This window comes from Manis pentadactyla, chromosome 10, assembly GCF_030020395.1.
Source record: "Manis pentadactyla isolate mManPen7 chromosome 10, mManPen7.hap1, whole genome shotgun sequence".
NCBI lineage: Eukaryota > Metazoa > Chordata > Mammalia > Pholidota > Manidae > Manis > Manis pentadactyla.
Window position 1 is genome coordinate 37,152,677 of NC_080028.1, and position 70,114 is coordinate 37,222,790.

Genomic DNA, 70,114 nt, shown 5'->3' on the forward strand with positions numbered 1-70,114 from the left:
GGTCAATCTCCACATTGAGGGGCTGCAGAAGGCTCTGGTTGATGGTGACTTCATGTATGCCACCAGAGGGGAAACCAGGCCCCACACCACCCCCAAAACCACCACTGCCAAAACCAAAGCCACCACCACCACCACCAAAACCGCCCCCATAACTGCCGCCACCAAAACCACCACCACCAAAACCACCGCCCCCAAAACCTCCACCCCCGAAGCCACCACCACCATAACCACCACGTCCACCTCCTCCAGCCACACTCATGGAGATACTTTTACTGCCCCCAAGGTTAACAAGACTCCGACTTCCAAAGCCACCTCCAAGACCACCCCCACCACCACCACATCTTCCACCACCTGAAAATCTCCCACCACCTCCACCAATACGGCGCACAGAGCTGCTGGCCGTCCTGCGCTGGCTGCTGATCAACCCAGCAGAGCCAGCGCTGAAGCCTCCTCCACTCCGATACCCAGACCTGGAACTGCACTGTCTGCTCATGTTGGCTTAGAGAGAGAAGCAGCAAAGTCGAAACAGGGAAGGAGCTAACACTCCTCTACCTCAAGCACAGACACTTCCCCTTATATATCAGGAGTAAATTGGGCTTGGTCCTCGAGTCAGCGGGATGCAGTGCCTCTCAAGGGTTTGGCTTGCCTGCAGCCATACAAGATTTTTACGAGCCTCAACAATACGATAAACACCACACACCTAACTCCCAGGATGGCTCTCAAAATTGCTGTACATGCAAGATCACTAGTGTGGTAATCATTTTATCAGACCAAATCTCTCTTCAAGGGCTTATGACTTGGGGAAAATAGGACCCCACATCTGCCACCTGGTAGGATTTCACAACCTCCTGTCACAAAGATCTCTAAGATCCCATTCTCTCCTCACCCTTGTAAGCTACTACGCCCATTCTCTCCTCAGGCACAGCAGGTGCAATTCCCCGAGCTTGAATCTCAGAGGGAGCTCTCCAACCCATTTCTGAGCTCTGCCCTCCAAACCCTGGAGCTCACGAAGTTTCACCTCCTGACACAGAGTAAGAGCTTTAATAAGTGAAAAATTAAAAGAGTTATTCTTTATTAAATGTAAGCTTTATAAATGTGCTGCGTTCACCTTAGAAGAGGAGAAGTTGTCATGGAACAGGATGGATGGGTAGGTGCTCTGGAAGGGCCAGACGGGTAAAATATGTGCTTTTCTACATTTTCCAGATGTTCCCTTTCCTCAAAGGTAGACCAGGGCAGGAGACAGAGACACATGCAACAGAAAACAGGTGTAAGTGATGGCATGCAAATGCACATTGGAAAACACATGGGACAGTGAGATGAGTAGACAGAAGCTACATTTTGCAAAGTAAAAGGGTGGAGGTGACAGGTGGTTTAGGCCTCACACTAAGCTATATGGAGACATGAATGTGAATTTGGAAGGGAGGACAATGAGGGGAGTCTGGAAAGCCTGATCTGAGAAATTATAATTATTTCTGGACTGTAGTAATGACTATGGTAATGACAATAGTAATAATAGCTGTGAAACACTGACAGTGTACCAGGCATTGGTCTACATATTCTATATGAGTTAACTTACTTAATTTTCACAACTTTGAGATAGATGCTAAGATGGTACCCATTTTAAAAATGAGGAAACTGAGGTACAGAGATTGAATAGCCTGTCCAAGTTTACGTAGATGGTGAGTGACATGGCTGGGATCTGAACAAAGGATGCTGAGTTGTAGTGTGCAAGACCCTAACCAGCATGTTGCATGACAGCACAGCAACTGAGTTCAGCCTGTGCTGCCTGCTATGCGTGAAGCCAGACAGCACAGGAAACAGTCACAGTGCAGAAGCTCTAAGGACAGGAGGCCCATTTTTATCCCTTTGAATCTTTGGCTCCAGAGGCATGCAAGGACTTCAGTAATGTTTCTTCTTTTCTCTCTGAAAAGGGGAGAGGCACAGAGGTCAATGGGGAGATTTTACTTCCTTCCAGGTACAAGAATACCCAGACTGCATGGCAATGGGCCAGGAAACCCCAGGGGCCTTCCTGGAGAACAACACTTTATCAATCTTATGGATAATAGTGGCATTGAGATCTGGAAAGACCTGAACCCCACACAGACTTTCATTGGGAGATTTAATAGAAGGCTGGCATGCTCCCCACACTTGCATGTAAACATGGAATTTAAGACTCAATGAGGAGAAGTCAGCACTAACTTTGGATGTCTCTAAGCAACTCTGACAGGTAACTCATACACCTGTGTGGGACATCTGCACCAGGGAACACAAGATGTAGAGGAAAAGGGAAGTCTGTGAAGACCATCCCATTCTTCTCCCTGTGGTTCTGACCAGGACAGCTAAGTGTCAGTCCTCTGCAGCCCACTCCTCACCACTGAACCTTGTGTCCCCTCTTCTCCAGCTTTTGCCCTCTACCCTCCTCCTCCAGAAAGTGCTCCTCACCTCTCCATGGCTCCCCCTCTCTCCCTCCCATCTCCATAGCACTATTATCAAGTCCTCTGTCCTAACACTGGCATCCTTGGGGCTGCCAAACCAGACATCTCTTTAGAGAATGAGTAATCCAGGTCTTGTTCCTGACTGGGAACAATGAGACCTGGGATGGTCTTGGTGTGGTAATGACTGTTGCCAAATCATCTGTTGACAGGCAATCAAAATTCCTTTAGTTCAGCATACTCCTTCCTGAGAGAAATCGCTCTGCACAATTGATTCCTTCTAGCATTTTGGAGGGGTATGCATGTGTGTATGCATGTGTGTGTTCATGCCCACCTGTGCCAGCCAACAACAGATCTTTGCAGATCTTCCATCCCAGACTAAGAAACTGACCGAGAAAAATCCAAGAGGTGGATGGTCAGACAATTGAGAGGTAATTTACAGAGCTCCTACCTGTGGGGAGAGTCCCAGGGACTAGAAGGGACCAGAAGGCATACAAATCACCATCAGCTAACATTTGCACAGTTCACCTGACCAAGAACATATGTGAACACCACCCCAAGAGCCCTGAGAACCAAGCATCAAGCTGTTTTCAACTCATTTTACAAAACAGAAAACTGAGGCTCAGAGAGATAAGTGACTGGCTTAGACTCTCCAGCTAGGAAAAGACACATCTGGGACTAGAACTTGAGTTTTCTGGTTTCAATTCAAATATTCCTCCTCCTCAACTAGAGAAGAGGCTCAAGGATGGGCAAGCAGAACTGGTTCCTGTAAACGAGTGTGCAGACCATCACAGAATATCCTCACCAGCAGGGACACAAAGACCACACCATCTGAATGCTGATCAAAGAAGTGAGAAGGCAGCCCCAAAGAAGTCACAAAATTTGTCCCCATCACGCTATCAATCCCTGAGAATCCTCCAATTTCCAAGCCAAACTCCTATTCTCTTTCCACCCTCACTTTTGAGGGACCCCAGTAAGGCTGGAAACTGCAATGCTGCCAGCTACCCAAGGTCATCATCTCCTAAGCTGTCCCCAGGACTGTGATGGGTGTGTGGGGAGATTACAAAGCAAATGTGGGAAAAAAGGTGTGAACCACACATTCTCACTCCTGGCTTATTTGTGTCCTCTGCATTTATAAAACACAAAACAAAGAGGAAAGAGGCACTGACATCTACAGGCATCAACTATGTACTAGGAGCTACAATCTCATTAAACACGACAAGAGGTCCACATGGTGGTAGCCATTAGCCTCATTTTAAAGAAAACATAGGTTCATAGTGGTTAAAATGTGTGACAAAGGTCCCTAGTTGGTAACCGAGAAGCCAAGCTTGTCAAACTCTAAGTACATGCCCATCCCCACCCCATGGGCCTCCTCTTGTCACTGGCCTGCCTCCGTCACCCACAGCATGCCTGCCCACCCTCTCGCCAAGCTACACTCCTTGACCTTTACACCCCCATGTCTTGCCAGACTATTCAACCCTCTTCTTCCCTATTCCTCTCTTCTTTTGCATCTTCCAGCCCACTTAGATGCTTCTCTTCTAGGAAAGACCTTCCAGTTGCTTCAGTGACTTACTTCAAACTCCTACTATCATGAAGCTCTGGGGCACCTAAGATCTCAAGTCCTAAGCATTTGGGCCTGAATCTGATTTTGGTCCATCAGGCCTTGAGGGCAAATGTGTGTATCTCTCTGCTTTGCTTGGCAGTGAACAGGCCTGCTCCTCCAGAGAGTTTTCCTTGGTTAACACCACTGAACTCCTTCACTGGTTTCTTTTTCTAAGTTCAGTTGCTGCCAGATTCAAGTGCCTATTGATATGCTAACTCGTTCATTTTCACATATGGCTGTGCATGCACATGCACACATTTGCTGGTCCTTCAATTGCACTGTAAACCTTTTGAAAGCAACACTAAGTTGGCCACGTTTTTGGGTACCCTCCTAACACCCCCTCTTTCCCCAGCCTCCCACACAGTCCCTGGACCTGAGGGGTACCACCCCCATCGTGCTGGAAAACAGAGTGTCAGGATGCTTCCAATCCTGGTGCCCCACATCCACTTCAGAACTGATCTATCTGAGATGAGGCTACAGCAGGCGGGCCGTGGGCGTGAGCAGGGGCAGGTGTGGTGATGTTTTGAGAGCTTTTTGAGGGGTGGGACTGAGAAAAAAGTTGAAGAGAGACAGGCCATGACAAGCCACCCAGCCCTGAGGGACTCTACCAGGGATGTAGGAAGGAAATCAGGGGAGTGGGGAAAGCTGAAGCCTGGGAGGCATAGAGGAGACATCACAGACAATGGGGAGGTGCTGTGAGATGTGGAAAGCCGGCATCCAGTGGAGGAGGAGCCGAGGCTTCTTATTTAAGAAGGAGAGGCACAGAACTAGGGCAGACTGTTCAGGACAGATAGCAAGGAAGGAGGCCCCAGTAGTTACTAGCAAGGCCACAGCAGAGTTGAGGCCAGAAAGGAGGAAGCCAAAGATGAGAATATAAGGGAGGAGAGGTGGAGGTGTCTTACTCTGAGGCACAGAGCCAGCCTGATCGGGTCCCACTCCCAACTGCAAATTTCAGGCTGTGCGATCCTAGGCATGCCACTTACCCTCTCTGAGCCTACGTTTCCTCATCTGTAAAATAAAGACTATATCTACTTTACAGGGAAACTGAAGTGTAGTAGATGATAGTTAGAAGGAGGAGGAGAGTTTCTGTCTCACCTTTGGGTTTGGAAAGACCCAGAAGATGATAAAACAGTCAGGACAATCTCTGGGACAAGGCTTTGTTTCACTGGAAATGGTGAGAAGACCTGAAAAGGAAGCTTAAGTTCTTGAAATGAGGCCATCTTGCAGAAAAAAGCTTTAGGGGGTCCTTAAGTTTGTAATATACAGCAAGGAATCACATGCAGAAAGGAATACCGAGACCACCTGAGCCACAGAGAGCCCAGCTAGACTGGCAATTACTCTGTGGAATGCTTGCTCTGCAGGGGGACCTCCCCCAGGGCTGAGTATCCTGGGGTAGACATGGAAGCTGTGCATTTGGAAACCCCCAGAAGCCCTCCAGGCCCAGCACAGGGATTCTCAGACGCTCCTTCATACTCAAAAAACTCTCAAGATGCCAAGTTCCCAGCTCGGCCTTGCAACAGAGCATTGATCAAAGACACACAGTTCCCAGGACTGACAAGCAAGCTGATGGACCTAGGGCAGCGGGGCCAGCAAAGTAATGAGAGTTACTTTGAATGAGCTGATTGAAGAGGGACTGTCAGAGCACGCAGCTCCTAATTTGAAGACACATCCTGGGCCAAAGGGCTGGTAATTGAGGGTGAGGCAACATTCTTGAGAAGACTTCCTTACACTCAGAAACGCACATCTTGTCCAAGGTCATTCACAGTTAGAATTTTACTGAGCCAGTTTTGCTTCTCTTGTTCACCACGTCCAATGATCAAAATCTATGTAGATGAAAAGCTAATGGAATTAAATTTAGATTCCCAGAGTGCCCCGCCTTGCCCCAGCCTCAGAGGGAGGAGCAGCTGGCACGTTTTCCTTGGGAGTCACCCTGAGTGCTATGCCCCCTCCCGCCTGCCCTTCTGTGCTTAATGGATGCGCCTGCTTGGCTCTCCCACTGAGTGTCTGCCTTGTGGGACTAGCATTGACCAGCAGCAGGGATGGAGCCCCACATGCGGTGTCCCCAGCCCTCTCCCAGGGCCGGTGAGAACCCTATGAGATAATGCAGGTAGAAGCATTTTGTGTGTGGCAAAGGGCTATGGAATTGCTCATGGTCACTGGGATGAGCTAAAGGTAACAGACATTTGCTCCTCATGGGCTCTCTCATTGTCTCTAACAGGAATATTGCTTGTACCAGCGAACCTCCCAGTGTCTTCTACTGCCAGCCCTCATTGTTCAGGCCCAGAATATCACATGGAGACTTCTCATTAGAGTCCAAGATCCTCCTTGGCTAACTCCTCTCGTTGGCCTTTATTTATCATGTCCCTGCTCTATGGAACCTCTGTTCCAATATTCCTAGGATTCAGGGACACAGTTCCCTCCACCTCCCACTCCCTCACCTCCCAGTCCTGCATGATTAACATGGTCAAGGCTTCTGAAGAGAAAAGTCAGGGTTGAATTTTCTTGAACAATCCCAATTCCTGCCCAGAAGGAGAAAGTTGGGCCAATCACCTGAATGACCTTGCCCTAGAGTGTCTTTTTTTTTTTCAGAACCAATTTGGATTCCCTAAGAACATCATACACACGTGCATGATTCTGCAGATAATCAAATCCACACCCTGGAATAAGTCCAGTGGTACCAGAAAACTTGAGTTTATTGTACAACCCTGGCTGGTGCCCTTGGCCTCTCCATGACTTGATTCTCCCCTGGCACCTGACCTTGATTTTCCCAAATATAAAATAGTAGAATTCCTTTTTTCTCAGGCTCCATCATAAGAACACTTAGGGCAGCAAAGACGTGAAACTCTGCCTTAGGCAAATCCCCACACATCCTTCACTCCCTCCAGCGACCTCCTGCCAAATGGTTAGCCAATCTCTGCCTGAAATGTGCTAACTCCCCACGTGGCCTCTCCCGTCTCAGGATCAATAGAAAGGTGCTGTTATATTGAAACAAACTTGCTGCGTTTCCCACCTGTCCATTTGGGACATTAGCTGGGCTCAACCCCTCTTTCTAGAAAAGCTCTTCACAGCTCTGCACTGAGCTGTCACATCTCCTCCCAGGTGTCCAGGGCCTTGTACTGTCCTCAGGTGGCCGGGTTTCTGACTCCCCACCACCACGACCCAAATGGGCTCCTATTTACTAATGTCCTCAAGAACCAAAACAGGCTCTGCACACTGCTCTCTTCCTGTCCCTGTCCCCAGCAAGCACCACACCCTGGTGGCTCACGTGTTTTCACTGTCAGCTGAACACTGAATCGTGTTCATACCCACTGCTGTTCATTCCTGTCTTCCCATCCTAGTCCTCATGCTCTCAGTTTTTATTTCAAGCCTAGGATATTGGATGTCTCTGGACCCTCTCTCCTTCCCTCTGGGCAGCCCCTCTGCCCACCTTCCCTCTCCCAGCCCATTCCCCCAGGTGTGTGGCCAAGACAGCTGAGACGGGGACAAACTTCTCAGAGAGAATATAGGTGTGTGTCTGCCTGGGAACACAATGTCTTATCAATATAGGTTTTGCAGTCATATTTGAATGAATCCCATATCCAAATTCCATCTGCATTCCTTCAGAGGATGAGAAAGGAGGGCACATCTTTTATCCTGACTCCTTCATATGGACTCAGAAATACCGCACAGGATAAGCTTAACTTGCTCCTCCTTGAATTTCTGCATTTATGCTTCCTCAGGGACATGGATTAAAGATGCTCCTGCCCATGACTACCCGCACTGGGTTAATGGGCTCAGCCCTTTGTCTCCCCGGCTCAGTTTCTCCTGTGTGACTGCCCCTCTCACTCACACACATTCACCCTCTCTGATCTTTGAGGCTCTAGCAGACTAGTCCCCCATCTGGAGGGCCCTTCCCTGAGTCCCTGCCACCACTCTGTTCCCCCAGCCCTGTTCTATTTTCCAGCCCTCCATGAACCCGTTGGTATGAAACTTCCCTTCCCTGCATTGGCCCCTACTTCAGTCCCACTGCTCCTATCGTAGTGACTCTGCCTGTGTTCATGGAACGGACCTGGCTTCCACCCTCAGGTCCACAGGAGCACTTGCCCTGATTTCTCCTCCTTCTGAACGTTCTCCTCCCACGTTACACATGGTTTGGGTTGTGAGTGCCTTAAGACTCAGAAAAGTGTTTACTCAGTATTGCATCCCCAGTGCCTAGGCCACTGCGTGCCACACAGTAGGAGCTAAATAAATGCCTGCTGAACAAATGTGTAACCAACTTTTAAATGATTGGTTCCTTCCAAGATTAATATGACTATGTCTGCAAGGTTTCCAATGATTGTGCATTATCCATGCAATAAATAAATAAATAAATAACTTTATTTCCCAAATATGAATACTTTCAGAGGCCTACAGAAATTAAAGAAGAAATAACTCATCTCCTGACCAAAATGCAGTTTGAGATCACAGAAAAAATTTATTGTAGAAACACCAGAAATGTCAAACCCATCAAGGAACAACCTTCACCCGGGAAATGATGAAGTCACGACTCCCCCAAAGGACCCATGCAGAGCCCATCAGATGCCCCACAAGAATCATAGACTTGAGCTTGTGTGAGGACGCAGCCAGCAGGGGAAGGTGGCTCCAGATCTTAAATACTTTCTCCCCCCTGCCCCCTTCACATCTCAAGCACATTATGTAAGGCCCAAAACAAAAAGTCAAATTCTCACAAAGTTCTCAGTCACAGAGAACAGAAGGCAGAAGGGACTTTGAGGTCTGGGGAAGAGCTTTAAGCTACCCTGCAAATAAGGGGCAGTTTCCAGACTGGTTCAGGACTGAACCCTCCCAAGACCCAAGTCTGACCCTCAAACTCCTCAGGCACCTGGGCACCTGGAAGGAGCAGAGCTGGGCTGCATGTGCCCAGCCTGGGGACAATCTCAGGAGGACCATTAAGGAGCAGAGTTCAGGAAGCACCATGCTTCCAAAGAGTGGAACTGTTAGGTGCAGCCATGCAGAGCAGAACTTGACTACTTGTCCATCAGCTCCTCTATTCACTGCTAATTACGGCCCTCCCTGTGGACAAGGGCTTGAGCCCTCTGAAGTACTCCCACCGGGGGCTGTTGACCCAGGGGATAATGCTTCTTAAGACAGACTCCGAATCAGACCAGACACAACTTACAGGTGTTTGATACGGGCAGCAAATCCTTCGACATGAAGCCTCCTTCTATATGGAAGTCTAAGGCTACGACCAAGAGGCAGGAAGTGGCCCCTGGCAAAGAGGTTCCCTGTACCAAACTAGCTCTCCTTACTGGCTCAAAGATCTTAACCTCTGTGTTCCTGAGGAATGAATCAGTGTTCACAGAGCAGCTCAGGTACAGGAAAGGGAGCCTGGAAGTGAAAAAACCTTGACATCAACTCTCCATTATCCACCTTGTAGACGTTCTGTAGGTTCTTTTGATCCAGCACTAAACCAGGCCCCTGGGTGTCCCCGGGGACAGGAGCAGGGCCTGCTGAGTGGATTCTGAGCTGAGAATGCATCTGGCTGTGATTCTGACTGCTAGCGGGTGCTCTTCAAAGATAGGTCTGCTCTTTGGGGTTATCCACCTACTTCCCATCTACAGTGAAATTTATTGGCAAAACTGCTGAGACCCATCAGGAAAAAGTAAGAGAGGGAGGACCAGGAAGACCTGTGGGGAAGGGACAGGCATGAGCCCTGCCGAGTCAGGTGTGTGAGCCGCAAGGCACCACAGAAGCCTTGGTCTCTACTCCACGATTCACTTGTGGGAGGTGCTGGTAGAGTTCTGGATGTTGTGCCCCGCCCAGGAGGAGCCCCCACTCCAGCCCCAGTACTTGTGTTTGCAGCTTCCTCCATAGCTCCAGCCATGGCCGCTCCCATGACCACCTCCACTGCCCCCTCGGGAGCCCCCTGCATAGCCCCCACCAGTGCCGCCGCCACCACCATAACCTCCAGAGCCTCTCCTGCCCCCAGCAGTCACCTGGCTACTCTGCACAGCTGTGGGGGAGAGGGCAGCACAAACGGGGCTCAGGACTGGGCAGGGGGACCTGCCAGCCCACCGTGGGGCAGCCTCCTACATCCCTAATCCTGGCAGTATCTGACTTGCAAAAAGATATATTGGATGATCATATTCTCACTTTCAAAGTTTCCTTCATTCTAAAAGGAATGTCAGGATGCATTTTCATTACTGACATACCCCAAAGGGTTTTAAGCCACTGCTGATTATTTGGTGTCATGAAAATTAAGATGAAGAACTAAAATCATCGTATATTGCAACAGATTTCTTCAGGCTTTGCGGTTGTGTTTGCCCACTTTGGCTTTCACTGTGTTGGACTGGATACTAAAGTGCCAACCGCCAGGTCCTTGCTGGCCAATCCCCCTCCCCCCACCCAGCGCCACCCAGCCCCATGCTGGGCTCAGCTACTTACAGATGCTCACATGGCTCTGCAGCTCTCCTGACACCCTGTAAAACAGAGCGTACACATTAGCCAGACCCACAAAGCCTCAAGGAAGGCAGGCAACAGCCTGGAGACATCAGGAGGAGAAGTTCATGTGAAGCGAGACCTGTCCCCAAGCTATAGGGAAAGGTGTGTGTGCAGAGAGGTCAGGGATCAGTGGGGCCAAAGGGGATTTTAAGGGTGTTCTCAAAGCCTTCTAGCGGAGGATGGGTGGTTCACCACCTGGCTGCAGCGGCTTAGGTTGGGCTATTAGGGACATTCCGCTTGGAGGCAGGGAAATGATGACAATGACTGTGCCAACTCACACTCTCTCTGCTTCTACCGTAAATGTTTCTGCTCACCACAGCTACCAATCTGCCTGAAAAGCTGGGGTTATCTTCTCACCAAAGAGTCAGTCCCACTGCTCCAGGACGACAACTTGCACATTGGCCCCAGAAACACGGCCCTCCTGCACTCCTCACCCTCCAGCAGCATGCGCCAGGCGGTAGTCTCCACACCCAGGGCCAGCTTGGCTCCCACCAGCACCAGTGGTCTTGCAGCACCCAACTCCTCCTCGGCCTGCTGCAGGGCTTCCTCCATGCCCTGCAGCTTCTGCTGACCATCCTGGAGGGCCTGCTCTCCTCTCTCCTCCACATCCGAAATGACCATGTGTACCTGGTCAGTCTGCTTGGGAGACAGTCACAGAGAAAAACCAACTGGAGAGACTTTCAGGAGCCCCACCCTACAGGGCACTGTGGGAGGCAGCAGGTCTGGTCAGCCCACCCTGAGCACCTTTCTCCCTGCTTCTTGACATTGCTGATCTCTGCCTGCAGCCTCTGGATGATGAGTTCAGCTCAGCAATCTCCATGTTGCTGTTCTTAGCTCGTCTTCATGTCTTCCCATGGTGATCTGGAGCTCCTGATACTGATGGTCAAAGGCACCATTGTGCACAGCCTGCTGCTCCCCACAAGCCCCTCTGGAGGGAGCGGGTCTGCCTTCCCAGGCCCTGCCCAAGGCTGCATGACTGACACTTGAAGCTGCCATTGATTTAACTTCACGTTCAGGACCCTGGAGAGATGAGAACTCAAGGAAGCCAAGAGTCCTGTCAGCAGCAGTTTGCAACTTGCCCTTTCTGTGTACAGGCCCCAGCATTTGGGCAACACACCCAGCAGGTGTGAGCCTCAGAGGTCAGCCTGTCCATCCCGTGGCCTCACAGCACCCCACAGGACTTCGTCACTCTGCTCCGTCTCCTAGGGACATCCTCGTCCCTTACCTTCTTCAGGATGACAAAGTCATTCTCAGTGCTAGTCCTTTGGTCAATTTCTTCCTCATATCTGTGGGAGGAGGTAAGAAACACAGGCTGCAGGGGCTGCTGACCTTGGCTCCTTGAGGCTTCTCTTCAAGGCAGGAGGCATGGAATTCCCCAGACTTTTACTGTCCACAGGCACTCTGGCTGTGCCTGCCGGAGCCTGCCACTCTCACTGACAAGCCACTGGAGCCAACTCCTGGCCCTCCAGGTCAATGGAATGGAAAAAAACTCAATGTGGACAATGCAAAGCCACCTTAAACACCCTCAAGACATCCATTTTTATTTCAATGTATTACTTTTGTTTATTTGTCAAGCTCAATCATTTTTTCAATTGAGTACATAAAATAGCAGCCACTTTTACCAAATATTTTTAAAGAGAAAAAAATTTCACCTATGATTCCGCCTTCCAACACATTTAGTGTGAATTTCATCCCCCTCCTTGCTGACTCATACCCATGACTCTCTGATGGGCATGTCAAGGTGACATCAAGAGAAGCACCCTATACCCCCAGCATGGGGAGGGAGAGTACACTATGTTGCCTACAGAGTGTAGGAGCAGTTGATCTGGAATTTGACAAGTCATGCCATCTCTACCATTATTAATAATAGTGGCTAGTGATGAGTGCTTAGTATGTGCAGACACAGGCTAAGAACTTATTAAGCATGTCATCTAAACCAGTGGTTCTCAAAGTGTGGTCCCCAGCCTACCATCATCGACATCACTTGGAAATATGTAGAAATACAAGCACTCAGGCCCCGTCCCAGACCTACTTAATCAATCTGATTTTAACAAGCTGTTGCTCACTGAAGATTGAGAGCCATGGATCTACCTCTTGCAATAATCCAGCAAGGAGGGTACTTACCTTTCCCACTTTACTAAGGTGAAAACTAACGGCTTAGAAAGATGAACTTGCAAGCTGCTGGGAAGTAGCAAAGCCCACTGCAGAACTCAGGCTTATCTGGGTCCATCATCCGTGAAGATAGTCTGCCCCTCCCCACCCAGTACAATTGAGAGCTGACTGGCTATACTGTCCTACCAGGGCTCCCATGTGCAATATGGTGCCCCCTACAGTTGTGCAATCTAGAGCCTGCGTGGCTGTGCCTGGCGGCTCTGGTGCCACCCCTTGCACATTAACACTCAAGCACAATGTCTTACCCCAGGAACCAGTTACCTGCCATGCTACTGCCTGACCCCTTACCTGAGGCCTCACTTGTTCCTGTAGTCCTCCACAACATCCTGTGTGCTCCTGACCTCCGTGTTCTGGCACATCTGCTCTGCATTGAGGAAGTTCACCTGCCTCTGCAGCTTGCTGATGTAGTTCTACAAGATGGGCTCCAGGTTGTTGTTTTGAGTCGAAGTGTTCACCGGCTGCAGCAGCTCCCATTTTGTTTGTAGCACCTGATTCTGCTGCTCCAGGAATTGCACCTAAGAGTAAGAAACTTCCAAGTTCACCCCAGGCTATGGGTCTGAGAAGCACCCCCACGGGGAGGAAGATGGGAACCCCACAGCATATTCAGACCTCAGAGAATCAGGACAACCCCTCTGTGAGTCCAAGAGGTTCTCTTTTGCTGATCACAGGGAACACAGTATGGTTTCTGATGGTTGACTAATGGCTGTAAGCTCAACTTGCCTAGAATTAACATGAAGTACACTCTGGTTTTGAAGGTAAATAATCTCCAATAGAATGCCTGTTTCACTTAGCTGCAACCATGTACGTAATAGAGCTGTCACTGTCCAGCACCTGGTTACCTGTGCCAGCATACAACACCGTGATCCGGAGCACCCAAAACACTAATGCATCCAAGGCTCGTTTCTCTTTGTGGCTGCAATGATTTACATAGTCAAGAACAGGAGAAAATAAGAGGAGGGAGGAAAAAATTTGACTTAGAATGTTAAATTGATTCCTGAGCAAACTTGCCTGGGTGCCTCCACCCTGCAGGACCCACCGCCCCCACTGCCTGCCAGTATGTTTTTCAGGAAAGTCACCTCATTTCATGCTTTTATAACCCAGGTGGGATTTAAAAAGTAAATTTTCTCACTTTCTTTAAATGTTATATAATGTATTCTAGTGCCCCAAGGTAAGGGCTTTGGGAAATACCCGTGTTGTTATCTCCTTCATTCGCACAGAGATGGAGAGTGGACATTTTCCTATATCTCACTCTCTGTTCTCCCAAAACTGTGGGTGCAAAGATCAGGTACAAGGTCCAGAGAGCTGGCTGGCTGGGCAAATCAAATGCAGGGATTGGCCTTTGCATGGTATGACCAACCCTCGCCTTACCTTTGCAGGTTGCCCCCAGATGGAGCCTCCCCTCCCATGCCTCAGATGAAGACAACGGACACCTCTATGCTTTGCTCAGGTACACACAGACACACACACACACACACAACCTTTCCAGAATCTATCCGAGAGCTGTGTCTGGAGGCAAACCTACTGCTTTGTGCAGTCAGAACAGAACCCTGAAGACACCCTCCCATGTGGCACCTAGGAGGGTGCCCAGAGTCCCCTCCCTTGAGACAGCTCCTCTGAGAGGCCAGCCCTTGTTAACTCCCTTTGGGTTCTGACTCTAGGCTGGAAAATGTGCAGAGAACCCTATTTCCCACGGCTCATTTTTGTTAGCTTTATCAAAGCACGAGATAAGGCAACCAGCTCCACAGGCTTCTCACAGCTCAAAACACTCCCATGAGAAGCTCCTGCCACCTGGCCTATTTTCACTCTGGCAGCACTCCCAGGGAGTGGAGAAATCAGTCAGACACTTGCTCACAGCCCTGTGCTCAGTGTTGTGGGGACTAAAAGAAAGAAGGTCATGTTCCCATGGGGAATCTGCCCGTCAAACCATGAGGGGGCAGTCGGCAACTCTGGGTGCTCTGAGTTAAGCTCAGTAGTTCAGGGGCTTAGCAAAAGAAAGCATGGTTCTCATCAGGCCATCCAAACTGCAAAGGCAGAGGTTGGATTCATGAGTCCCAAGTCATTTTAATGGGATTTCACCACTAGAAAAATCACTGAAAACCACTGTGATTTTTTTTCTCAGGCCCATCAAAATGCTCCGGCCTTTGTCCCTTCAGCAATACTCAGGGGAAGCTCAGAAAACACAGCTAAATCTTTGCCTTATACTGAACCAACCTTCTTACTGGAAAAAGCACACCCCACTTGGCCTCTCCCTCCTGCTCATGACCTTCCAGCCACAGGAACCTCATGGTGCCTTCAGCAGCCCACATCTCAACTCTTTGCTGGGGTGACTCTATTTCACCCTTTAGATCTCAACTAAAGTGGCATTGCCCTGGTTTCTCCTCTTCACAAGCCCCTGTTCTCTTCCCCCATAGCATCCATCCTGATCTGCAGTCATTCGGCATCCTTTTCGCACACTGTGGTGTGGGGGTGTTACTTTAAATGGGGAGATCAGGGCATCTAAGCAAAGACCTAAAGAAGGTGAGGGAGAAAGCCAGACTGCCCTTTGGAGGGAGGCGTTCCAAGCAGAGGGACTGGCAAGTGCAAAGGTGAGACCCTGCTTGGGGTGCTAGAGGTTGTAAGAATGCAGTGAGGTGGGGAGGGGAAGCAAGAGGAAAGCAGGAGAGGAGGCAGAGAGGGAGCACAGGGCCGCGGCAGGCTGTGAGTGCACACCCCGGGGAGCTAGTGTCAGCCCTCACTCTGTTCACTGAACCCTGAAGCTTGGAAGCTATTCCACCCAGTGGCGGCAACATCGCCTAACTCTCCTGAACACAAAGCAGGGATTAGCTGCAGCTCCGGGTAGAAGGCCAGATCATGTAGGGCCTTAAAGGATCTTGGCTTTTATTCTAAATGACACAAGAAGCCAATAGAGGATTCAGATGGAGGAGTGATGTGATGTTCGTAAAGGATGGCTCTCGTGTAGTGCTGAGAATAGGCTGTGCTGGGCTACAGGTGAAGCCAGGAAGACCAGATCAGAATTAGGGGCAGAAGTCACGGCAGTAGAAGCCTTCTCCCTTCCAGCCGGACCAGAGCCCTCCTGGATGAGGACTCTCTTCTCGTGGTGACCACAAGCCATGCTTTTAGGGAAGGACAGGAGCCATGGGCTCCTGTATCTTGACCTCTGCCCATAACTCCACGCCAGAAAACTGAACAAATGGCCCATTAATGGCAGGGACCACATCACAGGAGAATCTCAGATCAGTTGCCATGGCCATTTCACTGACTCCCAACCTCCCTTCCCCGATTCCTCCCTTGACCTACCAGTGGTATGACCATCAGCAGTCACCAACTTGCTCCAGTCAAGCCCTCCCAGTCCCCACCTATGCCTGAGATGTGAAGATATTCAGCCAGATTTCCCATCCAAAGGGATCAGAAGTAGCCAGGAGCAAAGTAGCACTTTGCTCAGTGGAACTCCTTTTTGGCTATCTCTGGGTCTCAACACCCTTGCCCCCTTCTCCCACAGCTCACACACTCTGTCCTGTCCCCAGTACTTGCCCAGATAACAGAGAACAGGTATATAGCCCAGTGGTTGACTTTGGCCATGGTTACCCTGCAGTCAGGCCATAGGTCAAGCTCTGACTTCAACACTGGACTCCTGTAGGGACTGAGGGAGAGTCACTGAGTATCCAGGGGACTCTGTGCCCCAGGGTGCTTCCCACTCCATCTCTGAGGGCATAGGGCTTTCTGGGGAGCCTCTGATGGCCACTGTGCCTCCAGCTCTGGACAAAAGGAAATTCTGGAGAAAGGTCTTCACCATAGATGAAGGCTCTGCTTGCTCCTTTGGGCCTAGACCAGACCTAACCTGATAATCAGGGAACTAACGAGAGAGGCTTCAGTGGCTCCATCTGGCCCATTCTTGATCTTGGATGAGCTGAAAGGAACTCAGGCAGACTCCTACTTAGTAGGTTGTTGACTTTACCCCAGCCTTACCTACCAGGAAGGGCATTCACCTAGGCTCTGCCATGGCTCCTTGAGGTCAGGACCTCATCACCCTATAGCACCTGCCACAGTATCTGGCATATAGTACATGCTTAGTAAATGTTTCTGGAATAGAGGAATGGATGGAAAGATGGATGGATGCATGGACAGATAGACAGATGGGTGGATAGATGGATGGAAAGTAATAATGATGGGTGAGAATGAGTACACCATATGTTTTGTCTGTTGGGTATTTTCATATCTTTTATCTGCTTTCTTGCCAAAAGAAAAAGATAGAAACAAATCCCCTCAATTAATCAAACTGAGGCCTCAGTGAAATAAATGCTTTCTTAAGGTCCCTGAACACATACAACTGGAATGATTGTCACCAGCCAACTGAGACAGCACAGTGTGGTTAGAGGTGGCAGGGCACAGACCCTTTCGGTCATGTGGTCAGAGACCTGAGACGGCCTGTCCCGAGGTGCTCACCTTGTCAGTGAAGGAGGCAAACTTATTGTTGAGAACTGTGACCTGCTCTGCTCCTGGGTCTTGATCCTCTGAATCTCAGGGTCCTCCTCCAAGTTAAGTGGATGTCAGAGGCTCTGGTTAACAGTCACCTCTTGGACACCCCCCAGGGAACAAGAAGGACCAAAGTCCCAGCCCAAAATTGCTACCCTCAAACCCAATACCCCCAAAACCACCTCCAAAGCCACTGCCCCCAAAGTTTCTGCCCCTTCCAATTCTCCCTCCTGCTGCCCCAGCCTGGCAGAAACCACTAGTGCACCTTCCTGTAGGCTAGTGGAGATGCTTCTACTGTCACCCACATTGTAGAGGATCCTAGAACCAAGTCCCCACACAGGGTTCCCATACCCACCAGCCCTGCACCCCCCTCCAGCAGGACACACAGACCCCTCAGCCCGACCCCCACCACCAGAGCCTGCAGAAGAGCCAGTGCTATAAACCACCTGCTCCTTGAGCTAAATGCCGACAGAGAACTAAATTGGTGGCTCATGATTACTGGAACATCCAGAAAAGCAGACAAGAGAAATGGCCCAGCTGAAAGGAGGCAGAGACCAGGGAGGAAGGAGCTATAAATCCCTTGTCAAGAGAGCTGACTCAGTCCCTATATATACGTGCATTCACTGGGCTGGGCACCTTCCAAAGCCTGGGAGGCAAGTAGTTATGTTTAGTCTGCCTGTTAGCAATATTCATTTAAAACTTCATAAAAATTGCACTGCAACAAACTTCCTAACTTGGTCATTTATCATTCATCTCTTGCCATTTAGAGATCCAAGTGCAATCATCTCTCAGAATCAAGTTGTAGAAAATTCCTATACTATTTCCCCCAAATCATTAATTGGTATCTTCCTAGCAACTCCACCATTGAGTTATTTGTTCGGGGGGTGTGCCCCAAAGATCTGGGCAAAGTAAGGGGTTGTCTAGTTGCCTTGAGGCCACTGCTGGGACAAGAGTGGAGACATGCACTGCCATAGCATTATCCTGGTGGGGCAAGAGTTTTGTTCTGACCTCCCCACGCTCTGCTTCTGCCCCCCACCCCCGACTGTTATCACCTTGTAAACCCAAATTTTAATCACAAGAATATATGGTATTGTGGTCATTAAGTGCAAATGAAAGCCAGGGCACTCTGCCCAAGACTGCCCATGTTTTGCTGGGTGCATTGTGTGGGGCCCTATATGCCTCAAGTTCCTCAACACAAAACAGATGAGGTCCTGTAGCCCTAAAAGTCTGTGGTTTTAGATTCATTGGGCATCTTTCCGGACCTAACATTGTCTGCTAGACCAAATGTCAAACTCTCCCAAAATATCTTTTCTTTTCATTTCCAATCTATTGTAGAACAATACTTTTATAAAATAGAATAAAAATGAATTACCCTTAAAAGGACTATTTTTAAAGATACACAAAATACAAGCCCTAATTTTTTATTTTTTGATTCAACAGACATAAAATCATTCTATTGCTAAAAGGAAGAAAAAAAGCCTTTTCATTAAGCTCCTAAGTAGTTATTCTCAAATTCTGTACTTATCCCCTCTCACACCAGGAGCAAAGGGCCCATGGACCGGCTCTGGAGTGTGGACCCACATTCTGGGAAGCACCGCCCCAGACAGCAAGCATGGGGCAAAGCTCTTTCAGTGAGCATCAGTGTCGGCCAACAAAGTGTGCATTTGTCCTCTGGACTCAAATAGATGGTGGCTTTCATCCAGAACTTTAACAACAACAACAACAACAATAATAATAATAGTAATAAAACAACTCAGGGGGCAAAAAAACTGAATGTTCAGATTCAGAAAAATGACTAAATAATGGCTTGCCCACTTAGATACAATTATTTTAAATTATCTTCATGGAGACCATGTAGCAGTGTTGGAAAATGCTTGTGAGACAATGTTGAATGAAAGAAGGTAACAATGAATGAAACTGATATGAAGCTAAATATGGTATCAGAACTATGAACTCATAAAAATTAAGAATACAGAGAAGGCAAGCTTAAAAAGCAACATAGAAAGTAAATTGATCCATTACGGATTGTAGGAGGTTTTTTCCCTAATATTTTAAATGTCCTTTCCCTTTGTATTTGTGCAATAAGTCAATATTTTTGCAAACCTTGGGGCTGAAATCACAGTTGCCAATTGCTACGGAGGTGGAAACAAGTAGGTCGTGGGAAGGAACAAGACAGGTTCAGGAGCCCCAGTGAGGAGAAAGCGTCCTAGGGCTGGGAGGGGCTCTGTGGGCAGCCTCAAGCCTCCTCACCTTCTGGTCTGCCTGGTAACTGTTTAGTGGACCATCTCCAGAAGACACTGTATGATAGAAGAGAAAGTGAGCTGAAATTTGTAGTCATAAAAACTGGTTTCAGCTCCCAGCCCTGCTTCTTCCTGCCTTGTTGGTCTTAGGCAAGTTGCCTACTCCAGAGTAGTTATTTCTGAAGGAGTCTGTGTACAAGGCATGAGGAAAAGCACAGAACACTATACTACACTAAACAAGCTTAAATATAGCTACTCGCAGATCCTGGTAGGCTGACCAACCACCCGTTTGCTTGGATTTTCAGTGCTTAAACCAGGTAGTCCCAGGCAAGGCAGGATAGGTGCCACCATTCTGGCACCTTAGGTCTGCACAGCCCTCGTCCTGACCCTCAACCTCTCAAGGAGCCCTCGGTAGGAAAAGGAAGAGAGGGTTGGACCCCCAGGTACAGGAGACAGAAAGAGAAAGCCAGCAGAGCCCGAGGAAGGAAGGGAAATAGAGCAACGGCTTGGGATGGGTCAGTGTGAGAGCTGCCTGAAGGCAAGGATTCTGAGTCAGGCAGAGGCAGTGAGCTGAGGCCGAGTAAACAGATGGGAAGCAGGCCTCAGGCAGGAAGCCTCAGCCAGCAGTGTAATGAAAAGCCTCTGGGGTTCAGCTTTGAATCCTGGCACTGGCCCTTCCCAGCTGCATGGCTTGGATAAACACTTAACCCCTTGAACCTCCATTTTCTGGCCTGTAAAATAAAGATAATAATACCAGATTCACAGGGCAACTCTAATGAGTAGCTGAGATCCAATACAGAAGAGCATGTTGGAAACTCCAAGAAGTCGTGTAAGTGGGGCTCCTTCCCCAGCCACCTCCATGAATCCTTGCCCGAAGACTCTAGACTGCTGAGCCCACCCGGCTCTCACCTGCCACAATGCTTGTTTGCATAATCACCTTCCACCCCTCCCATGAAGAGTGCACATAATTAACCACTCACATGTGTCTCTACTGCCAATCAGACACATAGGAAGCTCACCCAGGTTTATATTCACCCTCAAGCTGGATATGGGGAATTATTAAATTGTGATTTAAAATTTCTAAAGGAAGCCCCAAACTGCAGAATTTAGGGAGACTCATTGGTCTCTGACTATAACCAGCTGCCAGCCACCAAATGCCAACACCCCAGTCTATCTCCTGTCACACTCCCTTGAAGGGCTGAGGGTGGAGTGCCCAGCAAATACTGCTAACTGATCCTTTGGCATATAAAATGACAGCTATTCTCTATTCCTTCAAAACAGGAGAAAATTGACTTAAAGTGAAGCATGAGAGGTTTTGCTTGTATCCAAAGGAGATACTTAACCTTGGGTCAACAATAGATGGTGGATGAGGGTTCTAGGACAAACTGTTATCCCTAAAGGAAACCCTTCAAGTGGCACAGAGCAGTGGTTTCTAAACTTGCAACACAATGGCATCACCCAGAAAGCTTCAAAAACCGCTGGTGCATGTGTCCCTCCTGCCCACCCCATCTGCCCAGGGACTGGTATGGGGTACTGTCTGGGCTTTGGAAGTTAGTTAAAGGTCCAAAGTGCTTTTAATGGGAAGACAATTTGGGGAACCACTGGCCTGGAAGAAGCCGAAAGACAAATGAAATGGCCTCTTGAGATTCCATTCAGTCCAAGGAAAAAGAATCATCACCATCATCCTAGTTAGCCTCTTCTCAAGTGCTTTCAGGGGGCCATACACTGTGCTGTGTCTCTGCCACGGATAGTCACATAAAATCTAAACACCAGCATTGCAAGGAAGGTATTCTTATTATTACCCTCATTTTACGTATGGGGGAAAGGAGACTTAGTGAGGTAAAGTAACTTGGTCAGGAACACACAGATGAGAGTGGCAGATGGAGATTTGAGCTCAGACCCTCCCACTCTGGAACCCACATGTATTGCAGAGAAGGTGGGTCTCTAGAGAAGAGATGCCCCCTTCAACCTCTCCACATCACTCCCCACTTGCCACGTACTCTCCTTAAAGGAAAGGGGAAGTCAGTTGAAGGCTCCAGCTTGCCCTGCTTATCTCCCAGGTAGTGGAACCCAGGGCTGCCATGAGGATGAGGCCCAGGGCAACTACCAGTCCCCCAGGCACAGTCTAGGCAGCAGTGGGAAGCAGGCTTCAAGAGGCATTGCTGGTGTGAGGGCAGGGGCAGCCCCTGCGAATCTGCTCCCATCTCACCCTGCATAGCCCAGGTCTGGAAGCAGCTATCACAGAGCAGCACAGAAGCGTGCCAGGGGTGTGGGGACAGAGAAAGGGAACACAGTTTTACTCACCTTCCCCAGGAAGAGGGGAGAGCAGGAACCTTGGTGTATGTTTGGGGGTCTTTAATATCCTTGAAATGGGAGCCTTGGGACCCCTGGTCCCAAAGGAAGCACGGACAGGTGGCAGGGTGACAGGGACCAGGGAGGGCAGCATCCTGGGACTGAGTCGCAGCTCCTTGCCTTGGCTTCACACACCCTCAGCTCAGTCACGTGTCAGACCTGTAGCCCAGCACCCTCATTTTATGAGAAGGAACTAGGTACAGAGAGAGGACAGGACTTGGTCAAAGTTACATGGAGAAGTTGGCAGTACAGCTAGAACCAGAGCTTGGGTATCCTCCCTCCAAGGCAAAACAGAACAGGGAGCCCAGGAGCGATTTCCAGCCACCTTTGGGCTCCCAAAGCCTGGGAGAAGTATTCATGGGAAGCTCCGCCTCCAATCTCTGCCTGCACGGATGGGAAGCTGGTATTGGTCACAGAACAACACTCCTGGTGAACTCTTCCCCTGATTTCTGGGTTAGAGTGGGTGTTTGGGGCAAAACTAAGCCTTCAAACACCTCTTCAGGCACCGAAACAACCAGGACCCCCACCTCTGATACCCCTTTGACTAGAATCAGAGGGCCCACCTAGAAACTAAAGATCAGGCAGTGTGTCTCTTTCTTATCAAACCTAATAGGTGCTCTTGGGCCAGAAGCCCTTACAAGGTCTCAGAGCAGCCCTGCGAATTCTCACCACCAAGGCCCAGAGGTAGTATTGTTCTGGGCATATGAAGCTCATCTATCCAACATGCTGGAAGTCAGGACTATTATACACCCCTTTATAAAGTTGGCAGCCCTCTCTTGTCTCAGAGGCAAAGGAAGCATCTACAAAGGTGTGGGCCCAAGGGAAATAATGCTGCAGCTTAGACTTGATAGAATTCCAGGTGAAGCTGCGAGGCCCCAGAAGGGGACTGGGGTTGCCTGGGCCCAGGATGCTTCCATATACTGGATCAAAGAGGAAGACAGGAAAGACTCAGTTTAAAGGGCTAGTTAGTGGTGGGTTGGGGACCAGAATTCCAAATCCATAGGGTCAATACGACACCTGTGGGAAATTCCCAGATCATGTCTCACCTTGCCCATGGTGGGGGGTTTAGAGTGCTATACAAACTTAAGGAATTAATTTATTATTACTGCCTCCTTTAAAAAATACGTGGGTTCCTGAAATATTAGCAATCAGTAGTAATGACCCTTGTTGGGCTCTTACAATGTGCCAGCAATTAAATAAATGGTATCACTCAACGTGCACAACCCAATTTTACTGATGTGATTTGGGGTGGGGTGGTGAAGGCAGGAGTGGTGGGAAGGCCTCAAGCAGCTTGCCCACAGTTACACAGTTTGTAAGTGGTAAGCCCAGATCACACCCAGGTAGCCTGGTTCCAAAGCCTGAGAACTTCCCACTGTACTGTGTAGCTTTCTACTTTATGAGGCGTTTAGGGAAGCTTTTGGAGTTAGGCTACTGGAGTTAGAATCCTGGCTCCCCAACTTAACTAGTCGTATGACCGTAGATAAGTTCATTAATCTCACTGTGCCTCAGTTTCCTCACTTGTAAAATGGAGATAATGACACTGCCTACCTCTGTGAAGATTAAAGGAGTTACTTCATAGAAAGCTACTAGCAGAATGCCAGGCAGCTCACAAGGGAGCATCAGTTTTAGCGATTATTGTATTGCTGCACAATATGCACATTTCTGTTAACCAAACTGGACTTTCCATCCAACTTGCCTTAACAAATCAAAAAGTCATTTTGAGCAAGAAAACAAGACCCTGTGATATATTGTAAATCATACAAAAAAATGCAGAAAACCTTTTCTGTAATCATCTTAAAGGAACTTAAGGAACATGGTAACCGTCTTAAAGGAATTTAAAGGAACATGGCAAGTTCTTGATAAATTTGAAACAAGTCTAAAGCATCTCTTCTGATGTTAAGCTAAAGGAGCTTCTCTCCATGCTGCATTCATCACCTGCAGGGAGGTATGGCCACAGCCACAAGTGGGTCTGCTTTTGAGAGGTGAAGCTACAGCCCCTCTGAGTGCAAGCTGCAGCGGAACAGTCCCCAGGCTCCCCTCTTGCAGCATTAGACTACTCCAGGTAAGTTTTTCACTCTAGAACTAGAGCATTCTCTTTTGAAGCTGCAGTTGTATGATGTGTTTTTCTAGGAGGTGAGCATTTGCCTCTCTTGCAGCTGTGTTTTTACTTAGCTAAGAGTTTCTGTGATCACCATGAGGCATGCCCTCTCTTCCTGTTTATCTGACATCCTTTAAGTTAATGAGGACCATGATTTATAAAGCAGGTACTCCCTCATGCACATACTCATATGTTCGTCCACCTCTCACTTTGCATCTCCAGCCTGTATGTTCCTGCTCTGAGAGGCACCTCCCTGGCCCTGCACTGGAAGTACTGTCCAAGGAGTCTTGGATCTGCTTTGATTCTGTGCTGTGTCTGGGTTGGGGTGCGGGATGGTGGGGTGGGAGGATGACCCGGCATGGGGCCCTAGAAAGTTCTTGTCAGCTCTCATAACTCTTCATATTTGAAGGCTCCAGCCCCATATCATATCAAACATGTTAAAATACAGCCTTGGCATACATAATTTTTTGCCACAAAACATTTTGAATTTTTGTAATTCCTTTTGAAAATATTTGTCTACCAGCAACTCATTTGATTGTGATAAGCTATAATAATGTACAATTCCAGATATATTTGGAATTACTGAAAAACAAGGAAATCTATCCTACGAATTTTTTCAAATGTAATGAAATTTTTATGAATTCAAAATCTCATCCATTAAGGGAGTTTATCTATGTCATCCATAGTGCTTGATGGATGAAAAGGCCCTATGCCTGGGCCTGGAGACTCTCAGAACTTGCACCTGGGATGTCCCTCCAGAACTCTGTGTGAAATGGGCTCTAGGGGATCTGCCATGGATTAGACCCAATGACCTTGGAATTCAGAATGAAAATTCTACCACTATGTCTGAAACAAAGCAGTTTATTGAAGATACAGAAGAGAATTATTTTCTTGGAGCTAAGAAGGGACAAGTACCGCTCATGGGAAATCAAAGCACCAGCAGGAGGTGGGGACTGAGGGGACCCTTGTCTACAAGGGTGGGGGAAGGGATGTGCTCCGGGCTGGCTGGTGCTTTCCCATAAGGCAGAGGGACATGTGGCTGGGGTGGGACACCTGTGGGGCAGGGGCCCTGACCCAGCCCAGCTCCTCGACACTGTTCCTCCGCCTGGTTTTGTGGGGATAGATGATTTTTCAGCCCAGTCATCCTTCCCTGCAAATTTTGGGCTGCAGCGTCAGTCGTGTGGGAAGGCGGTGCTCCGGGGTGCTGCTCAGAAGATGCTTTGGGAAAGGCCTGGGGCGGGAGGAATCGGGAAAGAGGACGGGTGTGCCGGCCGGCGAAAGAGCCGGGAGAGCTGGGGACACCTCCCGCGCCGCTTCAGAATTTATGGTGGGTCCGCTGGCTCTGGGAGGAGCTTTGTGAGCCCCGGACAGAGCTGCTGCCGCCCCCGCTGACTGCACCCGAGCCCCCGGAACCGGAGAAGCTCCCGCGCACCGCGGAGCTCCCGCAGGAGCCGGCGCCCGAGCCCAGACCCCCGCGGTCTGCCGCGCCGCTGCGACCCCCGCTGCCCAGGCCCCCGCGACCCCCAGCTCCTTCTCCGTGGACGCCTCCTCCGTGGGCGCCTCCTCCCAGGGCGCCTCCTCCCAGGGCTCCTCTCCCCGGGGCTCCTCCTCCCGGGGCTCCTCCTCTGGAGGCGCGCCCTCCGATGGCCCCGCTGCTGCCGCCGCCGCCGCCGCTGCTGCTGCTGGTGTGCACCATCTCTGCAAAGAGCGTCTCAGGTCAGGGAGCCCGTGGAGGTCCGCCGGCACACCCGCCGCCCGCCTGCCTTCCCAGCACCGCCCCCGGGACTCCGCAGAGCGCGGGGAGGGCCGGCCTCCACAGCTGAGGGAGGCTGGCCGCGTGGGCCCCTGAGCCACTGGGTCCCTCCCGCCTGCACCCAGCAGCTCATGCCAGCCTGCAGAGAGGACGATGCACACCAGCACTGGCCCTTGGGCTGACAAGCATGGTCCCAGGAGAAGAACCCTGCACTTACCGACGCACACGGAACTCTGGCACTCTCCTGACATCCTGTGGGAAGACCAGGCCCCAGTGTCAGCCATCTTCTGCAGATCCTCCCTTCCCTAAATGCACCTTGCTGAGCTAACAGCCATGAAAGCCTTAATCGCCCACCTCCTTCCTAACCGGTGCTGACAATAAGACATAGGATGAGTCGGTGCTCAAGAAATCTTGACACACATCCCCCTTCCCATTGGGTGAGATTAGACTCAGGTGTTACCCTTTCCACCAACACTCTCCCCGAGAGTAACAGACAAGGCTTATTTCTGGGTCTCCCCCTCCTCTCTCCACTCCTCACGATCCTCTTTATTGAATAAACACTATTCGAACCCACATAAGGGAGAGCCCTGGACCCAAGTGCCAGGCTGCAGGAGCCCACTCTTCAGAAACCTGCAATTAAAGCAATAATACAGAAACGGCCTAGAAATAGTACAGCTATGCCTATAACTCCTTCTCTTTGCTGACTTGTGTTTTAGAGCTAAAACATGAGACATGAAGGGTGGGGAAATCTGTCCAAGATACGGTTCTGGTGGTGTCACTATTGCACAGAAAACACAGCCCTCCTGGAGGTCTGGCAACATCTTGCAGCCCTTTAAAGGAAGAAGCTGGGGCTACCGAGGGCCACCACCACTTGCGACAGCGTGCACATGCACGCACACGCACACGGTCCCTGGCAGTGGCTCGGGCAGGAAAGTCACCAGGCCTCTGGACCTCCTGGGAACCAGAGGGACTCCCGCTAACCTGCACTCCTCGCCCTCCAGGAGGGTCCGGTAGGTGGCGATCTCAATGTCCAGGGCCAGCTTGACATTCATCAGCTCCTGGTACTCCTTCAGCAGGCGGGCCAGGTCCTCCTTCGCCTGCTGCAGGGCGGCCTTGAGTTCCTGGAGCTTGGTATTGGCATCCTTGAGGGCCACCTCCCCACGCTGCTCTGCATCAGCGATGGCCGTCTGCAGGTTGGCATTCTGAGGGCAGAGGGCCAGGAGTCCACTTTAGATTCAAGCGGCATTCGCAGCTGGCCTGCCTGTGTGCTTGGTGCTTGCACATGAGTCACCTCACGTAAGGCAGATAAAGAAACTACAGCCCACCAAGGTTCAAGCATGGGCCTTCATCTAGGTCCTCGATCATCAAGGAGTGGGACCTAGCCCAGCTCAGGAGGAGTCAGCCTCTTCCTTCTCTCTCCTCTTTCAAGGTAAGAGACTGAGCATCTTTGGAAACATCCCCCTCCAGGAAGCATTCCTGAATTACCAGAGAGACTTTCTGTCTGTCCTAGCATATCTAGATATGGGTTTCCTTGGCTACTCTCCCAGTCTGACAATCAGCTTCTTTCCCTGACCTCCCTAATTATGTCTGTACTCAATATTTCTGGTCTATATCAGCTTTCAAGTCCAGGGATGCAGGACCTGGAGATAATGGCAACCTTTGTTCAGCACCTAAGCCCAGAACTGCACCTGGTGAATCTGAGAATGCATGAGTCTGGACCATGATTTCACTGAGGCCTGAGTTTTATAGTGCAAGCATAAGCCTGCAGTCTCAGACATGTGTTCCCTCCTTCCCACCTGCTTCTTGACATTCTCGATCTCAGCCCGCAGCCTCTGGATCATCCTGTTGAGCTCCATGATCTCACTCTTGGTGCTCTTCAGGTCATCCCCGTGCTTGCCAGCCGTGGTCTGCAGCTCTCCCAACTGTGTCCAAGAAAGAGTCATACTTTCAGAAAACCAGCAGGGGCCTTTCAGTTCCCCTAATCCACCCCCTTCATGTCACAAACGGGAAAAACCAAAACACAGACACGCAGCTCGTGCAAGGTCACCCAGTTGAAGGAACCAGGTGCTTCCTCCCCTGCGTCAGGGTAGCGGCTTCTAGCACAGTAGCTGCTGTTGACTGAGCAGATACTTTGTACCAGGCCTTATGCTTTATCTGATAAAACTTCACAATGACCTCATGAGGAAGGCATTATCACCCACATTCTCTGAATGGGAAAACGGACCCGGATTGAGGCTTGAGTACATGACTAAATTCATCCAGCTGTTGAGTGACAATGCTGGAACCTGGCAGACATTTCAGGTGCTGGGCCATCTTCTTAACCAGCAGGCTGTACTTCCCTGGGCAGAAAAGCCAGACGAGTCAGAGGTATAAGGGCCAGCTTATGCCTCATCCAGGTTTTAGGAAGGGGAAGCACACAACAACAAGGTCCAGATTGGCTGGGGAGAAATGGAAGCCATCTCCAACAATAAAGGGAAGGCAGCCAGAGAGATTTAGGTTAAGATTTTCTCAACCCTGACCCTATTGACATTTTGAGAAGGATAATTTTTTGGTTTGTTTGGAGGAGGAGGGCTTTCACACATATATGTTGTGCAGCAGTATCCCTGGCCTCTACACACAAGACTCCAGTAGCACTCCCAACCCTACCCCTAGGTATGATAGACAAAAATGCCTGCAGACATTGCCAAATGTCCCCTGCGGTAAATCATGTCCTAGGAAGAAACGCCTGGTTAGAGCAAAGTCAGAACTGTCTGATTAGCAAGGGAGATGTCTATTAGGGAGACCAGCCCAGGGGGAAGGTGTGGAATTGCCACACTGGAGATGCAGAGAAGAATGACTCAGAGTTAGGGCCTGCCCTCCTAGATGGCCTGCCTAGGTGAGTCCATGAGGGAGACAAGATTCTCCAAAGTTACCTGATGGCGCCACCCACCTTGGTCTGGTACAGGGCCTCAGCCTCGGCCTTGCTTCTCTGGGCAATCGCCTCATACTGGGCACGGACCTCGGCGATGATGCTGTCCAGGTCCAGGCAGCGGTTGTTGTCCATGGACAGCACCACAGAGGTGTCGCTGGTGTCTGATTGCATCTGGGACAGCTCCTGCAGAGCCAGGATGTGCCCACTCCTGAGCAGACCCACACTGGGGCTCCCCAGCTCAGGAAAGCTCAGGAGTGATTAAGGAACAGGTGGGAAAGTGTCCCTTTTGTCAGAAGGACAAAACGCAACCCAGACTCCTACTGGGGAACCTGAATGCCTTCTTCCCCGGGGCACAGACGGCAGTGGATCATGAGGCTTGGAGATGAGGAGCAGACTTACGGCATCATAAAGGGCCTTCAGGAAGTTGATCTCATCTGTCACACTCTCCACCTTAGCCTCCAGCTCCACTTTGGTCATGTAGGCAGCATCGACATCCTGGGAGAGAATTCAGCACAGTCCCTCTAGCCTGTGGGCTCAGCCCACCCCTGGGCACTGAGGAGGGAGCAGAGGAAGGGGCCACAGGGGCCTGCCACCAGGAGCTCCCCCTAGGGGAAGTGAGACGCCCATCCAGGCACAGGCAGACATGACCTAATGTTACTAAACTGGCTATTTGGCAGGCTGGGCTGGAGAAATCCTATCGGAGAAGAGCAAAGAGGCTATGCAGGTGGAAAGGCGATGTGGGCTGAGCCTGGGGCCATTACCCTGGGCCTGGGTGAGGAGAATTGGCAAGGAAAGTCTGAAGGAAAATCTAAATTTTGGACACTCAGGGGCTCTCTTTAAATTACTCCTGGGAAGGCAATCCTGAAAAATACCATGTTACTTCTCTTTGTCCACTTTCTAATCACAACTCAAGGCCCAATCAGGTTCACAGACCCTACATGCCTATCAGGAAGAGACATGGCAAGTGTCTGGTGGGCCCTTATGCCCTGCTCTGAAGATTGTCCAGGCCCTGCCTCTGCCCAGCCTGCTCAGGGGACTCCATCCTCTGAGGGGACCCTCAACTTAGCAGGATCAAACTTCTGTCTCCCCTCAACCTTCAAGCCACTCTGTCTAGCAGGGCTCTGGGGTAGGAGGTGGGGGAAAGGGTCCTTCACCTTCTTCAAGACCACAAAGTCATTCTCTGCAGCTGTGCGTTTGTTGATCTCCTCTTCATACCTGTGAGAAGAGTCACTTTCTGGTCCGCCTCTTCTGGGATGTCCCCATGGCCCCAGAGCACTTCCCATGAATAACATGGACTCAAGGACTCTTGTGCTACCAGTTTCACTCAAGACCTGTGTCACTGCAATGAACAGCCTTCTGGGTTCAGGAGAGACCCAGTTCATTCAACAGGCTCTACTGAGCATCACTATGTGCCAGGCACCAATTAACAATGGTGATGGTAATTACTGGACACTAGAACAGAAGCCCCTTCCTAGTGGGGTCCTATTCTGATTAATCCTGGAAGGCTTCCTGAAGAATTTTGGATTTTTTTAAAACTATTTATGTGACAAAAGGGAGGTGACTTAGCTGCCAGGAGCTTTCAGTGGGAAGTGTGTGGTGCCACCTCTGTGCTCAACAAGTGAAGATGAGGAGACTGAGGCAGAGAAGCTAAGGCACTTGCCCAAGATCCCAGAGTTAATAAATGGCAAAATAGGGCTGGACCAAGGCACCTGGACTCCAAACTCCAAAGCCTGTACTCTTAACTTTAAAGCAAGGTGCTTCTCATTAGAAACCTATTGACAGAGAAAATAAAACTCATAGCTGGAGGGGAACTTGGATATTGATGCAGTCCACAGAGGACAGACAATGTTATCTGAGTCTAGAAGGCTCATGAATGGGCTTAGGGGTCTTGGAACACCTCGCTCCCTGCAAAATTGTATGTGTACACAATTTCATTAAATTCTCAAAATGGCTTCTGCCTCAAATAAGTCATGAGGCACTGTTCCAAAGATCAGGATATTGAAAGTCAAAGATGGTAGGGGCAAATTCCTAGTTTGCAGCCAGCTGGAGCAGAGCCCAGGCCTCTTGACATCTGTGTCCTCCCACCCTCCAGCTCTCCCTGCCCCATCCCAGGGACAAGGCAACACGCACTTCTTCTTGAAATCCTCCACCATCTCCTCCATGCTCTTCAGCTCATCCTGCAATTTGTCCTTCTCATTGTGTAGCCCATTCAGGAAGGCCTGGAGGCTACTGATGTAATTTTCAAAAAAAGGCTCAAGATTGTTGGTGGTGGTGTGAGAACTCGAGCCCTGCTCCTGCAGGAGGCTCCACTTGGTCTCCAGGACCTTGTTCTGCTGCTCCAGGAACCGCACCTGCCGCCCAATGAGAAAACAGAGTCAAGGAGCTGTCTGGGGCCAGGTCCAATCATGGTGGTTCATGGCTTCCCCAGAAACAAAGGCCTAGGGGTCTCCCTGTCTCTCCTGCAGGGGTGCATTTTGAATGCTGCAATAGTCTAGTGCTAACCCTGCATGGGCAGCGGCATTGGTGCAATGCAGGGGAAGGAGAGCCCTATTGCACGGATAAGGAAACTGAAGCCCAGAGAGGACCATCATCACAGAACAAGTTAGTACCAAACAGAACCGAGGTTTCCTAACACTTAGGCTTGATGATCTTCCCACTACATCATTCATTCATTCAATTCCACTATCAATGGTACTCAACAAATAGCAGGACATTCCAACATCCTACAGGAGATTCTAACATCCTACAGGCGATACAGTTTCCAGGAAGAGGCTCACAGTACATCTGGGTACCCTGCACTTAGATGAGAAATAGAGAAATGGCTTTCAGACAGCCCTTGTCGCAGGAGGAAGGATCCAGAAGCACCTAGGGTTGGCCCACTCTGCCAAGCCAGTGCTCAGCTGCATTTAAACTGATCCATTGGCTAAAGATGTCTCAAATTTCCATTTGTCACAAAACATTTTTGTACACAAGTTCAAGGACAATTCTATCAACAGTTGGAGTAAATATCAATCAACTGGCCTTTTAACAAACATTTGTAGAGCACCAAGCTTGTGCCAGACCTTATACTGGACACTCAGGTCCCCAAGACCTGGGAATCCCCCTAGACAGATGGTGAGAGCTGTTGCTGAGAAATCCTCCTTCTGTGGAGGTGCAGTCTTTTCATGTCACTCTCTGCCTTTCTGCAACTACTTGGCCTAGACACCCAGGTGTCTGCTGGGAACTAGCTGGTCACCTGACTTTTAAGAGTTACACCTCTACAAAGGTCTGATATTCTGATGCTAAGACCAACTTCTCCTTCAGCTTTGCCCAAGATACTTAGGTACATCGTTGGGACCCTCAAAGAGTCCCTACAAAACCTTTCTTTAAAGCCTAATATTATCCCAGGATCACAAAGAAATCTCCACACATCACACTCAAGAGTACCTCTGAAACCCTCAGTTAGCAGCCACCCAAACCTAAATACCCCTGGCCACCACAACAATTGTCATAGCGTCACTTACATGGAATATTGAAAGCACAGGAATCCTTACAAAACATCTCTTCAGCCTAGCACACATATGTGTGTGTACAAATGTCTGATTCACAGCTACTCACACTGAAATCTTCCTGTGAGACCCACCTAGGAGGAGGTACCCCTCATCCCTACCCCATCCCACTTCCCAAAAACTATCTGCATCCCTCTCCATAGGCTGATGGCAGATTGACTCATCTCTCAAATACAATCCCAGCCTCTTCTCTAACTTTTTCTTTCCATGGCAGAGGAGCAGTTCACAATTCCCCTGGGACAGAGAAGGAATTCTGTATTTGAGCCTCAGAGGGACACCCATGATGGCAACAAATGATGCCAGCAGTGCCCAAGACAAACTGCAGTGATGGAGCATCTAAAGGAGGAAGTAACTCCAACCAATAAGGGACTGAGATATTTTCATCAGCTGCTGCTACATTAGCAGGTCCACCACCTGCTGATATGCCAGAGGGCTTGAGGTATGGGATGAACCCACGAGTCCTTCCTCAGATTCATAAGGAGAAGAGGAAAAAGAAACCATTGCAGTTAAGCCAGATTTCCTCACTGTCCAGCTGTCCTGTGATGGGCTCACCTTGTCAATGAAGGAGGCGAACTTGTTGTTGAGGGTCTTGATCTGTTCCCACTCCTGGGCCTTTACTTGCCCAATCTGGGGGTCAATCTCCACATTGAGGGGCTGCAGGAGGCTCTGGTTGACAGTCACTTCCTGGATTCCCCCAGGGAAGCCACCTGGACCACCAGGGCCACCAAAGCCACCAGGGCCGCCAAAACCACTGGGACCTCCAAAGCCACCAGGGCCACGAAAGCCACCGGCCCCACCAAAGCCACCAGGGCCATGAAAGCTACCAGCCCCACCAAAGCCACCGGCCCCACCAAAGCCACCAGTACCACCAAAGCCACCAGCTCCTCCGCCAAAGCCACCTGCTCCTCCACCAAAGCCACCTGCTCCTCCGCCAAAGCCGCCAGTTCTTCCACAGAAGCCTCCCATCCCTCTTCCACCACCTCCAAACCCACTACTGCCTAAGCCTCCTGCACTGGCCCCCCCAAACCCTCCGGCCCGGATGCTGCCTCCAGCCACGCTGATGGAGATCTTCTTGTTGCCCCCAAGGTTGTAGAGACTCTTACTGCCAAAACCTCCTCCCATCATGGCACAGGCAGCGGCCGCGCCAGTGCCCCCCGCTGAGCGGGAGGTCGAGGAGGACACTGTGGAGCTGACCCGACTCTGGCCTGACACCACAGCTGAGCGGCCACTGAAGCCCTGTTGGCGGCCGCCGTTGGAAGACCTGCAGGACTGTTGGCTGGAGCTGGCCTGGCGACTCATGGTGAACAGCAAAGTATTCCAAAGGAAGGGTGAGCTCAGAAGGCTGGAGGAGACTCAGAGACCTTCTGAAGTTCTGGCCCAGGGCTGGCCCTTATATAGGGCTGGGGAGCTTGGCTGGCTGATGGTGCCAGCCAAATAATTGAGGTATTATCAGCTTTGCTTTGTCTGGCAGCAAGAGGTTAAGTCCAAAACTTGAAACACGCCTTGGTAATCACCCCAAATTCCCAAATTGCTTTATCTTCCCAGGGTTACTCACCTGAAATAAGCTTAGTTGGGAGAGGGACCATTCTACAGGGCTGGACACAGCCCCTAATCCCCAAAACACTTATGCTCCCATCCTAGGAGTGACAGGTCAGCGTTTCTCTATTTGTCCTGCGTCCCCACAGCCATTCTGCCAGCCCATCCAGCCTCAGGAGTTTCCAGGATGGGTGCGGAGCCCCAGGGAGGACCTTGAGCAAGAACAGAGAAGTAGGCGAAGGGCTGGGAAGGAGACAGACTGAGGAGGAGGAGAGAAATACACCAGCTAGAGGCAGCAACTGCCTCTGGGGCTCCTGCCATCCAGCAAGGAGACGGCATCCCTGCGAAACACACAACGGATGAGTTCTCAGCCTCAAGGGCCTTGGAGGGAGAATTGGAGTCAAAGAGGAGAGAAGGATGGGATGCGCAGTAGACTGAAACAAGTACAGACCATGGCCAAGGTCAGTGAGAGGGAGGGAGCAGACAGGGAGAGGCGCCTCTGGAGAAACGGAAGCTGGAGGAAGGCCAGTCCGGGTGAGAAGAGGGTGGTGACCTCCAAAATGGTGGTTCAGGCCACAGAAACCACTGGCCTTTCCTCTTCCAAGGAAATGAATGCAGGGTTTCCAAGACCTGCTTCCCTCAGCTCACCTGAGAGACGCCACCTACACCATCTAGGAAGCTTGAGTTCCTCTCCAGGAAATTTAAGAAGAATCAAGGCTATAAACAATCTCCATTCTGTAGCTGGGCAGTGGTCATTGACCTTTACTCTAACCATATGCAAGTGAAATATCTTTTTATTTATCATCATGATGTATATACTTTAGAGCTAATTGCTTCCAAACACATCACGATCTAGAAGTAGGTTTTTGTCTCTACATTGCTTTTTACTCCATATTAGAAACAAAAGTCTCAGATTTCTTTTGACTCAGTATTCCAAATGCCTGGAACAATAGCATCATTATTTCCCACTATCTGGTTATATACTTGCCTCTTATCTCTAATTACTTTTCTAAGACACCTTATTGACTAAAATCCATAAATTTTTCAGAAGCCCACTTAATCTGCTTAGTTCTCTCATCACCTAAGAAGTTTCTTTAATGATGGTTTTCCATAAGTTGTTGAAAAGATAACGTATGAGAAGAGTCCTCTATAAATCGACACGTGTGGTGTGAATGTTAGTCGCTTTTATAACACTTGCCTGCTACTTCCCTTCAGCAGCAAAAACCAGCCTTGTTGGCTCTGCCCCGACAGTGAGACCCAAGGCGCGCTCTGGAAAATGAGTCTCCACCGAGGCCGTCTCCTCTGTAAATAAGCCTTTCCTTCCCTCTTCCAGCTTGACCACCAAGTCCTCAGATGCACGATCCTCCACGCGCTCCCCTTGCTCACCCCCTTTACCTTCTGGCTGCTCGGCACCTCACTTTAAACCAGGCGTGCAGGGAAACTGCTCCCTTACAAGCTAACTGGGGGGAGGGCCAGTTTAAACCAGTGACCAGCAAGCCTGAGAGCAGTTCCCAAATCGGTGCTCCTGTTCCCGTCGAGCACACAAAGTCACAAAAACCCTCAAGTAACGCAGGCTAAGAAAGTGTGCCCAAGTAGAGGTTCTGCCATTCCATCTCTCCCACCCCCAGAATTCAGTGTCCTCAGGCTACCAGACTTTCTACAGAAAGAGAGAGAAGAAAAACACAGCACACATACTGTGCATTCACAGGAGCACACACAGACAGATATGCATGCTTACGAAACCACACACAAGCACGCACATACTCTCCTCACAGCTCCCCACCTAGCACGCTCTTCCCCTGGAAGCCATTTATGTCACAAATGGACACTACTGCCCTTGCCCCCTTCAAAACCTAGGTTCCTGCCCATTTCCCCTTGGCCCTGAATCTGAGAAACCAAGATACAGCAACTGGGTCCAAATCGGGGCACAGACTGAGAGGCAGGCAGCCCAGGTCCTGACTCAGCCACCACCTGAGTCTTCCCCTTGCTGCTCAGTTCCTTCCTCTGCACACTGAGGGCTTCAGACTTGATCAGGGGGTTCATGTTGGACCTACTGAAGCTTGGGGTTCAAAGGAGGCATGGGGTGGGAGAAAGGGGCAGCAGTGGGCAGTGTCCTAGTCTCGTTGCTGCCATCATCCCAGCCGCCTGCCATCCTGATGGTGAGGATAGACTCAGCCTGGGGGAAGTGGATGGAGGGTAGTTTAATTCTAGGGGCAGGGGGAGGGCAACTTTCACGACGCAATGCATTAAGGCGCACCCTTTGCCAATATGTGAGGCTGATCCTGACTCCAAAATCCAAATAGTGCTTTGGGTTCCAGTGTAGCTGAGGCTTTCGTTTAAAGAGACCCTGGGAGCAGATGGGGCAATGTCCCACACTGTCTCCCTGCCCCGACTTACCATTTTTTACAGTCCTTGCCATTGAAGGGAAACACTTCAGAACAATTAGCTGGTTTCCACCCTTTGACAGTTGCCAATGACCTGGCCCAGTTTGAATATGCTGAGAAGTCAGTTTGCATTTTAAACATCAAGAACAAACTCCAAAGAGTTTGAAGTGGAAGTTTGGGACTCTAATGAGGGCCCATCCCAAATCCCTTTTTTCTGGCAAACCCCACGGTTAATCCCCTACACCCACAGACTATAAAAGCCCAGCTGCTCTCTTCGGTTGCCTCTTTGGGAGAGAAGCAGAGTACTGCTGATGGGAAGTCGCCACTCCTGGAATTAGCCCTGATGGGCCTTCCCAGGGACTGAAGGCACAGGCGTCCCAGCAGAGACTCGGGGCCCTGCCCCCCTCCTCGCCATGCCTACAGCTGTGCCTCACAGGCTGGCACTATGACCACAGCCCCTGGGGAATCTGGGTCCCCCTGGAGGAATTAGGGAGGCAGAGAGGCAACTGTTCTGCCCACAGGCATCCCCAGCTTCTCTGGAAACAGGGCACTCAGGTGTAGGTGCTCAGGGTTAAGGACAGGCTTGGCAGCACATGGCATGGCAGCTGGCATGATGCTGGGCCGGGGACAGCAAGTGGGGTGCATGGAGCTGGGAAGGAGCTGCGAGGGAGAAGCATGTGGAACTGCATAGGGATGGGAGGCATTGGGCCAGGAGACCTTGGCCAGGGGTGTGGGGCTGTGAAGGACCCAGCTTGTGTCCTGGGCTGGCTGCTGCCCTGTGGCCTGTAGTCAGAGAGAACGCTGCCCCGTAAGGAACTGCTCTTCCACACCAGGTGAGCTCTGAGCCCAGTCTCACTGAGGGGCCAGCCTCGTGGCATCTTGGAACTCAGGAAAGGTCTTGGGCCAGGTAGCTGCAGCCATGAACTTGGCTCAGCCCTGAAGGAGAGGTCCTCTAAGGAGGGAGGCGACCTCCAAGTGCCAGGAACTTCCCACACCAGGAGGCCACCAGAGCAGTGGCATGGGCAGCACCCTGGGCAGGGCAGGAAGCCCTGGTCCTAGGCTCCAGATCCCTCTGGGTCTCCATATAATTAATGGTGAAACAGGGCTGATAACTTCTGCACTCCTATTGAGCTGAGTGACTGGGAGGTGAGTTAAGTACAATGAAGGGCTTTATAAACTGAAGAGCAGAGGCAAGGATTGTAAAAGCAGCCGAACAGCACACCATGCAGTTGCTGCCAGGTGGTGAGCTCTTGTTATTAACATTTTACTGACCTCTTCCCATAGACCCTCACAGCAACCCTATATTGCAGGGCTCGTTGCTCCATTTACAGATGAGGAAAACTGGGACTCAGAAGTTAAATAACTTGTCTAAGGGCTCACAGACAGTAAGTGGCAGAGCCAGGACTCCAGTTCAGTTCTGTCCCAGTCTGGAGCCCACACTTGTGGGATAGACAAGCAAGAAACAGCCTCTGGAAAAGCTCCCTGTATGGCCCCATGGGGTGTTCTGTGTCTGCTGCTGCCCAGAGCCCAGCTCACAGAACCAGCCCTGATGCTGAACAGTTGCCTCAGATGTGATCATGTTGGAGAAATGGCAGATGAAAACAGAATGTGGAGTAGGGAGAAGAGGCACAAACAGGACCCCATACTTGCCTAAGCATGGCCCCCAGGAGGGCACACTGCACTATTTCCCCAGCAAAGGGGACAGTTCATGCCGCACCTTCTCATTCCTTCCTGGTCAGGATCACAGGCATGATGCTACAAGCTGATGGGCCATGGTCTGGGACCATGGACCACCGCAACGCTAAGCAGTTCACAGCTAGTGACCTTGGCCTCTCTGCACCCTCTAAATGAGGCCCTAGTGTGATGTTCCTCAGCCCTTCCCCTTATTCTTCCCCCAGCCACCACTTCCTGAGTACCTCTCTGCTGGGCACTGTGCTGGCCTCTTCTGGGTGGCTCCCACTCTGTTCTAGGGATCCTGAAGAGTCCTCTGACTGAAAACCCTCTCCTTCTTTCCCTTACACCCAAACTGACCCTTCCACCATGACGCTTTGTATGACCAACCTGGCCCCCAGAGCTCTCCTGTCTTAACAGCTCCTGGCACTCACATTGCCCCCCCGCCACCCCCGCTCATGAGTCAAATGAGAGTGTGGAAGCTTGGGATGGCAGACCTGGGACAGCCCCAGCCTCCCAGCACCCAGCCAGCCTTGTGCAATGCAGGAAGTTCTTGGTTCCCCAGAAAAGCCAGGACCCAGCACCACAAGCATACATGCCAACACTTTAATGCTTTCTGACATTTGTGGATGCATTCAACTTTTTACAACCCTTTAACTTACCTGACCTGACAGAAATGGGCAAACACACCACACACAGACACACACCCTCCTGTGACTCATAGACAAAGTACTTTCATGCAACCTGTGACCCCAGATGAAAAGGACAAAAACATTAAGCATAAAATAGGTTTAAAGACTGATGCAGTCAGAAGAAGATGCTGTCCCAACCTACCCACTGACTCTGCTTTCTACCAAGAGACATGAAAATAAGAACAGGGAGTGAGGGTGGGGCACTGTGTACAGAAAAGCCAGGCAGGATTGTCTCGCCCTTGTTTCCCTTAGGACTTCAGTCCCTCAACAGTATATCCTTGACGTGGCCCACTATCCATTCAACATCTCTCCAAACACCCACTCATTCTCTCAGCAATCACTTGTAAGCACCTACTTGTATACTTGTGTCAGGCACCAGACTACCCACTAGGAACATCATGATGCACCAGGCTGGGTCTGTGGTCTGGGGAAGTCACCGTCCTACTGAAGGAGGGGCGGCCTTGTAAAACACTCTTTACAGCATATTGGGCTCAGTGTTTTTCACAGCAGACTGAAGTACTATGGGCAGAAGATGAAGAAAGACTATGGAAGGCAGCTTAGAGGCAGTCATTTTGAGTGGGATGAGTGAGAACAGCCCAGTGGGTGGACAATAGGAGACGGGCACCCCTGATAGAGAGGAAAATATTTCAAATATGGATGAGCCGGAGTGCCAGTGAGAGGTCCCACATGTTGCAGCAAAGGGACCGTGGAAGAGGAGGACAGTGATGGGGAAGGACCTGAAGGTGTGGGTTGAGTGTGATTGTGATGGTCTTACTGTGCTGTGCTGTGCTAAAGAACTGGGACTTCAGTCTGTCGGCAGTGGCCCTCACATCGGGACCAGAGGCACACTAGGACCACTGGGCAGCTTTAAAAATCCAGATTCTCAAACTCTACCTCTGGCCCTGTGAATCAGAATCTTAAGGAGTGTGGTCCAGACACCTGTATCTTTGTAAAGCTCCAGTTTGCTTTAATTCTGATGGACTAATTCCTATAACACAAGAAACCTTATTAAAGGAGAAAAATCCCACATTTTTAGGAAAACCTGGCTGAACAAAAAGAGTCACCTGTCCTATCTTCAAACCAGAGGCAGAGTTTTATCTGCTCCAAGAGGCTGGGCCAGGCATTCAGCAGGTACAAATGCTGATCAGCAGAGGGATTTAGAAGGTGGCAGCGAGCTTCAAAACACATCTATTGAGAATAGGAATAGGCAAACCACAGTCTGGGGCAAAACATTCACAATGCATATCATCAGATGGATCTCAAAAACATCAGGATGAGTGAAAGAAGCCAGACACAAAAAGAATATATTCTATATGATTTCATTTACATGAAATCCTAGAAGAGGCAAAATAAACCTTTAGTGACAGAAAGCAAGTCCCGGCCTGAGCCTGAGGGCTGGTGGGAGATTGACTACAAAGGGATGTGGGAGAGCATTTTGGAAGATGCCCTATACTTTATTGTGTTTGTAGTTACATGGGATGTGTATTTGTCAGAATGCATTGATGTGTACTCTGAAATGCATGCCTTGTTATTGTATGCAAAAAACGAAGTTGCTTTTTCAAAGGCTACAGGAAGAGGAAGCAGTTGGGACTGAATAACTCATGCTGAAGACCACAGGAGCGCTGAGCTATTTCTCTAGAATAGGTATTCCAAAAACTTTACTGCACTTCCTTGTCCCTTGATGTACCAGACTACAAGTCCCTTAAGGGAACTGTAGCTGGCAGCCTCATGGTACGTGAACTGAATTGGAGCTCAATGATGTTTAAATAAATGGATGATAGAATGGAAGCAGGCAACCTCACCCAGGAAGAATACATGACAGGAAAAGATCAGAAGGTCAAAGAAGGAACTCAGGGAAACATTAGTGCTTAAATATTTTTCATCTTATTTTTTAATTATAAAATATTTCAATCCCTCAGGAAGCAATATAGCCAATACCTGTGTCCTCACCACCTAGATTAACCAGATGGCCATCTCTCTTTTAATAATTAAATTGTTACAGGCCCTAAATTTGATGTCCGCATGGGGAAAAACTAAACACAAAAATCAACTGCAGATCTGAATGTTAAAGATAAGACAGCAAACCTTTTAAAAGATACCAGAGGATGTCCTTATGACCTGGGAGTATAGAGCAGAGTACAGGACACAAAAAGCACCACACAAAAGGAAAATATGATGAATTTATAAAATTAAGTGAACTCTCCAAAAGCTCCCCTAAAGAGGAAAAAGGAAACCCCAAGAGTGGGAGAAAGTACTCATATACATGACAGAGGACTCATATGCAGAGCATATGAAGAACTCCAATAAATCAACACAAAAAGACAGACAACCCACCCAATAGAAAAATTGGATATCCAAATATCCACACAAAAGAGGGTATCCAAAAGGTCAATAAACATATGAAGGGAACTCAACATCATTAGCCATTATGGGACCTGCAAATTAAAACCACAAATATATACAATAGCGTGCCACCAAAAAGGCTAAAATACAAAAGACAGTACCAAGTGTTGACAGGAATGTGGCAATCAGAGCTCTATTATACTGCTAGCATGGCTACTTCGGGAAACTATTAGGAGTATCTGCTACACGCATACCCTGTGGGCCCAACAGTTCCACTATGGATGGACACAAAGCCATTGAGTGCACACAGGTATTCACCAAAAGACATGTACTAGAATGTTCACTACAGCATTGTTCATAATAGCTGAAAACTGGAATCCCATCACATGTCCTCAGTAGCAGAGTAGGTAAATAAATTGGGCTTTAGTCATACAAGGGCATATTAATAAGAAAGAATGGTTTCAGATGAATCTCACTATATGGTGTTAAGCAGAGGAGTCTAGACACAAACCATGTGATTCTACTTATCTAAGGCACAGAAACATTTAAAACTAACCTATGCCATTAGAAATAACAATAGCAGTTTCCTGGGGTGGGAGGCGGTGGTGGGGAGAGGCTGAAGGGAGCTCAGGTAGGGGCTTCTGGGGAAATGGGAATGTCTGTTTCTTGTTCTGGGCACTGCTGACATGGAGGAATTTAGTTTGTGAAAACTCACCAGCCTGAACACTTGACATCTGTGCTTTTTTCTGTATATATATATTACAGTCCAAAAAAATATTTTTAAAATATGGTAGAACTCCCAGCATTTAATGAATGAACAGAGGTAGAGAAGGCAACTGAAGAAACTGAGATGATGGGGCAAAGGAGAAAATAAGGAGAAAAGAACTACAATGTCAGAGCTCCAAAGAGTTATGGAAATGACCAAAAAGAGGCCACCATTTGTACCTTGGAGGCCCCCTGGAGACTTTAGCAGCAGAGTCAGTGGGTGGGCACAGAAGACCCTAGATCTCGGTGGTAGAGGGCAGGGTGAATGCAATGTGCGGGCCCAGCTCACACCTTCTTGCTCCTCCCGAGGGGAAGTCAGAAAAGCCACAGGAAAGCAGACCCTGGAGTCACCTGCCCTGAATCAAATAGATCAGCAGCCCCCAGAGGACCCACCTCAGGGGCTAGTAGACATGATGAGTTGGACCCCTGGGGGCTGCAGAACACACAGAAGGAAGGGCCAGGTTACAGCCCTTGGATCTTCAAGTAACATTTCCTCTGCTCGCTACTGATCCAGAACTGACAAGGAATGTGTCTGGGAAGGTAGAGGACAGATGAGAGTATAGCTATGGGCCAGGAAGGTGTAGGGAACCAAGGGCCCCCAAATCCCCCTCTTCTGGTGTCCAGTGCGAGAAGTGGCTCAGCTGTTGGGATTTTTTGGGTCTGAAGAACCAGCAGTGGGCTACAAGGGTCTGGAGGCCAGGACCCAGCAGGGCCAGGGCAGGTCTGGGGCACAGGATGAGAGCTGGGAATTCCCAAGGCTGCTGGGAAAGTTGGACATGCAGGACACACAGGGTGCAAAGCTAGGGGCCAAGGGAGCCTGGGGACAGGTAGCAGGGTGGTGGGGGCAGGCCACGAAAGTGAACAGACCAGATGAGCTATCAGGAACAGGACCGAGAGCCAAGCTTTAGGAGCGGGGACAGGGCTGGTTCCTTCTCCATCCTGCTCGGCTGCATGCTCTGTCTAGCAGCCCCCAGCTTCCCCTCACCCCTCTGTCTATCTCTGCCCCCCGATGCCCTCTGCTCCAAACAGGTTGCTGTCTGAGCACAGAGCTTCCTGTTCTCTCCCTTTTCTCTCCTCCCCTGCCCCCTACCCCCACCAGCCCTGCAGGGGGACATTCCTTAAAACTCATCAAAAATAAAATGTCGTGACACATGCAGTAATTTCTTAGAGAGGAATAAATGGAGACCCTGCAGAGGGCAAGGATGAAGGCAAATGTCAAACCACACTGAGGGACAGGGCTGGGAGCAGGGGGACTGCGCACAAGTGACGTGCCTTTTGTTATAGGCTCAGCACCCACAGGTGGGGGAGGGGCCCGACTCTGCCCTGAGCTTGCGGTGGTATCAGGGGCCTGGGCAAAGAGGACCCAGTGATTCTGCTGGCTGCACAGGTGGGGGTCTGGGATGGAACGGGCCAGCTTGGAGGGTGTGAGCTCAGGATTTGGTGTCAGAACACTGGCCACTGCTGGTGATCTAGACAATCCTGGCTGAAGAGAAGCAAGCACTGCTGGCTCCAGAGCTCGGCCCACAGGGACTCATCTGCTGGCAGATCAGACACTCGGGCCCCCAGCTACATTCTGACCTGTGACCACGCTCTGGCCCCCGGGGGGGAGAGGCTGGAGTGGCTGCCTTGGCCCTCGTGGCCAGCAGCTCTGGAAGCAATGGTGCCGGTGTCATGAATGACAGCTTCAAGGAGACAGCCAGTCACCTACCTACCCCATGGGGTGTCATGGGGCTGTTGATGTGGAGAAAGTGAATGTGCTCCAGGCTGAGGGATGGGGAGTGAGAGGGGCCCCGGGGGAAGGATGGCTCCTGCGGAGGCACAGGAGTATTAGCGGTTAGGCAGCCCCAGCACCTGGAGAGCAGGCAAGCTCAGGTGCGGCAGAGCCAGACCTAAGAAGGAGAGTGGATACATTCTTCTTTTCCTACAGCTCCAAGAAGTGGGAAGGTGGGGAACTCAGTAATGTCTCTTTTCCTTGTCTGACAGAAAGTTTGGATCCTGCTTCTTCATCCTAAGGGAAGTAGTTATTCAATCTCACTAGCAATGTTTAACTCAACATCAAGGGAAAAAATGTATAAGATACTTACAGAGCTTTGACACTCCCCGACATTCTCTTGTAGAAAGGAAAAGAAAAAAAGAAACGATAGAAACATAGAGCCACCTCCCATTCCAAGTGTTAATTAGGAAACACACCAAAGATTATCTAATGCAAACCTCTCTTTGTAAAGATGAGGTGTTAGGCTCAAAGAGGAGACGAAACCTGTTCATGGTCACACCGTGAAGACAGGTAAACCCCAAATGATGACCCAGCAACAGGAAGGGCTCCCCATCCACAGTTCATTTCCATGGCTCAATCACTGAATGTCCAGAAAACACAAAGGTGAACTACAGCAAGATGGGCTGATGCCAGACACCAGGAGGAACTTCCGAAACAAAGGAAAACTGGGAACCAAAGGAGAGTGAGAAGACAGAGGGTGAGGAGGGTTTCGTGGTCCCTCAGTGGGAGGAGACAGGAAAAATGAGATGCCCCCCGAGATCCGTGATCTCAGCTGTTCCAAAACATATGAACCCAATGGCAGGGCATGATCTCAGTGGGCACGATGAGGATGGCGGGAGCAGGATGATCAAAACAGAAACATGCAAAATTGACCAGTGCTTGCCCCTCAGTCCTGGACAGGAGATTCCCTGGGTGAGGCAAGCAGAGGGACACAGGGCCCGCTGAGCCCTGGGTCCTCCCAGCCCTTCTTGGCGCCAGCATAAATGTTCAGGGTGTTCGTAATAGACCACGCAATGGGATCAGAGTGGTACTTCCCCAAGCTCAAACAGACCTGGTTGAAACACAGTCCCTAGCCAGTCCCTAGCCAGACACCCTAGCTCGTGCTCAATCCTTGTTTTCTCCTAGATCCCTCCATTCCCTCACACTGAGGCTTGGGGATCCCTCCTAAGCTCCAGGGCCTCTCTAATCCTCGGTCAGCACCATAGTCAATGTCCCTGCCAGGCTGCAGTGAGCAATCCTGGGCTCCTTTCCCTTGAGCCCTTCACTCAGCCCCCTCTCCACCTCACTCAGGCTCCCTTCAAGGGCATCTGAGCGTCCCCTCAGCTGGGATGACCACACTGATCTTGCTCCCACCAAGACTGTACAGGCGCGGCTGCCAAAGGCACCCACTACCATGGCTCAGGCTGCAGAAGCACTGCCTCCCCCGGAGCACAGGCCAGCTGGGAGCCCAGGGAGCTGGCAGAGCTCTGGCCAGACACCACAACGGCAGAGCAGCCACAGGAGCCCTTGGTGGCCTGGGACAGCCTGCTGGACTCCTGGCTTATCATTTTCCCTGGGGACAGGAAGATTTCCTGGTGCAGAATGCCCTTGAGGAAAGGGTACCTTCTGACATGAGGAGAGAGGTGGCCCCTTTTCTGGGTCCCAGCGAACTGGTTCACTAATTGGATGATCTCCAGTTTCATTCTTTGGCCACAGCTAATCCCCACACCAATTTCCTTTGCTGTAATCCCGGAGTCTTCATTTCAGGCCTTTCCTGTAATTAGCCTCTTGTAGCCTTTGTGCAGTAGGCACTAGGGCCCTCCCTTGATGAATGCCCTGGCTCCTGCCAGGCGTGGCCCAGCTCCAAAAACCCAGGCACTGGCTTCTCAGGAGGCAGCAGGCTCAGTTTGGTGACTCTGTGACTTTTTCATTTCCCAAAACCCTGGGTGTCCACTTGTGTTCCTCTGCTGTCTGCCTTCCAGAATGAATGAGGCTCACACAGAAATCGGAAAGAACTTGGAAAGACAGAGTGGAAAGCAGGTTCCTCCTAAATGGCACTTGAAAGGCTCACTGTGTGTACCCCCGAGCTTCCCAGAGAGCCTCAGACAGTCCGTCTCTGGGTCTGCAACACCACCACCACTCTGCTGTCCCCGTAGCAGAGGGATGGGGATCAGGCCAGAATGTCCCATGCTGACCCAGGGGCCTGAGCAAGTGGACTAGACACAGAGGGCATCTGAGGTTAGCATTGCTCACCACTGGGGTGACCCACAGAGCTCTTGATGTCCCCTCTGTCTCCTGGTGGCTCCCAGAGTGTTTTTATTGCTCCTGTTCAACTCACTGCCCTGCCTGCCTCCACGTCTATCTCGCTCCTACACCCAGTCTCTTCCCTTTCACACGTGCCTCCTTGGTGCCCTTCTCAGGAAGCCTCCCCTTTTGGGGGCTCAGGGGTTCTGCTGCCTGCATCCCCTCCCTTCCTCTCCCCTGCGAGGGCTGCAGACCGGCCCCCTTGACAATAGGCATTGAGGGCAGGACCACATCTGTCGGGTCCACCTGTATTCCCCATCACCCAGCACAGCACCTGGCCTGGGTGGGCTCACGGGTTTTCTAGGATGAATGACTATCCAGCTTCTCCTGTTTCTGGCACTGCCTCCTACCTAAGTCCCTGTGCATCCCACCTCCATCATCACATGGGGCAAGGGAAGTCTCGTCCCTGCAGATATTCCTCCCACCCAATCATCTCTTACCCCAAGTTCAGGACAGAGCCCCGCACATGTGAGCTTAAGATGGGGTTTTGAAAGGCAGGCTGGCTAAGTAAGCTGCCACTTGTGTGGATGGCTTCCCTCCCTGCTAAAGATGCCACCTGGACATCAAGCCTGTCCTCAGTGTACAGGAAACACACTGGCTGGTCCATGTGGGGGAGAAGAGACATGACTGATTGGAAGGCCTTGAACCTCCTCTTGAATTCTCACATGTTCTTAGCCCTTACAAGCCCTGTAACACCCCACCTTAGATGATAGTCTTGCCAGATTGACCCCCTCAGGGGCTTGGGGGAGAGGCTGCATTGTCCTTAAAATAAACAAAAGAGAGGTGATTTCATTAAAAACCCCACATAGGGTGATAGCAACAGCCATCCAAGCTACAAAGAAAGATGAGCAGATTCTGGTGGGTTCTGGTGAGCACAGGCCAAGGGAAGGGACACAGAACAGTAGGACGGATGCCAGAAGGCCCTTTGGGCAGAGAGGTTAGGAGAGCCGGAGCCCTCCAGGCTGCCGGGGCATCTCTTCTGAAAGGAAAGGAAGGTGTCAGGACTACCATCTGACCCCATGTGAGGGGATGAACAACCTGCTAACTTGAGTACCTTCTATGTACGGGAAGGAAGGAAGGAAGGAGGGAAGGAGGGAGGGAAGGAGGGAGGGAAGAAGGGAGGGAGCTTCCACCACTCTCCTCCAGCCCCTTCTCAGTCCCCACCTCCTGAACTCGACAGGTGACCTGGCTTCCTACTTCACTGAGAACACTGACGTTGTCATCAGTGATGTCCTCTCAGCACCAGTTCTGTGCCTTCACTCTTAGCCACCTCCACACCCACCTAGTTTTCTTTCCTCTTGCACAAGGCTACAGGACAGCTTCCCCGCCCAGCTCCCTAGCTGTTGACCCCATCAGTTACCCTCCTCTCTCCCACATCCTCAATCCCTCCTCTATGCTTGTCTTTCCCATCCTTAAAGTCCCTCTCCTGACCCCATGACACCTTCTTGCTATCATCCTGTCTCTTCCCCTTCTCAACTAAATATCTCCAAAGGGTAATCACTTTCACATTGTGCACGTCCCCATTGCTAATCAACACCTAAACCCATGAAATCTTGCTTTTGCCCATAACTCCCAGCATCATGGACACCCCACTCCTGAGAGTACATTCTCTGCTGACTTCTTAAAAGTGACACCCAGGAGATATCCTTCAGCCCTCATCCCCCCAGATCTCTCTGCTGCAGCTGAAACATGGTATTAGCATTGTTGCTATATATGAATCATTATTTTCAGTACCATCCACTAACTTGCACTTATTTTTTAATTCCTTCCTTCCTTAAAGGGCTACATTCTGCATAAAGAGTTTCCCAGTCCTCATTCTCCTATAACCTGGCAACTTTCTTTTGGATGTGGTGGACAAACCATGAATGGATCCAGTTGGTCAGGAAAGCAGACAAAATGCTCCGTGATGAGAACACATGCCCATCCCTTGCGGGCTGAAGTGAATCTAAAGCCAAGGGATTCTGTGGGACCCTGGGTCACTGGAGAGGCAGACTAAGAGAAGTCATGATACCATTACTGTCTTAGTCTAAAAAATTAGTGCATGGAGGAGTGTAGAGGCAAGGCCGCTGCAGAGGCTGGGGACCAAGGGGAGTCAGCAAGAGACCAGTGATAGTTCCCCTCCTCCGTGTATCTCAAAGCTCGGAGACAAAACCACCAGGGTTTCATGTACAGTTGTGCAGGTTGTGTTCTGCACAAGAGTTCCAGCCAAGAGTGTGAAAGAGAGCTAAAATCCAGTCCATACTCTGATCATCAACCTGTTTCCATCCAGAGTCCCTTTACTTGACACAAGCTGTGTGGTCCTCTCCATGGACCTCTCTGCCCAAAGGGCCTTCTAGACATTAACTTGCCAAGCTGTGTGTCTGGGGAGCTGTGTCTGCACAGAGTGGACACCTGTTTCTAATTCACAAAAATACCAGAGAGGGCAAGGAGACCTCTGAACACTAGGGCGGTACACTGTGAGTCTTGGGAGGAGAAGAATCCTCTACTAGAAGCCCTCCTCTTCCCCGTATCTCACTGGTCTTCAGGTCAGTCCAGTCATGTAGTTTATCTGCCTGAGCTATAAATTCTGGCTTTCCACCTCCTAGTTACATGATCTTTGGTAAGTGGTTTAACACACTGTGCTTTGGTTTCCATCAAAAAGGCAAGGATAACAATAGTATCTACCTCATAGGGTTTTTGTGAGGATTGAATTACTTTAGAACAGGTCCTGGTTCATAACAAGCACACTGTTCACATTAGCTCTTAGCTAACAGTGTCATTCTTAGGTTCAATGAGACAAAATCATTTCTCCATACCCACCAAACAACATAACCTCCTACCACTAGGAGGGTCCTTACTCTCCAAAGTTTGCTACTTAGTGCTTCTGTTTCAAAAGGGTGTGTGTGTGTGTGTGTGTGTGTGTGTGTGTGTGTGTGTGTGTGTATCTAGGGGTGTAGTCGGTGAAGAAGGAGTTATGGTCTGAAGGCTTGGGGATAGAAAGATAGGGCAGACTGATTCAGCCCCAATTAAAAATGATTAATTCTAACTGAACAGCAATAATTATTCAAAGTTGAAAAGAATTGTTAGAAATGCATGTCCTAAGTTGTCTCTGATGGACAGTGACTGCAATGGGATATCGTGAGGGGACTCAATAATAAGGGTGAATGTAATAACCACATGGTTTTTCTTGTGAAACCTTCATAAGGTCTATTATTAGCCAGCTAAGACTTAATTACCAGTTTCTCAGGGCAAAAAAATTGCATGAAATAAATTTATGGGCATTCAAATATGGACTGTGTTGGTGTTGATGGTGAGTAACCCCATCTTTAATGAGGCAAACCTCCTGGTCTGAAACAACAAAATGACAAGTCTTAGCAGGGGGAGTTTGAAAGGAGCTCTAAAGTCTGCATTTGCGAATCTCTCTCCCCTGTTGCCAGTGAGGGTGGCTTGGTGGAGGTCAGCACTAGCGGCCTGGAGGCAAGGAAAACACTTAGTTTATCTCTGTCTGCCAGGAATCAGCTAACAGGAGTCACTTCCATGACCTTGGGCACCAGAGTTGGGTCCTCAGAAAAGCAGAAAAAAAAATGTCCAGAGTAGACAGAGCAGGCAGAGGGCTGGGGAGCCTGACCCAAGCAGCACATCGGTCCCTCCCCAGCCATGCTCAGCTTTTCTCAAAGTCCCAGCAAGAGTTTACAGCTAATCAAAGGTGTGGTACATATACACAGTGGAATACTATTCAGCCATAAGAAAGAAACAAATTCTACCATTTGCAACAATGTGGATGGAGCTACAGGGTATCATTCTCAGTGAAATAAGTCAGGCAGAGAAAGACAAATACCAAATGATTTCCCTAATTTGTGTAATATAACAACAAAGCAAAACTGAAGGAACAAAATAGCAGCAGACTCACAGACTCCAAGAAGGGACTAGTGGTTACCAAAGGGGAGGGGCGTGGGAGGGCAGGTGGGGAGGGAGGGAGAAGGGGATTGTGGGGTATCATGACTAGTGCACATGGTATGTGTGGGGTCACAGGGAAGATAGTATAGCTCAGAGGAGACAAATAGGGACTCTATAGAATCTTACTACACTGATGGACAGTGACTGCAATGGGGTATCATGGGGGGACTCGATAATAAGGGTGAATGTAATAACCACATGGTTTTTCTTGTGAAACCTTCATAAGAGTGTATATCAATGATACCTTAATTTAAAAAAAGAAAGAAAGAAAATGCATGAGGAAAGGAAAAAAAAAGAAAAAAAGAGTTTACAGCTAATCAGATGGCAGCAAGCCAGAGAAGCCCACTCCCCTCAGAATCCCACAGAATTTTCAGTGCACATCATGGGCTGCCCACTGCCCCAGCCCTTCGCCTCCAGGGTCTTCAAGAATCTCAGGGTCTTCTCCACTCATCCCAGGGCAGCAGCTCTTACCAGAAGAGAGGCATCCTCCCCACCCAAATCCCAGTCAAGCAGCCAGCCCCGGTCTCAGATCAGATTCCCACAAAACAGACTCAGATTGAAATCCTTGAGCAGGAAGTGTGTTGGGAGTGCTCTTAGAATCAATGCCATGAGGGAGTGAATGGAGCAGGACTGAGTGGGGGCCATCCACTATAGGCCCCTAATCCCTATGGGCTGATCCTGCTTCTGTTTCTCTCTTAGCCTCACCCCACTCCATCAAACCACCACCGACAGGATTTTGGAGGTGGCCCCCTACAACTTGGCCCTATGTCCCTGTAATCCCGTTTGCCCCTTCTGGCCACCCTCTCCCTGGGCTAGGTTCTCCCTTCCTCACCCCACCCCAGCTATTCTCAGCATCCCCCAGGGCGTTAATTGTGGCCCAGTTATGAATGTTGCTGGGATTCTGGACTCTGGAGTGGCTTCAGTGCTGTCGGAGTCTTTTGTCTCAGACAAAGAGATCAACAAGAAAAACAAAAGGACCACTTAAAGAGAAAATGGACTAAATAAATGAAGAGACAATCAATTCACAGGGAAAAAAAATTAAATAGCTAATACGTATATTTATAAAGCTCAACCACATTAGTAATCAAAGAAATGAAAATCAAACCTAGAAAATTGTCAAAAATGAAAAAGAACACTGCAAGGTGTTTGTAAAACTGGAGAAACGGGAACTCTTACTCATTGCTTCTCAAAGTATCAATTGGTACAGTCTTTCTGGATAGCAGTTTAACAATAGAAATCAACTAATTTAAGTGGCCTAGCAATTCCACACCAAGAAAGTTATCTTAAAGCGTGAATAGGACAAGTGTTCAGAGGCATGTGTGTTCTTTGCAACAATGTTTATTACAGTAGAAAAGGTAGAAATAACGAATGCATCAAAGTGTGCTACATCCATAAAATGGAATACTGTCAGCCATTAAGAATAAAGATCTCTGCCATCATGATGGGAGGCAGGACCTTGCTCCTGGAAGGTCCGTGATGGGGGCTGGGGCCAGAGCAGCCCGCGGGACGCTGAGGCCCCAAGTGTGCGCAGGCTCAGGCCTGTAGGGCCCAGGCTCTGAGGAGGCCCCCAGAGCTGCTTGCCCAGCATGGGATGGATGCGGTGGGAGTGATGGAAGTCCTTGAGGAAGAGAGATTTGAGCTGCCCCTCTCTTCAGCCTCTGAAGCAGAACTTGACACTGTGGTTGGATATACTGAGGATATTGCCTTGGATTCTGAGTTTGGGGTACTACAGAAAAATTTCATGAACAAATACTACCAAGAATTTGAAGGTAGGGAAGAGAATAAACTCTCCTACACACCAATTTTTAATGACTACCTTTCTTTGGCAGAAAAGTATATTGAAAGACACCTGCTGGGGTGGATTCCTGAATTCAACATGGCAGCTTTCACAACAGCGTTAAAGCCCCATAAAGATGAAATGGCTGTTAACATATTTGACAGGCTGCTCACATTTACTGACTTTCTGGCATTTAAAGAGATGTTTCTGGACTACAGGGCAGAAAAAGAAGGCCAAGGACTAGACTTACGCAGTGGTTTAGTGGTGACTTCTTTGTATAAAACATGTTCTGTGCCAGCTATGCAGAACAATCTGCAGCACTAGCTCCTGCCCCCAGGCAATGGGTGCCTTTTGGACTTCCCGGGTCCAACAGGCCTGGAGAAGCTTCTGCCCATGATGACAGAAGGATACATCCTGGAAAGACTGGCTCGGTTCTGCAGCTCTTCATTAATGTTAGGTACTGATGGGTCCAAAAGATAATTACCTGACCCTCCCAGTACTTAACACTTTTCCTGAAACGCCTTCTATTCAGCAAGCCCTAGTAAATACCTCTCTCAAGTGTTTTCAAGACAGAGTGCTAAGGTCAGACTGCTGTGGGGCAAGACTATGTTAAGACTTCCACCTGGCAGGCCCCTTCCGCCACCATATATGTTCCTGTGTCAACAAAATGGAATAACACCATTACAGACCCTCCCTGTCCCGAATACCACAGGCCTGCTTTGCATGAACCTTCCATGTACTCACAGCTCTTTCACTTGGGTAAGAGTTTCAATCTTTCAAACCCAGTAGCCCACCTTTGTAGAATTTTTGACTATTGGAGACTATTTATCTAAGGTATTAAAACAGCCACCGTTGTCTTTAGATTTCTGAGACTCCTATTTTCAGCCCACCATTATGAGATAATTAGAACTAGTCTTGGCTGTAGGGATAAAGGAATCTCCGCTTCCAGTCCTGATGTAGTCGCACTGTTTCAAGAGAAGCCTGTTTATTTGCTTGTTCTTAAGAATAATTTTTGGAAAAAAAAAATTTTTATAGATGAATACTCAGGCTCATCTGGTAGATTTAATCTTAGAGTTTCTATGATTACCCACTAAAACATCTTAGTTTTAAATTATTGTCGTTTTTAGTTGTTAGTGCTATGAAGGCAAAAATACTTTTCTTCATTGGAGTTACTATTTTACTGGACACCAGTGACTATATGCTATATGCTGGAAATGGACTAAAAGATACCCTTTTCTTACAGCATATTTATGCAGTTTGCTTAAAATTCTAAGTCAGTTGGTTAGGTTTTTGGTTGGTGTGGATTGAGTTCATAAAAGTGTGATTCTGTAAACTCTGCACTTCTAAGTCTCTTCTTCTTCCTCTCAAAACGATCCCCACTGGTCTAACTCAGCCTGAGGAAGAAGGGGTAGCAAATAGCTTTAATGGTCCTCTGTCTGGCTTTGGTTTAGTAAAATGTTTAGTAGAACATTAATGACCAGAAAACATGTACATCATAACCCTAAAGAAAAAAGAAATAGTAGTTTGTCCCAATATGTACTTTGGAGGGGGCAGGGGGTTAAGTAAAAATAAGAATCTACACTGAAAAAGAAAATGATGATCTCCCTCTGTATTTGTTGTAATGGAAAGATGTTATTTGGTAAATTTCTTCACAGCTAGACTGTAAGCTCTATCAGAGCAAAGACTGTATGTTCTGCACTCTGTTCCTGGGCCTGGCACAGTGTCTGGAAAATGGTAGGCACTCAGTTAATTGTTGAATAACTAAATGGATAAATTCCACAGCAGATTAAGTGAAAAATCAGTTACAAGGCAGTATGTATTGTAAGACCCTATTCCGTAAAATATATATTTATGTGTACCTATTTCCACATTATATGTATACATTATAGATTATCCTTATTTTCTCTTTCTGTTTTACTTTGCTAAGTTTCATGCATTTTTGCTATGAGTATGTGCCATTTTTACCCTAGAGGAAGATCTTTATAAGGAGAGTGAGAAGAATGAAGGATGGTGAATAAAGAAGCAGTTGTCACTAGGAGATAGGTTGTTCAATCCTAAAGACATAACTGGTAGGATTTCAAGTATCGATGTGGAAAGGCTCCTGTCACCTCTCTGGCCATTCCACGTAAATACCTATTCTACATACCCTGGCTTCCTTCAAAGGCAGCAAAGAGCTGCCCCAGCTGTATCTTCAAATGGGAGATGGATTTGAGGGATTCTTCAAAACTCAGAAAGCTCAGGATTGCCAGCCTCCCATAGACTTAGATGTAGTCCATCCCCTCCAGCCCCCCCACCGGGCCTCAGGCATGATGCCTTTACCCTGGAAGCTTCCCTGCTCTACTGGCACATGGTCTAGTCCAGCGTGTGTCAATAACATAAAACGTGATGCTAGTCCTAGATGTCTCCTGGATATGGTCTGGATATCTTCCCTGTAGCCTTGCTCTTCCTCCATGTTACCCAGACTCCTTCCTTCCTCGGCCTCCTCCAGGCTTCTTCTCCAACATGCCTTGATTGATCCCCTCCCCCAACTCCAAGAATCCTTCAGGCTTTCACTGCCTCCCTCAGTAGCCCTCTCCACCATCTCTCCTCACAAGAAGGTCCTAGACTCTCACTGTCAACTTTCAGCTCCATTCTGCTTTGGAGTGTGACCTAGCCCATTTTTCTTTCAGAGAAGAGGGAGGAAGGTCCTGCTCTCCTTATTCATTTCTATTCATTCTTTCAGTTGCCCAACAACTTTCACTGAATGCCCCACACCCTATGCAGGAAATGAGACAGCCCTCAGAATCAAGCTGTCCACACATGGAGCAGACACATCAAAAGACTGAGCAGCCATCCCCAAACCTGCTGCTTCAGTCTAATGAGAGCTGCGTCAATCCAGGATAGTGAGCCTCTTCCCAGTAAATAAGGCAACATAAGGAGCAGAGAACATCTGGAGTGTTTTCCTAGAGATTGGTGATGTTTCTTGTAATGTCTCTAAAAGCCCAGTAAGGGCAGCAATCCAGAACAGCCTGCCCTGCTTCCAAAGTACCCCAGCTGTGCCAAGGATAAATGGGGAAGGGGCCTTGAAAAGTTGGGCAAAGATTTATTGAACTCTCAAGTATAGAAACTTTAAAAAGTCTCCTCCAAGTCCTGAGACCAGGACTGCTATCCTTTGGATATCAGATAGGGTGAACCCAGATCAGATCAGGCTCAACCTTGGACCATCAGACAAGTGTACAGATGCTATCTCATTAGTCCAGCTTTGATCTGACTTCTGGGGTGCAACGCATGATGTACAGTGACTTACGAACCAGAATTTTACCATGTTCAAGGCATGCAGATGGGTTTGGTTTGTGGGGTAGGGGAAGGAAGAGAGATTCAAATTGCCCTCTCCATCAAAGCTCTGTTTCCCTGGTTTCACTCCGTGGCTGTCTCAGTACCCTGGTCCTCCCTGGGGCTGGGTTTCAGCTTCTGAGAACAGATGGGAAATGCTGCCGTAGAGCCAGGTGTGCATCCTGTCTGTTCCTGATTTCTCATCCATCTGGAGAGGGCTTCACTAGTGTGGCATTCTTACCCTCTCTTTCCTGATGAGTGAGTTTGGAAGGAGAATTGGGCACACATAGCTTCCATCTCATAGGATCTGGCTGTCCACAGAAAGCTTATGTTCTGCTCTCCTATCTACAATAAGGGGTCTGAGCCCATGCGGAAGGCCATGATGGCCATATGCTGACTCTGCCCAGGTGGGAAATCAGGACCAATCTTGAGGTCCTGTAATACACAATCCATTCCACCCAAGGTATAAACCACATTCTCCAGTATCTGTTTCGTTGGTAATAAAGGCAGTATTGGCTCTCCATTTGCTCATTCCTGTGTCTGTCTTATTTTTTAATTGGCTTAGAACCTGGTCACAAAAAAAGGGGTTATTATGTATTAACCAGGAGACTGGTTATTATTATTGTGTGACTCCTTGCACAAAAGCCAAACACCAGAATGTGAATACACTGCAATTTATTGAGAAAAGAAAGTATGACAAAATCATCACCCGAGGATCCACAGCTCAGGGAATTAAGGGGACAGAGGTAAGTCAGGATATGGTGCCCAGAACTGGTGAGGACCCTGGGAACCAACAGTCCAGATCTTTTGACCATTGGCCCTGCAGAACTGGCCCCATTGGACTGTCCTCCTCAGGTGGGACTGAAGCATGCCAGCTTCAGACCATCACCTCCCAGCTGATAAAGGGGAGATGGGCAGGGGTAGGAACAGGCCCGCCTGGGAAGGCCCACACTGGTTGGGGCTCAGATGTTGCTGTCCAATGTCAGGGGCCAGTGCAGGGGCTTATCCAGGAGCATCGTCATCCCAGACTAGCAGCCAGACCTCCAGAGCCAAGGGGAGATCTCGGAGATGGAAGAGCCAGGAATAAGTTCAGTCCCTTTTCCAGGGAACTTGAGGAAAAGTGAGGTTGAGGTTGGCATTTGTTGATGCCAAGCAGAGAGTGGGAAGTGCTGTTGCAGGCCAGGAGGGAAGCAGGTGGGCACGGAAATCTGGCTCCGGAGGATCACTTGGAGCCGTACTGGCTTGAGCTGATGGACTGAGAGAAGCGGGTACTGGCGCCACCTCCACTGGCAGTCTGGTAGCCACTGCCTCCAGAGGTCTGGATGCCCGCAGAGCTGGAGCCAGCCCCTCTCTGGCTCACGGAGCCACTGGCCCTGGTCCCACTGCCGCCAACGCTGCTCCCTCCGTAGCTGCCCTTAACCCCGCCGCTCACGCCGCCGCTCACGCCTCCACTGCCCACACCTCCACTGCTCGCTCTCCCACTGCTCACGCCGCTGTAGCCGCCACTGCTGCTGCCACCGGCCCCTCCAAAGCCTCCTTGGCTGACCCCGGAGCTGCTGCTTGTGCTTGTGACGTTGCTGACCACCGCTACAGGAGAAGAGGTGCTTGGTTCAGGCAAAAGGCCTCGGTCTCTATCCCAACTGCACCCCACTTAGCTATGTGACTTAGAAAAAGATGTCCAACTTCTCTGAGGCCTCAGTTGGTAAACAAAAGTGAGCCTGACCCTCTGGTGCCCTTTCCCAAACTCAAGAGCCAGCAAAATCCAGGAATCTTCTGGTTCTCCACCTAAGGAGCTTTACGTTCGGCCTTATAGTTTGCCAGTTTACACTAGGGGCAGAGTGCATGCCCACAGCCTGAGACCCTAGACCTTGTTTGGTGGCCTGGCCTCCTGCGTGGGTCAGGCTGACCTGCCTGAAGGTCAGTCAGCAATGACGTTTCTAGTCACCCTTTTTACAACCTAGGGAAAAAGCTTTCGAAAGGCTACTTACAAATACATACAGCACTCTGACACTCTCCAGACATCCTAAAAAGCAAGAGAAGATGTGGATTATTTCTGCAATGAGTTATTAGCCAAAGAGCTGACAGTTCATAACCTTTAGAGCCACATCCTCCCTACTAGGATTCAAGCTCCCTGGGGAAGAAAGGCTATTCCATTACCATAACCAGACCTCCCCAGGAAAAGGAGCTGCTATGGGGAGTTGAGGTGTCCAGAAGCTTCACCCACCACACTCCATTTCTCAATTTTTGCATCAACTTTCTCTTAGTTCCCAGATTATCTGTTCCAGGTACATACTCATCACCCGATGCCTACGGGATTAGCCCATCCTCACCTCTCCTTCCCTGGTGAGACCATCTTCCCTTAATATGTCCTTCCCCCTCCTTCACCCAACCTTGGCCTTTTTATTTCTGACTTTCCTCTTCCATGAATCCTTACCCACCAAGCTCTGCTGGTGGAGTCAGGGGAAGCTGATAGTGCTGATGGTTGTTTAAGGTGGGGTAAATATGAGGGGCTGGCGCTCAACACATGATGAATTGGAATATGCCCTGTCCACACTGCCCATCTTCCTGTGCCTTGCTCATGATCATGGAGCAGGCATGTCCACATCTCTGTGCAGACATGAAATGTGTCTGTGAACCTTGCCATTGTGGGCCCCACTGTTGTCTACCATTCTGCATCCCACGACTCCCGATATATCTTTCTCTACACATTGCACATAGTGAGGATCGACAGAGGCATGTAATATGGTATTGACGTCTGTAATAAATCGGAGAATTGAATGATCTTGATTGACAAAAAATAGTGGGGCTTGATTCTAAACTCTGTCATTCAGGAGATTCCTTACCCTTTGTCTGAGCTGTCCTCTCCTCTTTTTCTTCATTATCAAAGGTCACTCTAAAATTATACTGGGAGACTTCCGATCCCACAGCCCCTCACCTGCACTCCTCTCCCTCTAGCAGCTTGCGGTAGGTGGCAATCTCCACATCCAGGGCCAGTTTAACATTCATCAACTCCTGATACTCGCGCAGCATCCGAGCCAGGTCATCTTTGGCCTTCTGTAGGGCAGCCTGCAGCTCTTGGAGCTTGCCATTGGCATCCTTGAGGGCCAGCTCCCCACGCTGCTCAGCTTCTGCAATGGCCGCCTGCAGGTTGGTATTCTGAGGTGGAAGAGATGGGGATCCATTAGCATGGTGACCAGGAAACAAGCAGCTGATCTTTCCTGAAAGATCTCTTCCCCATCCAGCATCCCTCCCTCCCCTTCCTTAAAATCCCAATGGAGCATGCTCAGAAAACAGAAGTCAGTTTTGCAACTGGTTCATTCATCTTTAGCCCATTGAAATCAATTCATATCTCATCAAGAAAAGGAACACAGATTTGCTGATAAAAATAGTGGTCTGGTAAGTCATTCTTTTTCATATGACTGTTAAAAACTCCCTTGTACAATCACTTCATTTCCATGATACAAATTAGCCATCAAAGTTATGTGAAGTGCATGATAAACAGCTCACTGAAGGCAGGTCCTACCAAGACTTGAATGTGTAAGGCCACCCAGGTTTCCAAGATTTGCTGGGCAAACTAGAATGGGCAACCATCTCCCTAGGGAGCCTCCTAAGAAGCCCAGCCTCCAGGAGGAACATCTGTGAGAACAGAGCTTCCCAGAGACTGTGTGGCTCACATGTGACACCATGAAAGGACAGAGAAAGCATATGGCAGAGGCACAGCTATTGCTTCTCCTCCCCAGGAACCAGGTGTCCCCCAGGATGTCTCCATTAAGCCCAGAACTACCTGCTTCTTGACATTCTCAATCTCGGCCCGCAGCCTCTGGATCATCCTGTTGAGCTCCATGATCTCACTCTTGGTGCTCTTCAGGTCATCCCCATGCTTGCCGGCCGTGGTCTGCAGCTCCCCAAGCTGACAGAAGAGAAATCAAATCAGTGTGGCTTTGCAAGGTGTTGGATTGTTTTTGCTGAAGGTCCGTGGCACCTAAACCTAGCGTATGGCTACAAGAGGAGAACTCCCACCTTGGTCTGGTACAGGGCCTCGGCCTCGGCCTTGCTCCTCTGGGCGATCTCCTCGTACTGGGCGCGGACCTCCGCAATGATGCTGTCCAGGTCCAGGCAGCGGTTGTTGTCCATGGACAGGACCACAGAGGTGTCACTGACGTGGCTCTGCATGTGGGACAGCTCCTGTGGGGAACATGGATGGTCACACTCACCATGCCTTGGCCCCAGGGGATGATGGGAAAGTTAAGTCCAAGAATCTCCACCAGGAGAGATACCCCAACAAGCAGGCCAGGAGTGGGATAATCAGAAAAATAATCTTGTGTTTCAGGCCTGGCTAGAGCCTAAAGGATGCCAGACAACAATGCTAAAGGCAAAAGACATGCAAATATAGTCAAGTTGTCAGCTTGAAAGTATCAGCCAGGCAGCCCTCCTGTGTGGTCTCCAGGGGGCTGTGGCAGTGTGGAGCCCCCTGAAGGAGCGAGCAGCCAGAGGGAAGGTATAGAACAAATGGGCTGAGGGCACAGGGAATAGCAAAAGGGCAGAGAGGGACTCTGGCCCTGTAGGCCAGGTCTACACAGGCGGAGAGATCTTAGGTTAGCATTTCCTGGATGGGGCTGAGCTGAGTTCTACGCTTGTCGCTGGTTTTCTGAGTGTTTTGGCCCTTGGATGTCCCCTAAGGTTACACAGTGGGAAATTGCAGACAGGAAGGCTCTGGAGCTTGGCAAACGAAAGAATCACCATCTCATAGAGGGTCCTCAGGAAGTTGAGTTCATCTGTCAGACTGTCCACCTTCGCCTGTAGCTCCACCTTGTTCATGTAGGCCGCATCCACATCCTGGGGGGGGAAAGGCAGTCGGAAACCCAAAAGAATGACCCTTCAGTCCCCTGCCACCCACAGCCCTCTCCTAGTCTCCCTCTCTCCCCTTGGCCCCTGCCTCGCCCTCCTCCTAATTGTGACTTCTCACCTTCTTTTAAAAAGAAAATCAAAGTGGTTTTCTTCCTTTTAATTGCTCTGAATGGTCACATCCCAATGTTTTTAGAAAATATAAACCACATTAGCTGGGCACAGTATAAAAGTAGAAAATCACATTTATCCAACATGTGATTTTAGTTACATAGAACCAAAACCCAACCTCCTAAATAGAAATGAGGGCATTATTCCCACTGTTTTATCATTATGATGACTGATTTAAACAAGCCATGAGTGTTTGTTGATTGTTATTATTAGTAACATCTGGGGAACATTTATAGGCTGAAAACCTTGCTGAAAAATGCTACATATAAAATGTTCATTATTAGTTCACATTACTAATCAGCTTGCTGGTCACAGTAACATTGTAAGATGTCTTCCCCATCAGCAATGTACTCGGAGCAGCCTCCCTCACCAAACACCTCATTTCCAAGAATGTAAGGGAAAATGTAAACCCCGCACACATAGGGTCACTGTGCCCCAGACAGCTGACCCTGCCATCTCTCATGAGGACAGCGTCAGGGAGGGATCCCTGGCCTGCTTGTCCCAGCTTGCCTACCTTCTTGAGCCCCACAAACTCATTCTCTGCCGCAGTGCGTTTGTTGATCTCGTCTTCATACCTGGGACAGAAAGAGGCACACAATTCGACAGACATTTCCAAAGTAAAAAAAGAAAAGAAAAGATGAGGACCCCAAGCATTCACACAGACTGTCCCCACCCAGCGGCAGGACCGCCTTCACGGGAGTGTGCTCTGTGCAGTGACTCAGGGCCCTGGCCCCAGAAGGCCCTCACACTCCCTTTAAAGCTCTGCTGACACCATCTTGAAATTCTTAATTTTTTAACAAGGGCCCTGCATTTCCATTTTGCACAGAGCCAGTCCTCCCTAGAGGCCTTTCAGAACTCAGGCTCTGCCTCCGTCTTCTCTCTGAGTCCAGGTGGCAGCCTGAGGTGACAAGCACCTCCAAAGCTTCAAGAAGCTGACTCCTTGCCTGGCTCTGACAGATGTCACAAAGCTCAGCATGCCCATATGAGACCCAGAGAGGCATTTGTTCAAACCAGGTGTTGCTGTCTCTCTTTTCTCGGTTTCTCTTTTCATTAATTAGAGCTGCTTCTTACAGGAATTGGGGATAAGAATGAACTAATGTCTCCTGAATGCATCAAGGTTATGAGATTCCTGCCTGTGAATGGCTGAGATCCCCCACCAAGAGTTTGGAGTTCATGAAGATTGAAGAAAGGAACAACTCTAGGAGAAAAGAGGTTTCTGCACAATGTGAACCTGAGTTGCCACTGGCCTCTGGAGCCAGCACAGAGCCTGCTGCAGGGCGACTGCTCTCCAGGTCAGTGCTGTGGAGCTGAAATGGGGCCTCCCCAGAGCAGATGCACCCATTCCCTTGGGTCCTGACCCAGGGGATATCTGCAGCTCCCGTATCACCTTGAGAGGCCCTGTTTACCTCTCAAAGACCTCAGAGGGTGTCAACTGTAACTCCAAATAGAAAAGGAGGCTAATCAAAGCCACAGAAATGGGGTTGGACTGAACACATCAAAAGAGTGCTTTACAAAGTGTGATACCTCAATCCCTAGGAGCTACAGAGCACTGACTCCTGGGACCTGCCCCACACTGATTCAGAGTATCTAGGACTGCAGCACAGTAATATGCATTTTTGATAAGCTTCCAAGGTGATTCTTATGTACAGCAAAGCATGGAGGGCTCTCCATCCGAAAGGGCTTAAGCCCTGGGAGGACTGCCTTGTCCGTCTGGGCCGGTGTAGGAGGGGGCCCACCCGGAAACTGAAAAATATGTCATCATAAGCCACCTAGAAGTTTCAGTACCCGCCCTTTCCCCCCCTTCTGCTTGGTCACGCTTCACTCAATAAATTCATCCAAGAGTATTGACTGAAGGTGCAATCGGGAACGGTTACAATCCTAAACTGGGGCCACACCTCCCTGCTAATCCCCCAGAAGGGGAAACTCCCTGGTTGGGGCCCTCACTTCTTTTTGAAGTCCTCCACAAGGTCCTGCATGCTCTTCAGCTCCCCTTCCAAGTTCCCTCTCTCCCCCACGGCCGAATCCAGCTGCCTGTTCAGGAAGCTGATGTAAGATTCAAAGAAAGGCTCCAAGTTGTTGGGGCCCGAGCCGGAGCCCGTGGTCTGCTTCTGCAGCAGCTCCCACTTGGTCTCCAGGACCTGGTTCTGCTGCTCCAGGAACCGCACCTGCATGGGCGAAGGAAGAAAAGGAGTCACTCTCTTGAGTCGGGCAGGTGGGGCCACCCATCCCTCGGTATAGGCTTACTCTGACTCTATACCTACTACTCTCACATATTGTATCTCATTTAATCCTCACAACCACCTATAAAGGTTACATATATAATCATATCATATAATTTATTGTATATATAAATTGTACATAAAAATTATCCCCATTTTGTCAATAAAGAAATGGAAACTGCCCAAAGTGATATAGCTACTAAGTGACAAAGCTAACAGTCAAAGCCGGCACCACCCTAGTCTGTTGGGCTCTTTCAGAGTGTAGCTAAAGGAGGCCAGCCTAAATAAAGCTATTTATAATTGTTTTCAAAGTGAAAACCTTTTCACCTCCAAAAAGGCAATGAAAACAGTCAGTGAGGTCTGACTCTTCCTATGTTGTTTCACATTTCCCTTAGTTGTTTCCCCTTTCGGTTACTCAGCTTACAGGTAACTCAGGTTCAGCTTTAACTCCCAGGTACATGCCTCCAGACCCAGCTCACCCTTCCCTGCCCCAGCACGGACAGCTCGATTTAATATCGGCTGAAGCACAGCCCCGTTCAGAAAGTCAGTTGCCAACATTCATCATTGAGAGGCAGTCCCCAGATTCCTATTAAAGCAAGTTTGATTACCAGCTGGTTTAGATTATCAAACAATTGCTTTTTAAGAATGATGGAAAATTAGCTACAATAATTTCATGGTTAATGCCCCATTCTTAAAAAGGGTTGACAGTATATTTAGACCCTCACCTCATCCTATCCCTAAAAGGAAATCAAGAGCCAGAAATCCCCTCATTTTATAGCTGGGAAAATGGCCTGAAGAGCAAAAGGAATGCTCACTGTCCTGTAGGGGCCAAGGCAGAGCCAGGAAAAGAAGTTAGTACCCCTGCCTCTGAATCTGGCAGATCCCGCGGGCATCTTCCTATATCAACCTCCTAGGCAACCCAAACCCTCCATGAAACCTCTGGGCTTTGCCTTCACCTTGTCAATGAAAGAGGCGAACTTGTTATTGAGGGTCTTGATCTGCTCCCACTCCTGGGCCTTTACTTGCCCAATCTTGGGGTCGATCTCCACATTGAGGGGCTGCAGGAGGCTCTGGTTGATAGTCACCTCATGGATTCCTCCAGGGAAGCCACCAGGGCCGAAGCCACCAGGCCCACCAAAGCCACCAGGACCTCCAAAGCCACCGGGACCTCCAAAGCCACCAGCTCCACCAAAGCCACCAGCTCCTCCAAATCCACCAGCCGCTCCAAACCCACCAACTCCACCAAAGCCACCAGCCCCTCCAAACCCACCAGCCATTCCAAAGCCACCTCCCATTCCTCTGCCACCCCCAAAGCCACCTCCATAACCACCCCCAAAGCCACCACCACAGCTGCTACGCCCTCCCCCAAAGCCCCCGGCCCGGGCACCCCCAGCCACGCTGATGGAGATGCTCTTGCTGCCGCCCAGGCTGTAGAGGCTGCGACTGCCAAAGCCGCCTGCTCCGCCCCGGGCCCCACAGGCCCCGCCGCCGGCGCCCCCCGAGCGGGCCACGCAGCTCATCCTGCTGCTGCCGGAGACCACGGCGGAGCGGCCGGAGAAGCCCTGGCTCCCGCCACCGAAGGATTTCTTGCAGCCTTGTCTGTTCATGGTGAGAGAGCTTGAAGGTGAGCGAGCAATCACTGGGCAAAAGCTGACAGGGATGAAGACAGAGCATGGGGACCAAGAGGAGAGTGGCCTTTATATAGCAAGGAGTTAGGCTTGGCAGAAGGGGAGGCAAGCAATTAGCAGAGAGTCATCTTGGGTTTGGTTTGCCTCCCAGGCAATAAGTTACTTCTAGGTTCCCAGCACACCTCAGAAATAATCCTCTCAACCAAAGTGACTTTGCTTTCTTAGCTTAATCACCCAAACTTTCCACAGTTGACAAAAGACTGGCACTCACCTCCCTCCCTTCCTGCAATTTCCTCTGGGGGCTTAAGGAACTCCGACAGCACCTGATCCAACAGGATGAATTAGGTTTTGACACCAGGAGATTAGAAGCCACCGAGCTCCATGACACAGGGTTAAGGACCAGACAATATCTTCCAGGTGGGTTGAGCCCCTCCCTGTAGTGCTAAGGCACCGCAGCCCAGTGGCATGTCATCCGTGCCCACCTCTTCAGAGACCTATCCAGAGGAGGGCTTGGGGCAGGGGAAGGGGGCATGAGAGGTGTGCTGGCCCCACAGAGTGCACCCTGGCACCCTCTCAGCCAAAGGTTAAACCAGCCTGTCATGTGAGCTAAGAAATGCTGCTCATGGGAAACCAAATGGAAATAAAATGTCAAACCCATGGGAAAAGTGAGGGTCATATAGGAAGCAAACAAGTGTGATGCTTGGAAAGAAAAAGGAAACAGGTATGGGGCGGAGTCTCAGACAGAGCCCTCCACCACCATCCTAGACCAACGGCAGGTGATGTCTGGATCCAGATGCAATAGAGACAGAATGTGAGGACCTACCAGTTAGCCAATGGAGTCAAAGACCCCATTCATCTCAAAATGAGAGTGTGTACTGTGTCAGATCTACGCCCTCCACAGTTAGATACCCCTCTGAGTCACTCTCCCTGTTTTCCCACCAAACCCTGTGCTTTTCCCACCATGGCCTTGACATCAAATATACTTATTTGTTTATTTGTTAGTACCTTTCTATGCCCTGGGTTCATCAAAGGATGTGATTGAGTCCTAAAGCATGTCATAAATAGATGTTAACTGACTGGTGACCAGTGTCTAAGAATATAAATATCTAGACCCAGGTCCTATTCCAATCTTATGTAATGAAAATTTTCAGAGGAAGGGCTTGAGTGTCTATATTTTTAACAAGCCCTCCAAATAATCCTTATGCTAACAGAAGTTTGGGAAGCTCTAGTCTAGACTATGGGTGTTCCCTCTGGGCCAGGGGAGTCAGGAGGCAGGGGTGGAGGACCCTTGGTGGTAGAGCGGGTGCACTCATGCATTACTACGCTAACGCCCAGCAGTTCACAGTCCCGCACCCCATGCCACCCCACCTCCCCACCCACCCACACAACACATGGCAAGAGCAAATTCTCAAATTGGTCTTTACATATGGGACTTCATAAGGTGTGATAGGGGTAAGAGGGAGTGACTCTAGACTCCCCAAGAAATAGGTGGTTGGTATAACTCCAGGATTCCATTCAAATCAGCAATGAGCAACTCTGTCTTCTGGGATGGCTTTCAGACAAAGCAGTCAGGGGCAGAGGGCTGGTCTGAAAAACCCTGAAAAACCTCAGGTCAAGAGACTGTAAATGTTCTGCAACTAATTCTCAATTCTCTACTCTGTGGTTTGTCTAGAGCCAGGCTGCCTGATTAGAATCCCAGCTCTGTCACTTATTAGCTCTTTGGCCTTGGACAGGTCACTTAACTTATATGTTTCTTGTTCTCCTCAATTATAAAATGGGGGTGATACATGTAAGAACTTGTTCGTTATGCTTCAGAAGATTGGAGACTGTTGAGAATTAGGCTTGGGGTTGATTAATGATTGTGCATTAAGTCCCCTATACAGAACTTTAATGTTGTTAACAACCATTCGATCAATAAATATGAGAGATGCCCTCTCAAAAATAAAATAAAATAAAATGGGGGTGATAATGGCAGGTACTTCATGGAATTGTTGTAAGCACTAAACAAGTTAAATAAATATAACATGCATAGTAAGTACTGTATATTGAGCTATTGCTAGCACTCTATTTGGGGACATGGGGTAAGGGAACAACTTATGTCTGGCTTTGGCTGTTCTCAGGACAACTCTGCACCCTGAGAAACTCACTAAAGGATGGTAGGGAAAGGAAGCTGAGTATGAGCTGACAGTAGGAAAAACAAGCTGAAATAGTAGAACAAGACCTCTGCGAGGACGGGTTTGGGTTGGGTGACCTTGGGCTGTGATTTAACGCACTCAGTCTGTGCTCTCTCTGCCGGATGCCTTCCCACCTCATTGACTGTGGCGAACCTCACAGGATATAAGTGAAAGTCCTTTGAAAATTACAGAATGCCCCCCAAGGGAAGGTAACTGTGGTCAACAGAAAGCCTGTCATCATGGACTTCAGAAGCCCTGGATTCAAATCCCTTGTCCACCTCTCACTAAGCATGACCTTGGACAAGGTACTTCCCTTCTTGGAGCCTCTCTTTCCTGATTTGTATCTACCCCACTTGCAGGATTGATTTGACATTTACCTAGCATCCAGCAACAAATGTTTGGATTTTTAAGTCCACATTATCCACCTTAGGCAATCCATGTCCAGAATCTGTGTTGAATTCTTCTTTGAGACATTTTCTCCACCCATCAATTGAATGCTAGTCCCTCTTGGTTAGGTCTTTATTCACAGTCTGTGGAATTCCTTTAAAAGCAGATCAAATGCCCTCCCTAGGAAGGAAGGTGAGCCAGACTCATCTGAAGCCCCAAGTGAGAGCCCAAAGCAAACAAGGGCAGACATCAGTGTCTCCAATCCCCACCCCCTCCCTTGGCTCCAGTGCTGAGGCAGCAGGTGGCAACCTCCTCGGTATGGCTCATCTCTGCCACCCTGGCATGTGCTGGAGAAGATGGAAGTAGAGAGGCAACGGGCAGATCAGAAAAGCACAGGGCTGGGTTGGGCCCCCTAATCCACATCTCCAGAACGTGCCAAGGCATCACCTTATTTAGCCAGTTGGGGTTGTTTTCTCAACAGTTGATTGAAGCTGCTGGAAATATCCAGAGTTAGCATCCTCAGCAATATTTCTCTTATTCACTGTAGGCTCTTGTAGAGCAGTGCCACTAAGTTGGCTGCCTGCTGCCAGCAGTCTGAGTTCTAATTGCTCACCTGTCAGAACCTTCTGTCTAAAGGTTGTCTAGTGGCTGCATGGTCTGGATCCTTATTTCCTTACCTATAAAAAATGGAGAATTGTCACCAAGCAATGATTTCCTCTAACCAAATTGTTCACTGGTATTCAACTGCAGTGTGAATGCTTAAGAGTTGCCTGTAATATAACTGTGATTGGAGGAATGAATCATGGAACAGTAGTCATTACCTCTAGGTCAAGGTGAGCACACATCCCTCTCTACCTAGGAGCTGAGGATGAAGGGGTAATAGTTACATGGCTCTTCATATATACAGCTGCACAGATACAGTTTTCCAAATAATCATTCATTTGCTCTCCAAAAAAATGAACAATCTAGATATACTGCCCTTGGAGTTAGATTTAGTGAAAATAATTTCCTCTTTCAAATCTTTACTCCTTCTGCCTGTCTATGAAAAAGAATACAAAAGTAGCTAACATTGACTGAGGACCTGCCATACACCAGGCTCTGAATTAGGCTATTGACATGTATCATTTCTAATTGTCATAGAAAACTCTGCAAGATCTGAATTTTCATTCACATTGTACAGGTAAGGACACAGCTTTGTGAGGTTAGTGAACTTGCCCCAAGTCAGTTAGCTGACTGGGCTGGGATTTTAATAAGATATCCAACTCCAAAGCCTGTCACAAATTCATGGGTCCATTTAATCTGTGTGGATTTCAGCACGTCAAATTATACCACCCCCCAGAGTGAAATGTCCACTTTGACATTTAAAGAACCACCCCTAGAATGTGATGGACAGATGTGTCATGAAGCATCAACTTATGTTAATGAAAATAATTTTAAACCATACAAATTCCTCTTTGGCATCCAAGAGAAACACGCATCATTATCAAGGTATTTCCCCCAACCAATCTCTTTGATCTCTGCTATAGATCAGAACTCTCCAGGGTAGAAGGTGGACCTGCCCACCTTCACAGGGTCTCAGAAAGCTTGCCTGAGAACTTAGGAACTTCAGGTTTGGTTTCTGGCTCCTCAAGATGCCAGAGAGTTGTTAGCATCACGTGCCAGATCTGGCACAAGAGAGGGCATCCAGGAAGCCAAGCAGAAATCAGCTGGCCCTGCTGGGCAGCATAGCACAGCAGTTACGTGTGCCGTCTTTGCATTTGAGGCCCAGACCTGTCACTTCCATTGCTGATGCCAGGCATGTTTCTCTGCGTAAGTCCCAGTTTCCTCATCAGGAAAATGAGGCTAATTATGACCTGCCTCCTATGGCAGTTGTGAGGATTAAATGAGATGACATGTGCATACTGCCTCGTGTATGACTTGCACAAGTAAATACTGAACAAAAGTTAGTCGTTTAATTGTGTTGTTTTTGTTAAATGTGACAGGACAGCAATTGCATTTAAGAGTCCACCCTCTGCTTTTCAAGCACCACATTAGCGCAGTGAAATTCACAGCGCCTACTATGTGCCAGGCATTGTGCTGGACATTGAGAGGTGCAAACATAAAGAAGGCACATTCTTCCCTTCAAGTAACTTCCATTCCAGTGCAGAGAACAGACACTAAAACTAGTCGTTAAAAAGTGGCTCATGAGTTGAATGGAAGTATAGACTTTCGGTGCCATGTGAGAGAAAGCTCAAGATAGCAATCTCCTGTTCTATGAGCTTGTTGACTCACTGGTTTCATGAGTCCCTGAAAGCTTTCTGGAGGCAGGGTCTGAGTGACCTTCAGTGATACATAAGGGCTAGTCAAGTCATTGAAGGTGGAAAATTCTTGGCACAAAGGCATAAAACAGCTGGACTTATTCCAGAACTGCAGGCTCATAGGCCATTGGTACAGGTCTTGAAAGTATCCCTATAAGGCCACACTATTTGCCTGGCTTGTTTCCTATGTCTTTGCCCAGAGTACAAGGACATTTCCACTTCAAAACAAACTTCTTAAACTATGTACACCACTCAAATTCAGCATGGTCTCTATTCAGCTCAGCTGTAATCAATATCATTGCAGTCATGCACCTTTTCCCAAGGAGAGGGGTAAATGAGATGGCCTCTTGCTTAGGGCGGTGGTTCTCAGCAGCAGCTCTACTGAAATTTAGGCTTGAGAATTCTTTGTGGTACATTTGTCCTGTGCACTGTACGTCTAGCAACCAGGCTTCTCCCCTCTAGGTGCCAGTAGTACTCCTCCATCTATGACAGCCAAAGATGCCACCAGACATTGCCATATGTTCCCTAAGTGGAGGGGGGTTTGCCCCCACTAAGAATCATGCCTTGATTGCCATCTAGAGTCACCCTTTCCTACCCACGTCTTTTCCAAGAGTTGTTGAAGCTGTCACCATTTGATAATGTCCCCATTGGATTCCAAAGGTATCAGTTTGCCCCCACCATATCTGCAGTGGTTTCCTAGGAGATCCAACATGGCTTCAGCCCTCCACCTGGGCTGGAAGTGTTACTGGGGATGTGCACCATGCAGTTCGCATCCCAGAAGTGCTTGCGAGGGATACAGATGAAACACAGATAAGAAGTGTGAAGAAGTGTTTTCAGAACTCAAGGGTGTTTTTCTCAGTCAGTCTAAGATTGTTGCAAAGTGTCCACATTTCTGGTCTTGGCAGCAGAAGGAGAATGTATGTGGGCTACAGTGTTGAGAAGACAGAAGGGGCAGCCCAAATCCCAAAAGATAGGATTTCTGATGATTGCCTAACAAAAACCCCACCCCATTCTAAGCAAAACAGAAAAGAATCATGTAGAGATTTATCTACCACTCACTCCAACTTTTATCTGCAAACCTTCATCATCATCAATCAAGTCTGGATTATCCACAGGCAGATATTTGTGGGGGGGAGAGGGCGGGGAATCCCTGATTTCTTTAACTGCACCTTTGTGGCCACGTCCCCATCACTGCTGATACTTGCTCTGGCTGTAGTCTGCATCCCAGAAAGAGATAGAATGAAATAACCTGAAATCTAAAAACACCTCATTCTCCTTAACATCAAGGGCTGCATGAACCAGTGGGTCAACAAGCTCATAGAACAGGAAATTGCTATCTTGAGCTTTCTCTCCAGTTGGGGTGCACAGGAGAGCATGGGCAGAGAGGAATGGGTGGGATAGGAGTTGGATGGAAAGAAAGGAAACCTGGGACTGAAGTGGAGAGAGGACAGGACTTGTTAGTGGGCTGGAGAGGGAGATTCACCATGGTGCCCAGGTACTACTCCTGGCTGACTGCCCTCTGCTCCCTGACTCTAAATGCCGGGCGCCCTTGGAGGTCAGCCTGGGCCCTCTCCTCTTCTCTGTCTCTGAGAGAGCCCACCAGTTCCCGTGGCTTTAGAAAGCCCCCTGACCATCCTTATCTGATGATGTTCAGATGGGGTCTCCATGCTGACAAGCCTCCCTTCTGAACCCACACATCCCCTCTGTAGTCTGCATCTCACCTCTTGGCTATCTCGGGAGCAGCTCAGACTTGTCTAAAGCAGAGTTCCTGAGGTTTCTTCTCAGACCTTCCCACCCTTTCCCTTCTCCCACTTCCCCAGACGTATCACCAGCCTCCCATTTGCTCCCGCTGGAAAACTGG

The 70,114-nt window shown here is 49.3% G+C and overlaps 4 protein-coding genes and 1 pseudogene across 4 annotated transcripts in view; 1 reads left to right on the forward strand and 4 right to left on the reverse strand.

Annotated features, from left to right (window-relative positions):
* KRT1 (keratin 1) overlaps window positions 1-553 on the reverse strand; it is a 5,624-nt gene extending 5,071 nt beyond the window's left edge. Inside the window, exon 1 of the mRNA XM_036915181.2 lies at window positions 1-553. This exon is cut by the window's left edge and continues 80 nt beyond it. Coding sequence (XP_036771076.1) covers window positions 1-493 — 493 coding nt within the window. The 5' untranslated portion in view covers window positions 494-553.
* Window positions 554-8,504: 7,951 nt separating this feature from the next.
* On the reverse strand, window positions 8,505-17,650 carry LOC118927184 (keratin, type II cytoskeletal 1b-like; annotated as a pseudogene).
* A 7,047-nt stretch (window positions 17,651-24,697) lies between these two features.
* On the reverse strand, window positions 24,698-33,421 carry LOC118927241 (keratin, type II cytoskeletal 3-like). The gene is made up of 9 exons (XM_036915173.2): window positions 32,612-33,421; window positions 30,642-30,862; window positions 29,666-29,726; window positions 28,911-29,006; window positions 28,530-28,694; window positions 27,397-27,522; window positions 26,582-26,802; window positions 25,818-25,852; window positions 24,698-25,545 (listed from the first exon to the last, which is right to left on the reverse strand). The coding sequence occupies exons 1-9, from the start codon at window positions 33,356-33,358 to the stop codon at window positions 25,163-25,165; spliced, it is 2,055 nt and encodes a 684-aa protein (XP_036771068.2). The 5' UTR covers window positions 33,359-33,421; the 3' UTR covers window positions 24,698-25,162.
* A 17,631-nt stretch (window positions 33,422-51,052) lies between these two features.
* On the forward strand, window positions 51,053-51,544 carry LOC118927249 (ADP-ribosylation factor-like protein 2-binding protein). Its single transcript, XM_036915184.2, has one exon. It carries the CDS (start codon window positions 51,053-51,055, stop codon window positions 51,542-51,544), a length of 492 nt encoding a protein of 163 aa, XP_036771079.2.
* A 3,646-nt stretch (window positions 51,545-55,190) lies between these two features.
* LOC118927242 (keratin, type II cytoskeletal 2 oral-like) lies at window positions 55,191-63,444 on the reverse strand. Its single transcript, XM_036915177.2, has 9 exons — window positions 62,724-63,444; window positions 61,493-61,713; window positions 60,063-60,123; window positions 59,273-59,368; window positions 58,553-58,717; window positions 58,317-58,442; window positions 57,468-57,688; window positions 56,521-56,555; window positions 55,191-56,119 (listed from the first exon to the last, which is right to left on the reverse strand). The coding sequence occupies exons 1-9, from the start codon at window positions 63,372-63,374 to the stop codon at window positions 55,755-55,757; spliced, it is 1,941 nt and encodes a 646-aa protein (XP_036771072.2). The 5' UTR covers window positions 63,375-63,444; the 3' UTR covers window positions 55,191-55,754.
* Window positions 63,445-70,114: the final 6,670 nt, after the last annotated feature.

Coding starts and splice junctions, on each gene's coding strand:
- LOC118927242 (XM_036915177.2), bottom strand. CDS start 63,374: ATGAACAGACAAGGCTGCAAGAAATCCTTCGGTGGCGGGAGCCAGGGC. Junction 59,369..60,062: donor AGTTTGTGGGGCTCAAGAAG/GTAGGCAAGCTG, acceptor TTCCCCCCCCAG/GATGTGGATGCGGCCTACAT. Junction 58,718..59,272: donor TGAGGACCCTCTATGAGATG/GTGATTCTTTCG, acceptor TGTTCCCCACAG/GAGCTGTCCCACATGCAGAG.
- LOC118927241 (XM_036915173.2), bottom strand. CDS start 33,358: ATGAGTCGCCAGGCCAGCTCCAGCCAACAGTCCTGCAGGTCTTCCAAC. Junction 30,863..32,611: donor TCGCCTCCTTCATTGACAAG/GTGAGCCCATCA, acceptor ATTGGGCGGCAG/GTGCGGTTCCTGGAGCAGCA. Junction 26,803..27,396: donor TCGAGAATGTCAAGAAGCAG/GTGGGAAGGAGG, acceptor CTCTGCCCTCAG/AATGCCAACCTGCAGACGGC.
- LOC118927249 (XM_036915184.2), top strand. CDS start 51,053: ATGGAAGTCCTTGAGGAAGAGAGATTTGAGCTGCCCCTCTCTTCAGCC.